Source organism: Calypte anna, chromosome 10 (genome assembly GCF_003957555.1).
Source record: "Calypte anna isolate BGI_N300 chromosome 10, bCalAnn1_v1.p, whole genome shotgun sequence".
Classification (NCBI taxonomy): Eukaryota; Metazoa; Chordata; class Aves; order Apodiformes; family Trochilidae; genus Calypte; species Calypte anna.
Genome location: NC_044256.1, coordinates 13,327,651 through 13,383,169, shown reverse-complemented (window position 1 = coordinate 13,383,169; position 55,519 = coordinate 13,327,651). Strand labels below are relative to the sequence as shown.

The 55,519-nt window shown below is 42.8% G+C and overlaps 2 protein-coding genes across 2 annotated transcripts; one reads left to right on the top strand and one right to left on the bottom strand.

Moving 5' to 3' along the window:
* Positions 1–2,726: 2,726 nt before the first annotated feature.
* On the top strand, positions 2,727–18,902 carry FAH (fumarylacetoacetate hydrolase). Its single transcript, XM_008491979.2, has 14 exons — positions 2,727–2,874; positions 5,075–5,185; positions 5,790–5,911; positions 6,785–6,834; positions 8,235–8,325; positions 8,823–8,920; positions 9,161–9,213; positions 10,552–10,651; positions 11,406–11,536; positions 12,213–12,288; positions 12,845–12,891; positions 13,834–13,935; positions 14,925–15,042; positions 18,679–18,902. Exons 1-14 carry the CDS (start codon positions 2,794–2,796, stop codon positions 18,759–18,761), a joined length of 1,263 nt encoding a protein of 420 aa, XP_008490201.1. The 5' UTR covers positions 2,727–2,793; the 3' UTR covers positions 18,762–18,902.
* A 10,144-nt stretch (positions 18,903–29,046) lies between these two features.
* CTXND1 (cortexin domain containing 1) lies at positions 29,047–34,098 on the bottom strand. Its single transcript, XM_030457437.1, has 2 exons — positions 34,030–34,098; positions 29,047–29,280 (listed from the first exon to the last, which is right to left on the bottom strand). The coding sequence occupies exon 2, from the start codon at positions 29,224–29,226 to the stop codon at positions 29,047–29,049; it is 180 nt and encodes a 59-aa protein (XP_030313297.1). The 5' UTR covers positions 29,227–29,280; positions 34,030–34,098.
* Between the last annotated feature and the right edge of the window lie 21,421 nt (positions 34,099–55,519).

Sequence of the window (55,519 nt, the reverse complement as noted above, 5' to 3'; positions counted from 1 at the left end):
CTCAGAAATACAGCTGGGGGTTTGTGATCTGGCAGACAGCACAGCACAGACTTCGTTGCTCCTTGAGACAGTCTCTCCAGTGAGAAGTCCTTCTGATATTTGAAATCCATAAACTTCAGTATTAAACACAGCTGCTGCTGCCATCCACATGCTTCTTAGTGGATCTATCAAGGGTCCCCATTTGGGGGTAGGAGGAATTGTGCCTAAATTGTTGTGAGGTGCTGGGTAGATTTCTTTAGATTAAGACTGCCTGGCTTTGTTAGATCAGAGTCTCTGCCTCAATGATTCAACCACCCTCAGCATCCATGTAACTTCGGGGCTGAGTGGTTTCTCTAGTACCATGGTAACTTCAGCCAGTGCTGTTTATCACCAGACTTAACTGTACACTAAAGTAGAACTAATTCCTCTCCAGATGGTACTGATCTGCAGTTGAAGTTTCACTTGGTGGCTTGCTGCTTTCAAGCATTTGTGAAATAAATGAGATTGTATGACTTTATTTTAAATGTTAAATTTTTAATCAGAGTTGGATACGTCCTTTAAAATTTTGAATGCTCTTTAAAAGCTGTGGCTGGCAATTAGTAGATAAAGCACTACATTTAGCATGTGAATGCTACACGGCAGAAGGAGCTTTCTCTATCAGAAAGCTACAGAAAGTAATCTGCAAGACCCAATAACAAATGAGGTATCTTGTGCTTGCAAAAATGGCTTAACCACAGTTTATGAAGCAGATGTTTTTTATAGTAAAAGAGGGAATAAATAATTCCTTCCAGCAAGTTTTGGTAATGGTCTGCCTCTATATGGGTAAAAGATCTTGTATTTCCTCAGAGCATTTGCTAAACTTCCTCTTATACAGCACAGGGTGTGGAAGAGCAGCAGCATCTTCTCTGAGTGTTTCTCAGTTTGCTTTTCTCTAATCCTTCTCAGTTTGACTCTTCCCTCTTCCTTATTTCTGGTATTTCTCCTCTTCCTTAAAGTGCTGTCTTCTCTCACCTACATGTCCTTCACTCCAATCTGCCTTTCATCTGACTGACACTTCTGGGCTAAGCAGAGACTGCAGATTGTGGATTTCACATTGGGGGGAACCCAATCCTGTTTTTTGTATCTTCTGGTCTCTGAGAGACTGGAAGAAGAAAAGGTACAAGAAAAGCGACTGCCTTACAGCCTGTTCTCAGGCAACAACTCTTCTGCGGCAAGAGGAAACCTGCCTGTGCTGTGGTGGCACTGGCAGCCTGGCACATCCGTGCTGGGCAGTTTTGTTTCCACGCACGCTGCTCTCGGAGTGATCTAAATCTTCCTTTATCCCAGTTTGGGCATATTTCTCAGCATTCAGAATACTGAAAAACTACATGGTCCTCAGCTATAGACTTGCATTTTGAGTGGAAGTGTACCTTTCCCTGACACTGAAGAATTGGGTGTCATCTTTGTTTGCCTTGGCTCTTTTATCACAGTGGTTGAGCTGCTGCTCAGTCTGGATGACAAGCGAAGCTTTGTACTTTGTGTCATCAGTTTCAGATGAGCAGATGAACATTTTAATACCAGCATGTTCACAGCACTGCAAAGCACTTGAGTATATCTGTCTCCTCAAGAGGCACAGTATGTATTTGAAACAAGTTTGAAGGATGTTTTGATTTTGGTTGGTTGGGTTTTGCGTTTTTGGGATTTTTTGGGGCGGGGGGATTGTTTTTGTTGTTTTTTTTTTAACAAGCAGGTTAGTCACTCTCACAGCCCAAACCAGGACATCCAAACAGGTCCTATAGCCTTGACGTGAAATCGCTGCATTAAAAACTTTTCCAACAATGTGTAATGGGGTCTAGCCCTAGGTACAAGAATTTTATGGGTAATTTTATGGAGGTTTGTGCTAGGCATTGCATTATTTAAATAAGACCCCCTTTCAAGCAGCACCATGTGAGCTTGTGTCTCTGCTGGAGAAGAGCTGTCAGATGGGCTGTCGTCAGTGGTGTTGTGTCATTTTACACTGAATATCTGGCTCTACAGCTTGCTGCATTTCTTGTAATGAATCTTCTCTGCCAAAATAAGAAAGTTGAGCAGGAAATCAGTGCTTTGGCAGTCACATCTAACCTTTTTTTATTGGGAAGGGGTAGTCTTTGCTATTTAGTTTTAATTTCAAGGGTATCCCTTCATTGGTTTCTACTTACCCTACAAATGGGTGAATGCTCTTCTGCAGGAGAGGGAAAGCTGGGGCTGGAAACTGAAAGACCAGCAGCCTCCACACCCTCTGCTTTTTGTGCCTGGCTGTACATAGATCTCTCTTTTTAATTTTCTGGAACTATGGAGGGAATGGAGGGATTCAGTTATGTGCCAGTACACAACTAACAAGCACATGAAGTGCAGGCTCAGGTGTGTGTTGTGCAACTTCCCAAGGGCTGCTGAGCTCCTGCTGGAAGAACTGCTCAGGGTGGGCATAATCGTGGCACTGCTGCTCTGGCAGGTTAAGTGGCCCCACAAAAGGAAAATGAGCTGAGTTACATCGGGTCTTAGAGCTGCCAAAAGAAGGCCCCAGTGTCACATGAGGGTTTATTGAGCAGGAACAGTTTCTCCCCAGTCCCTACCTCCCTGGGAGCAGGGAACAGTTGCTGACTCCTGCAACCCTCAGGCACTGATTAACTGCTGGCAGAGGGGTGGGTCTGAGAGGGAGCAGAGATTGGTTTGGAGCTGAGGGCAGGGGGTGGGATTTGGTGCTTCTGTGCTCAGGGTTGCAACATCTGGAGAGGATCTTAGCAGCCCAGGAGGTAAAGGCTCCGCTCTGTAAACTGGAACTGCTTGGTGTTCATTATGTCTTTCATCCAGGTAGACAAGGACTCAGATTTTCCTCTTCAAAATCTCCCTTATGGGGTTTTCTCCACTAAGGAGGAGGTGAGTAACAGCAGGCTTTGTCCTTGGGGTGTTGTTTAGCTCAGAGGCTATGAATAACATCAGAGATTTCCAGCAACCTGGCATAAAGGAAAACTTCCCAGCCTGAGACACTTCCCCATGCTTCCTGGTTTGACAGCAGAACTGTAGCTGCCTCAATGTCTTTTTTTTTTTTTTTCTTACTGTGGTTATTCTGGTGGCAGCTTCCTTAAAATTGCACAAAAGGAATGAGAAGTGTTCAAACTTGAAGATACTTTGGCTAGTAAGTCCCAATAGTTTTTGCGTGGTTTTGACTGTGAAATCTTCAGATCTGCTTTAGATTCTTTTCCTCTCTCAAGAGAGGCATGGCACAGTTGGCACTTTTTTTAAACTCAGTCCCTCATTTTCTTTGTGCCTGAGTGCAATCACACTGTCACCCTTAAGCCACATGAAATAATTTACCATTAATATTGTAGCATCCAGTCCCTCTTGCACAGCATGAACTGATGTGAGGGAAAAGGGAAGGCTGTGCTCAAAACACTGTATTTTCAAGTGGGTGTCATCTGCTGCTCTGCTGGGAGTCTGCTCTTGGTGAGCTTACAGGGCTGGCTGCAAAAACATTAGGACACAAAATGTGTGCTTTGTTTCTTTCTGTGACTGACCTGTGGTGTTTTATTGGGCATATGTTTATGCAACAATGCATTAAATGTGTAAAAAATGTTTCATTTAAAGCTGTGCCCAAATGCTACAGATAGACCCAGTTCCAGGCCTTATGATCATGGAAGAAAACACAATTCAACCTTTTTTCCAAGGAGGTAGCTAGCTCCCGATTCCCATTTTCATGAGGCTCAACCTCACACCTCAGAGTGCTTGTTGGGATGGAATCCCAGACATATGCCCTCCTGGAAAAAGGGAAAGGAACCAAAAGCTGCATATTGGAAGGAAAAAGTGGAGGATTTATTTGTTGCTGTCACAGAAACTTCCTGATTATCCATGCAAGTTTTTTTAAAAAGAAAATTTAAGCCAGAAGATGGTGTTTTCTGACCTGGTGTTCTCCAATGATGAAACTGAGATGGTTCATTTAATTTCTTCCTGGATATGTGCATTGTTATCTAGCAAGTTTGGATTATTTTTCCACTTTCTCCAGTAACTACTCCAGATGAAAAAAACATCTTCAGTCAAAACTTATGAGAAGACAGGCAAGGACTCATGGAAACTATTTAGTAAAATAACTTTCTAAAAGTAGCCCAGTGTTTTAATGATTTCAAGCTAAAGCAGTTGATGTCATTCCTGACTATCTCAGTTATAAATTAACCTGACATGGCCTTTAGGTTTTTCTGCAGGAATGTTTGCTGAATCAATACTTATTATCACATTTGGTATTGTATTTGAAAATTAAAGGTTAAGAAAATAGCTTTAAATCTGTGGATTTTCATGGATGGTTATTCCTTTTCAGTAAGCTAGTTTTCTTAACTCCTGTAACTGACTTGTCTTTATTTACCTAAAGACACAAATGATTGTAATTTCTCTTTGAAGGCTACAGCATTTTTACAACCTCCTATAGAGCTGTAGCAGAGCTGCAGTGAGATGGTCTGGGCTGCTCCCCTGACCTTTCCTGTGGGAGATGAACAGGGTCTTTGTGTCTTAGGATCCATCTGTCCATCGAAAGCAACCACAGGCTTCTGGGACGGTCTCTGGAGTGCAGAGCACCCTTCATCTTCTGGGGAGAAACTGGTGCAGAAATGCCTATTTCTCCTTCCAGTGATATGTTTAGAGTAGTGAGGTGAACCAGGTCTGTGCTTCAGTTCTCCACCTGTAGGAGTAGGAATAGCATTCCCCTGCTTCACAGTGTATTTCAAGTATATGAGCTTGTTCTTGTCATCAGTGAGAAGTGGGCAACTAGGGGGGGAAAAAGAACACGGGAAAGAAACCTCTATTCATTTGTCCTATACTTCCTCCAAATGACAGGGATGGGGGAAAGGCTCTCACCCACCCCTCAGAGCCTATGGGAAATCCACAGTGATGCTCTGCCTCTAGGTCAACATTTATCAGTAGCCAGCCCCATAGAAGCATTTAATGGCAAATTGCTCATGTATCAGTCCCTTATTCATGATGGATTAAACTCACTTTTGTTTACTATTCATCCCTATGCCTGCTTTGGAGGACTTCTGGATGGAAGTATAAACTCTTGCTCTCTTTATCTCCTTCTCTTGCTGCTTTGCAGCCTCGGCACAGGCTCGGGGTAGCAATTGGAGACCAGATTTTGGATCTTGGGGTCATTAAACATCTGTTCAATGGACCAGCTCTTGCCAAACATCAGCATGTCTTTGACCAGGTACTTATCATAAAGTCTGTTGTTCTAATTTCCATCCACATTTTAGAACTATGTGTCAGAGATTTTAGAAATTTGTGGTGAGATAACAGAGATAAACTGGAAATGTGTCATGAAGCAGTCTCTGCTTCCAGACTCACACCTGCCGTAGCCAGGAGAACAGAGGCACTGGGGGTCCAAAGGACATTTCTGTGGGAAGTTTTATCAGATTTAGGCAATTCAGGGGTCTGACACAAAGCTTAAATGTTACTTCAGTCCTGCTGGTGCCTTCTGTACCTCATGGCAAGGAATCAGATGGGATTTTAATGATGGTGGACTTCATTAAAGGTAAAGGTAAACACAAATGACTTCTGCTTACAGGTAGTTGAGATACCAAAGCCATTGCACCTATAATAGTGCATTAGAGTGGGCATCATGCAGAGGCAGCAGGTCCTGCCTCAGAGGAGTTGTGGTGGGAGGATGGGAGAGCATGGGCAAGCTGGGCAGCCACCATGGCATAACCCTGGCTCATGGGCTTCCAACCTGGGGATGAAAGTGCAGGACATCTTCTACAGATACAAAAGGTAAGCAGAACATGTTTTATCTGCCTCTCTGTGTCATGTGTCAGCCTACTCTGAATGCCTTCATGGGGCTGGGCCGGGCGGCATGGATGGAGGCGAGGGCTTTTCTCCAGAAGCTGCTGTCAGCTGGAGAGCCAACCCTGAGGGACAACGTGGAGCTGCGGAGGAGGTGAGCAGAGAGGTCTGAATGTGGCCACCTGCCTCCCACACAGGAAGTTGGGCATATTGAGAGAGCCAGGGTGTCACTCTCTGTCTGGAAAGACTGAGCTCTGCTCGGGTCTCCTCTGCATCTCCCCCAGCACTGCACAGCCTGGAGCATTTTCTGGTGCAGAGAGACCACTCCCATTGCTCCCCATCCGTCATCCAAACCATCTGACTTGGCTAAAACCAACCCTGTTGTGGTAATTTGGCTTCAGACATGGGGCAGTGCAGTGGTGTGGGAGTGGCAGGGGAGGACTCTGCTCCTCTCTGTTGTGTGCTGATGGAAAATGTGTGTGTCCATTAATCACACACCTTGTTTGTTCAGAGTGATGCTTTAAACACTCCAACCTCCTGCCCTGGCAGCAGGCAGACACCATTCCTCCCTGTCTTGCCAGGCTGATTTAGGCTCATGCATGCAGGAGAGGGCTTGAACCACTGCTTGACATAGGGACCTTCCCTGAGCAGATATGGCAGCTCTATCAGGCACCCCAAGAACCACATTCCATAAAATCAACCTTTCCATGCAGCAGGAATCGGGCATCTCTCTCTGTCCCTTGGGAAAGCACCTGGCTGCTCACTGCTCTTCCTCCCTGCCCACTCCACCCTCACCCATGCTCCTGTTGGGCTCAGGAGCAGCAGCCTGCACAGGTCCCTTTGTTTTTCTGCAAGGTTTTTTTTTGGGTTTTTTTGCTGCAAGCCTTTGCAAAACAACTTAAGGAAAGAGCCAGGAGACAATCAGCCCCTTACCTCCCTATCAACCACTTAAGGGTGAGAGCTGCAAGTTTTCTGAGGGATGAGGTAATTTTTTTTTCTTTTTTTTTTTTTTTCTTTTCCATTTCAGAGCGTTTGTAGCTCAGGCTTCTGCGAGGATGCACCTGCCAGCCCACATCGGTGAGTCCCTGCCCGGCACTGCCCTCTGCTCCTCCCCAGAGAAACTGCTTTGCTGCCAGCTTGCTCAGACAGACAGATCATAGCTGCAGCAGGGAATGGGTTTGGCAGGAGCCAGAAGTAGATTATTGTACGTAATGAAGGGTAAGTGCTGTCTGTGGCACATGAATAAAAGCCCGGGGAAGCTCAACAGCAGCCAGAAAATTCCTGGATGCCATTTTCACTCAATCAGGTTTGTCTGGTGGCACGAAACTCCTGTCATCAGATTGGCATCACCATAGGCCTTTGTGGCTACAGCCAGGGAAGTAACATTTTTTCCACTTTTCCATTTGCTGTAAGAAAATAATAAAGATATTCCAAAATTCTACAAGGCAGATAGTCCAGCATAGCTTCATAAATAAGCACAAGTGTCCACTGCCAGGCTATTACACTGCATCCCAAACCTTACCTCCACTCCCATGAGACTATGAACTGCTTTGGAATTAGTGTGTCCATGAAGATATATAAACATTTTCCTCTTTTTAACAGAAAAAACAACAACAACTTGATCAATATCACTCCAGGGGGTTGACCTTCACTGGAGCAGTGATGTGAACTTGCCCAATTCCCAGCTAAGCCAGGCTCCCACTGGGCTTTGGCTTCCTGTGGGGCACAGTCCTGGTCTGGGACAAAGTTTAACCTTGAGGAACTATGATGAACTTCCATAAATGTGATAACTCCCTGCAAATACTTTCAGGTTGAATGTGTCAAAATCCTGCTGTCTCCTGGCACTTGTGAGTGATGTGAATACAGCCACTGCCCTGGTCCAGCTCTGTCCTAAGCACGATTTGTGGTTGTCTGGAGGACAAGTATCCTCTGCTGGGGCTGCAAGAGAACTTACTGAGCTTGCAAAACAGCTTAATGTCGTGTCAATGCCCCCTCACAAGTGAAGGTTTTTTCCCCCAAACCCTCTGATCTGCCGTGCAGCTGGGAGGTGGGAGCTGTTTGCAGGGATGGCAGCAGAGGGCAGCAGATGTCCTGAGCATCAGCCGCTTCCCTCCGCGTGGGTACCAGGGGCAGGGCGGAACGAGCAGTGGGAACTGGTTTGCCCATGGGAGGTTGGCTGCTTCTTTATGTCCTTGGGATTTTTCTCCTCTCTTCTCTACCAGAGGCTTCAAAAAACAAACAAAAAAATAACAGTTTTGTATACATACTTTATGGGTGAACTGTTATCACCGCCTCTATGCTATTAATTACATCCCTGTGCTAATAAACTTAAATGTTACTACATGCCTCTGCTTAGTGCTCTCAGAGTCTCACTTTCTGCTGTTTCCATCACCATCAGTGGACTGTGCACTCTGGCATCTGCAAGTGAGGGAATCTCCTATTGTTGATCCCTATTTTGTGTTTTTCTTTCCACACAGGAGATTACACTGACTTTTATTCTTCACGCCAGCATGCCACAAATATTGGGATCATGTTCAGGGGGAAGGAGAATGCTTTGATGCCTAACTGGTGGGTACTTCAGGTTTTTCTCTCGCACAATGTTATTATGATTCTATGATTCTATGATTCTATGATTTTGCCTGCCTACACTCAGTTCATAGTGGATGAGAACCTCTTGTGTCAGGAGTTCAACAGAACAGAAAACCACAATTTCCCGGTTTTAGCTGAGTCTGCACAGCCTTTCCTTGCAGCAGTCACACCAATCACAATGCAGCCATCTGGTTCAAAGACAGATTTACCTAAGAAATCAGGTTTTTACTGAGTGAAAAGAAGGCAGGGTTTAAGCTCCAAGGAATGAAGTGGAGCAGTGGCACAGAAGTGCATTAAGACAGCTACGTGGCTTTGGGTTATTGTTCGCTCACATCTTTAAGGTGAAAATGTCCATGCCAATACGTGCAGAGGTCTCTCCTTTTACTTCACACCCTTGTGGTGCTTCCATCGCTCAAATCTGCTCTGGATGGTGATGGTTACACAGCTAACCATGTTCTGTGATGCTCTTCCACAAGGCTGCACTTACCTGTTGGATATCACGGCCGGGCATCCTCTGTTGTGGTGTCTGGAACGCCCATCCGGAGACCTGTGGGGCAAATGCAACCTGATAATGGTGAGTCCATAAGAGGCTTATAATGTGGCTTCTTATTTTTTAAGTTTTTATTTTTCCTACAAGAGGAAGGACGTGGGAAGACTCGGCCAGAGCTCATTCCAGGGTCAGAGCAAGAGAAAGCCCTGACTTAAGCATGTCTTGTGTTTGCAGCCCAGGCAGCATCAGCTGTTCTGTTTCTTCTGCTCTTATTATTTCCCTATCTGCCTCCCTGTCATAAAATACTCTTTCTTCTACCCACAGATAAACCCCCTGTGTTTGGTGCTTGTAAGCGTCTGGATGTTGAGTTAGAAATGGTAAGATGGGGCTTTTTCCCTCTACCACTTAAAAATATTAAAATAGAAACAGCAAAGACTTCTAAAACTAATGTCTCATTAGATCCATTTCTGTGCCTCCCTCTGAGCAGTCTCTGCAACAGGCAATGAATTTTCCATGGGGAAAACCTTCCCTTCTGACAAGTTGCAGGGTACATCAACTCACTGAGTGGTTTGCTGGTACAACTATCAGGTTGGAAACAGCTTGTCTGGCCAGATCTGATCATCCATGCAGCAGCCTGGAAACACACAGGCACATTCTTTTTATTAGACATTACAGCTTTTTATCTGGGTAGCAGCTGCCTCTGCACTGCAGACAGGATCTTTTAATCAATGCTGGGGATTTTGGAAGTACTGTCTGCTCCTGAAGTCTAGAGCTGAAGAAGCTGTGAGTTCTTGGGAGTGCAATTCTAACTCCTCCTTCTTCTGGCTGGAAAGGTGAAACCTGTGCAATGGGTTTTGTACAGAAACATTCTTGGAAGGTGCATTTTCTAGTGGCTTAGTGCCATCCAGAAGGGGGAGTTTTATAGGACTGTTCGTTTTGATTTATGTTATTACAGTTTTTTATAAGATTTATTTCCTCTCTCCCCATTAAAAAAAAAAGACTGAAGTAATTTAATGTTGTATGCTTTGCAGATCAGTGTTATAAAGCAGGAGGCAGTGCCATAAAATGAGGTACATGAAGTACTTCCATACTTCTGCTTTGAAGCCTGAGTTTTATTGCTAGCTGCTTGTGAGAATGGATTTAGTCTGATGAAGGCTTTGGAAGAAAAAAACTTCATAATTGTTCGTGGTCAACTGAGGTTCCATGTAGACTTCTCTCTGCATGCTCAGACTGTACATTTCTAAGGGAGCAAGTGCAGGCACCCAGTTCATGACCTGTTTCACTCAGTGGGCACTTTTCTCCACCTCCCTCCTCTCCCCCTCTCCCATGACAGGCTACACACACATTCAGCATCCCTGTGCACAACTTGAAACTTTTTTTTTTTCAGCAAACAGAGTTACTTTAGTGAGCAAACCTGTTCTGCATCTGGATTGTGATGAGGAGGGACCATTTTTGTTCCTGTGTTTTGACATTGTCATGCACTTATTTAATGACTGTCTCTTAGCAACACTTTGCTCTTAAGTATTTCGAGCCTGCCAGCTTCAGGGAGGGGAAGAAAGAGAGAGTGAGCCATGGGTTTTGTCTAATTGTGTTTGAGAAAGGAATGTAAAATCCCATCCTGCCCAGCCTCTGTTGCTCACGCTTGTAACCCTTTATGCAGTACAGAATTTAGCTTCAGAAGATTCTTTATTCAGCATTTTGCTTTTCAATTTCAGGCATTCTTTGTAGGTCCTGGAAATAAGTATGGGGAGCCGATTCCTATCAGCAGAGCCCAGGAGCACATCTTTGGGATGGTCCTCATGAACGACTGGAGTGGTAACTGGTGCTGCAGGAATCTGCCTGGAGAGGGAGACCTCAGAAAAGGAGAAATGATGGATTTCAGTAGCAGAGCAGTGGTCATTGAAACCACTGGATATGGTTGAAAATGAAATGCTGTCTGGGTTTTTCAGGCTGTATCTCCATCCATCTTTGATCAATCAGTAGAGACAGAAATTACTGCTTAATGAAGATTTATTTACTTATGAGAGAGCTAATATCAATCTAGAGTCTTCCAGGCAGGGATGGAGCAACCCTAAGGATGGGGATTCCACCCGAGGATTGATTTCAGCGTCAGGAGTAGGAAAAGCATTTGGCAATCACAAATCTCTCAGTCTCTGCATAGATTTAAGCAGCCAAAAGCATAGTTAACTGGTTGAAATTGGCCCTATGGCTGGCAGAAACCATTAGCTGGCTGTAAAAGCATTAACTACCTTGGGGATAAAAATACTGGTTATAGGGGGATGGCCTATATATCAATATCAATATCAATATCAATATATATCAATATCAAATATGGCCTATATATCAATAATTTATTTTAATTATTGATAACTTTTCCTCCTAATCTACCTGGTCTAAGAAAATTGGTTTGAGGGTCTGAAAGGGATGGATTTAAACCATGATTTGGGCACGATGGCTAAAAACAGGGTAGTGATAACATTTTCAGTCCCTGCTATTCTTTCATAGGGGTGATGGCTGCACAGCTCTCAGGATACATTTAACAGCATTGTTTTGAATTTTCTCTTCCCAGCCCGTGACATCCAGAAATGGGAATATATTCCTTTGGGTCCATTCCTGAGCAAGAGCTTTGGCACAACCATTTCTCCTTGGGTTGTTACCATGGATGCTCTCATGCCATTTGTGCTGCCAAACCCTGTCCAGGTCAGCAAGAGAAGGGGTTGGAAAAAAAAGCAGTGCCTTTTTTTGTTGGTAGGGCCCAACACTGAAATCACTGAGCCAAGCACTTTCTTCATAGAGTTTACAAGTGTGATCCTGCTTCCAAATATATGAAGACAACCTGGTCCCTCTGAGTTCAAATCCTCATTGATGTTACCTGTGCTGGCACAGGGTGCTCTGAGCAGGACAGAACAATCATGTCCTTCAAAATGACTGAAAAGCAAAGTCATCAGAGAGCTTGGTAGCACTTAGCAACAAGAAAGCAGTAGAGAGAGTGTAGACTCAAGCCAAAACAATCATTTTCATGTTCAATCATTCCAGTTGTCTGTGTTATGTGGAGGTTTAGTTTAGATGGAAAAAGATATCAAAGAGTCTTGCAGAGAATTCACTATTCATAGAGCAAAGGTGTTACCTGCACTGTTTTTTGTTTGGATTAACATCTATAATGATGAGGAGGGATATCTATAATGATAGATACCACATCTACTCAAAAAGATTTTTAAAAGTATGTACATGAGAGCAAGAAAAGCAATAATCTGAACAGTAGCAATGGTGTAGTAAAGAGGGTGTGCAGCACAGCCTGGTTAAACAAGACCTCACTGGGATGGCTAGTGGAATTTTCCTCTTTGTTTATCCTTTGGTGCCTTTTATATGCTTCTAGGATCCCAAGCCACTGTCCTACCTTCAGGATAAAGAACCCTACACTTTCGACATCAAGCTCTTTGTTGCTCTTAAAGGTACAGCAATGCTGCGTGGGCTGTAGAGCCACCTAAGGGATGCAGAACCACAATGTATTCAGACAACTTGCTCTTGGCTCTGTGGGTCTCCTTTTCCATCTTTGCCCATATTATCTCTGTCAGAGAAAGAGGCAAAGCTCCTCAGGCTCCTCTTGGCCATGCAGCAGTGTGTCAAGGAGGGAATGTCCCCCAGATGATCCATTTATGATGAGGAGGGTCCCTGTGGGGTCTGCCTGCATGGGCAAGAATAAGCAGAGCACGGGAAGAGCAGATATTCCTGAGATTCTGGTGTTAACCCAGCTCATTGCCCCACTGACTGGTAGGTCCTGATATTTTTCCTTTTGGAAATGGACACCTAGATACTACCCTGGTGATATCCACACCCTTGTTTTCTTGCTGGCCTTCATTTTGGAATAGAGAATGGTAGTACTTTTCTCCTGATAGGGATTACAATGATAAAGGAAGTCTCCATCCACCCATAAAATCAAAAGACTCCAACATCATTCATCCAACACAAACTGCTTCCCTGTTTTTTATTTTGTTTTCTTTCCTCCAGGAGAAGGAATGAGCATGCCAGCTACTATATGCAGATCCAATTTCAAGGTAAGACTCTATAATCTTTCATGTGTTTGAAACCTTGCTGATGCCATCAGCTCCAGCCTTAGGCAGTTTCAAACACTGGGTTCTGCATTAGCTGAAGATCAAATCTGGTATGTTTGTGTGTGTAGGGGACAGAGGGAGAAGGATGGAGACTGGGTGATAGCTCGGCCTTACTGAAATGGAAACACCTGAAGTCCTGAGCACTGAAGAAGGGGGCAGCTGTTTCTGCTGCTCAGAGTATTGGAAACTGTGCTCATTTGGCAGGGAGAGCTGAGGACTTGCAGGCAGAGGGAGCTGCCTCTCCCTGGGCAGAGGCACAACACAGAATCAGGGTTGCAGATGGTAATTTAGTTGCAGACTTGATGCTGTGACATCGCTCAGAGTCCAGGCTTTTCCCAGCTTCTGTGGGCAGAACGGTGGCTCTGTCCCCACAGGCTGATTGAAGCCAGGCAGTATATGTACCAGCTGCAGGATTTTGCAATCAATTTTATGTTCACATTTGATTCTTTGCATAGTAATTGCCTTAATCAGCAAATCAGTAACAGGGAGATTTTTCTTTAAATTCATTAAAATACTGGACTTAATCATAGATTCTTAGTCAGCAGTGCTGGCCTTAGAGGGGAAGATGAAGATGAGAAATTACATCCAGCTGAAAGAAGAGAAATTTTAAAGGATTAAATTGCATGTTAAAGTGTTCTATAGCAGCTCCTGATCATCATTTAGAAAGCAATCAGCCAGTCCACAGAAACTTCTAGGAACGCAGCACTAAGTAACTGTGGAGTTGCTTTGAGCCTTCTGAAATTTCATGATTAAATAAGGAAACTTTTCTTTAGTGACAGTTTTACCAGCATCATCCTGAGAATGCAGTAGGTTCTGCAGAGGCTAATGGCATGCCAGAGAAGTTCATCCTTCATTTCTTTAACTTCTGCTTCCTCCTTTCTCCAGCACATGTACTGGACCATGAAACAGCAGCTGGCTCATCATTCCATCAACGGGTGCAACCTCAGACCTGGAGATCTCCTGGCCTCTGGCACAATCAGTGGACCTGTGAGTGTTTAAATAATGATGCTCCCTGAGAACTGGTTATCAGTCCAAAAATTAGCAAAAAGGGCTTTGGGCCCTGTCTTGAGCAGCCATGCAAATGTCTGCAATTCTTTCCTAGGCACTTAGGGCTAATGCTTTGGTGGTCAAAAAAAATTGCACTGAGAAGTGGAGGAGCTTTTTTGTTGTTACTGTTTTCTGGTTTTTAATGTCTCCTGTGTTCAGGTCCCTAAGAACTATTCTACTACAGATGCAAATTGTGTTCTGTGCACAAGCATCCATACAGACCATTTATGCTCTGTGAGATAGATACAGCTTTTTAAAATTTCTGAGTAGAAAGTAAGGGGTGCATGGGTATAACTTTTAGTTTTTCTAATTCTATATATTTGGAGCTAACTTCACAAGCTGTTACTCTGCATGTACTGCTACATGTGTAGTTGTTGCAGTAGGTGGGTAAGGTACTGGCACTTTCTAAAGCATCAAATGTACATCCTGCTCTGAAAGACAGCTGCAGGGTAAGTTGTTTCAATGCTGAGATACCCATCATTCCATTTTGAGCATTTCTGAAGCTCTTTTTTATTTCCTCTAAACTCTTGTACTGCAGATTGACATTAAAGACTTACAAACCTTTGCCAGCATTGCTCTTCTGAAGAACAAAATGTAAACAAAACTGTGAAACATGACTACACAAAAGCATTGGATTTGTAGAAATGCCCTCGATTTGTTTCTGTTCTTCCCATAGCACACCTAAACTGCTTTCACAGTGTTTAGCACTATGTTAAACACACCAGATAATGGCTGTAAGCCTGACTGCTTGTAGTGAGCAAGCAATTAAAATGCAAAGGAGGGAAAACATGCCAATGTATCAATGAATTAAATCAACAGCAAAACTCTATAAAGCTAATGTACTTGTGTGTCTGCTTCCATCAGCAAGTAGCTTAACAGCAGGTCAGGTAATAAAAAGTTGTTTATTTGTTAATGAACTCTCGCTTCAGGAGCCAGAGAGCTTTGGCTCCATGCTGGAGCTGTCCTGGAATGGAACAAAAGAAATCCCTCTTGGCAGTGGGCAGTCTCGTAAATTCCTACAGGATGGAGATGAAGTCATTTTGACAGGTAATGGCTGAACCCAGGGCACGTTCCTATAGATTGATCCCAGTGGTGTGTCTGATGGGGACATGGGTTATCCTCTACCTACCTGCCACACAAGCACAGCTGTCTCCTTCCTACCTGTCAGGAGACAGAAGTAGGTGGACAGAAATTCCCCTGCAATAAATGCTTTCTGGATTTGATTATTTGCTTTGCTAAGTAGTTAATGACCTTGCTATGCCTGTGCATGAGTGCTAAGGGGATGATGGGACTTCTGCCTTTAGGGGCAAAAATATCCTGGGACTAAAAGCAGTTGATGTGTTATTGCCACCAAGTCCAAGTTTGCGTGTGGAGCAGAGCTTGGAAAACACTGAAAAAAAATTATTTTGCAAATATTTAATTTGTAAGATACACATATTCAATGAAGTCTGATGCAAATCAAATATGTGGGAAGCAGCATGAAGCCTGCCAGAAAAGCTGAGCAGCTCCACTCTGAACAGGGCTGTGCTTAAGAGCTGTTCCATGCTGGGCCATGGTTTTACTTTTCATCTTGAGAAACTCAGGATTTTATGAATTAAAATCTGCCAGGGTGATTTGTGATCTAAATCCCACTCCTACTGCTTTTAAATCCAAAGACCAGTGAAAAATACTATTTTTTTTTCCTTTCCTCTCATCTTGTCAACCACTTCATGACACTGGGGTGGCAAATATTTGGCAAAACATCTATGCAGAACTTCTGATTCAAGCCTGAGGATGTCTTTGCTATGTCACCCACTGAATTTTTCGAGAATGCTTTGTGGGATGTTGTGCATCAGCAGATGAGACTCAGGCAGTGCCATACCTGGCTCTGAGCAACTCTGTCATGCTGATGTGATCAGAGAGAGTCTGCACAGAGAGCAAAACAGTGCAAGTGATGAGAAAACTTAGGGCAGAGAAAATGTAAGTGACTAATGCTTACATAGCAACCTAAAGGACACATATCTGTGCCCACTCAATCCAAGCAGAAGCTCTATGATTTTTGCCAAAACCATCTAAAATGTCTCATTTTTCTCAGGAAGTTTTTTTATCAAAACTCAATAACTTTCTTGTGATTAAAAAAAAAAAAAAAAAAAGTATTCCATCCTCTCAGTGATAGGTCTATAAGCAACTTTAGTAGTGCTGCAGCCAGAGCCCTGGTGCCTCCTGTCTGGCAGGCTACGTGTTAGCTTTGGAAATCATATTTCTGTGAGGTGCTGCCAGTTTTGCAGAGAAAGATGCTGACACAATTGGAGATTGAGATGCAATGGAGAGAGACATGGATGATGACACTGAGGATTCCCCAATACCTCTGATGCCCTTCAACCTTCCAACAGCCCAGTGACAATTTGTGCTGGGATGTGTGGGTGTCTGATGCTGCTCTCCATAAGCTCCCTGTGCATTCAGTGCAGAGGAACACTCCATCAGCAGCTCAGAGTGCCATGGTGACCTCCAGAGGTGCAGATGTCTTTCCAGTAATAATGTCAGAAGCCCTAAATTAGGGTACACTTAAGCATTATGAATGTTCCTTTGGAGTTAGATGCTGACAATGGCAATGAGCACCTTGAAGTTTGGGACCTGTGGGCATGAGGCATCCAACTGAGAGGCAAATGGTACTAGACCATGACCCATGCTGTTCTTCATGCTCAGAATAATCTGCCCTTAAATAAAAACTTTAAATTCTGAGTGTCTTTTATCTTTGCTGGCAAAGGAACTATTGCCCCAGTGGGAAGGTCTGATGTTAAACTGCCTGCTGCCATTTTGCACTGTCAAAAGTTTGTGGTTGCACTGCTCAGGGCATCGCCTTATTCATGACAGCCAGGTGCTGCCTGCTGGGACAGCTTGGGATCTGCTCCTATTTAGTGATGGATGGCAGATCCAGTGCCTTAAGGCACCCTGGAGGCAGGGCTAGTGCTATTGCATCCTCTCCCAAGGCAGTGCCATAAGCTCTTGCCAAGTGCCCAACACATAATTTCTACTCTGCAATTTCAACTTTTTGTTCTCATTCCCTTCACGGGAGCTATTTCAGAGCCCTAGCACATAAAATGAGAGAAATATATTTTTCCCAAGGAGTCTGTCTCGGGGATAGAAAATTGAGAGGGAGGGTTTGCTGGTGGTGTGCCACAGCTGGCTGCAAAAACCTCTCTGTAGCTCTTTGGCACTCTGCTCAGACCAATGCTGCTGGCAGCACAGAGCTTGCTTTGTTAAATGTGCTGCTCCTTGGTACTGCTCTAAATTGTAGTTGACAGTGGGGATAACTAAACTGGACTGAAATAATAAGCTGGGGCTCAAAGGAAAGCTGGCAAAGAAGCCTGATGGAAACTGAGCTGAGCCTTAAAGCAAGTGTCCTACTCAAGTATTGCTTACGAATAAGGATTACCTGGCAGAGAGTGGGATGGTGTCTGTGAGCAGGCTGCTACACAAGCACTTATAGACATTGCTGTCCTTGGAAAAAACTTGATTTCAGGCTGGCTGTGAGAGCTGCTCTGAGGGTTGGAGTTGGCAGGGTCTGTTCTCACCTTGCAATGACTTTGGCTGCCCTGAAGCCTGAGCCCACCCATCTTCCTCTTCCTCGAAGCAGTTTTCCACTGATCTGTGCTAAGGGTGGGGATGAGGGTTAAGGTCTGTTCTGTTCAGCTCCCTCCTGGCTTCTCAAGGGCAGCTGGCTTCTACCACATGCAGTGAGGATGATGCATTCCATTATTTTAGGAAAAAAACGTCTAACTATGAAAGCAGCCTGTAAAATACAGCACATGACAACTGTGTCCTTCCTTTGATCAGTTGTTGTTATCAGAGCTTCAGTAGGTCTCCTCAGCTGTTTCCACCCAGAATAATCTTCCCAGAAGAGCCAGAAGCCCTCCCTTCCTCTGCAGCTTTGCTAAGGGATGCTGTTTCTGGAGCAGCTGAGCTGGGCTGTGGCAGCAAGAGGTGCTGCAGCATCTCCTTCCTAATGGCATCTCATCTCCTTCCTAATGGCATCTCATCTCCTTCCTAATGGCAATAATCCCTCCCATCAGGCAGGAGCATGGAGAGATGGGATGGTCCTGTAGCTGGAGGTGCTGTCACGGGTGGGTGACCTCGGCAGCAGTCAGCAAACCTTCAATGTCTGTTTATATAACAGAGGAGAAATTAATATTTTCAGTCAGATGATGAGTTTCTCATGGAAATTAACTACTTGGGTTTAGTGAGTGAAACAGATCCTGCAAGGGCAGGTCCTGCTGTTTGAGGGGGGTTTAATGAGCATCTTCTTGGCTTTAAGTATCCCAAGCATAGTCCTAGTGCTGCTGAAAGAGAGGCCAGATTGACTTTGTTAATTGCAAGGCTGGATTAAGCAGTGAATCAGTTTGCTAGTTAGAGTGATTGTGCTGCAAGTTAGGTTTGCAAACAGAAATGCTCCACATCTTTTTTTCTCTTTGAGCCATTCACTGAACTTGCATATTGCTGTGTTTAACATTTGATGCTACTTTTGTTTTTATATATTCCTGAGCTACTTGGTCTCTTCAACATGGTTTTTTGGTTTTCTTTTAGACCATGTTGCATTTTTGAAATGTTTCCACTTCATTTTGGTCTCTTTATACCTTTATTCACTTTTATTTCTGGTAAAAGCCTGGTGCCTTTAAAGAACAAACTGTTGTTTTCTGTTCCTAGGTTACTGCCAGGGCAATGGCTTCCGTGTGGGATTTGGCCAGTGCTCAGGAAAAATCCTTCCAGCCCTGTCAGGTCCATGCTGACTGGAGGAAGATGCCATCAGAGGAGGTGGATCTCTCCCCAGGCCTCTATCAGCTGTGCTGCTTTATTACAATTTATTATTTTTATATGAGTGATTGGAATCTCATTTTTAATTATCAATAAATATCTTAATGATGAGTATCTTTGGTGTGACAAAAAAAGGATTTAAATACTAGCTTAAAAGTCTCAGAATAAGATGATTAAAATGCTAAGGAGAGATATTTTTACTCCGCTACTATATTAATAGGTTTTTTTATAACTAGAAAAAGGGACTTTGAAGTAAAAAAATATCCTGAGTATTAGGTTAATGGTAACAGGAATGAGTGAATGCTGACTTCTTTTTTTTTCAGTGTTCATATGCTGCAGGAAAATTTTTGATGGAGAGTGCATATAGATGCTAAAAACCTGTAAACATCCTGTATTAAAACAGGTACATGGCAATGCCCTAAACTAAGTTGTAAAGATGCAGTCTGAAAATGTTCTAATCAATACAATGGAAAGCAGCAGGAAAACAAATCACATAAAATAAACAAATAAACAAAGTAATAACCTTTTATAATAGAGAAAACAGAAACTGAACAGTACAAAAAAAGCCCAGCAAACAACTAACAACAGTGAGCAAGGCTCAGCACTAAGCTGTTGTATTGTAGAAAGAAAAATCTGGTCTGGCTTTGGAGTTCAACCCAGATGTTGCAGCTCTGGTGAGTGCCTGGGAATAAACCCCAGCAGCCTCCAACCTTGTTTGACCCCCAGATGTGAAGGGGGTTGTCCCTGCTTCCTGAGAAGGAACTCCTCATGTCCCAGCCATGAGCTGGGAGTCTGTGTCTGGTCCCCTCCTCAGAAACAAGCTTGGGGATGCCTTGTGCATCTTGCCCTGATTTTGGAGAAGGGATGAGCCTGTTTCTCTTGTCCTGTGTCCCAGCTTCCCTGTGGTCAGGGAGGGAAGGTGAAGTTTATGGTGGACACCAGCTGCTCACCACTGGCAGTGACACCTTGTTACTTAACAGGGGCTGTGGTGAGAATCCCTTTCCTGTGCTCCTAGAAGGCATCTCTTGCCATGGCATCCCCTTGCAGCAGGCACTGCACAAAGCCACATCCCACTTCTTCTCAAGTGCAAAGGGCATCTGCCATCTCCTGCTGGTCTACAAATCAATTTAACTCTATGGCCAAGTGCCAGATCACATCAATTAGAAGATATTACTGACTGAAAGAGCTCAGGAGACCAGATAATGAACTCTGGTACTGTGCAAGGGGAACTTGTTAAATATTTGCTTGGTCCTCAAAGTGAAGAGCCTGGCGAGGCTGTGGCTTCATGCAGAGGCAGCAGGATAAGCAGAGGCTGCTGCTTTTCCTTGCCTGCCTTCTTGATCCTCCCAGTTGTTTTGCTGGGCTGGGATCTGCAGGTTATTTGATGCCATCCTGGGGAGCATCTGCTGCTCATCAGGGATGTGAACCTTTTGGCCATATAGGAGAGAAAAATTAATTTGAAATGAAGATTAGTGAAAAAATGTGGCAGTGCAGATAAATCACTGCTAAGGGGGCATGGTCACTGAAATGGGCTCTCTTCCAGTGTGCAATAATAATAGTCCTTTTAAAGAATGATACTTGGAGGATCATCCCCAAATCAATTTAAAAGTTTAGCCTTAGACATTCCACTATCACCATGAGGGATGACCTGGCCAGGAAAACAGTGGTACATTGTTGTTTATCAAGGAAAAGCTATTTCCCCTCCAGGCTCTCGTGGAAACTTGAATTTGAATTAATAGGCTCTGACTTGGTTGACAATTTATAGGATGCTTTGTGCCCTCTTGTGACCTGAGAGGACAACCAAAAGTTGGTACCTTTCCTATTGGATTTAGAAATAACTTGTGCAGGTCCTCTAAGCACACCTTGGCTTTACTCCTGGCAGCAGCAAGAGGTCACTGAGAGCATTTTTCCAGTGAAGAAATTTCTCTGCAGAAGCAAAACCAGCATTGCACCTTGCTGTATCTGATGTATTGGAATGCAATGTCTAAGGAGAGGGGTGCAGCGCAGCTGATGTTGGGGCAATGTGTCATTAGCCCTGGGTTTTGACCTTGATTTGAGACATTTTGCAGCCAGGCAAGACAGCAGTGTAGGTGCTTTCTGGTTGCAAGAGTGCTTACTGAAGACTCTTAAATCCTTTTCCCTAGTTTTGTGCAAGGCAAGGAAACTCCTGTACAAGGGCAATGAATTCCTCACCCAGAGCCAACCAAGCTCCTTGCTTGGGCAATCTGGAAGGTGTGTGGTACCCAGAGCCCTGCTGCAAACCAACATCTGGCAAGATAAAGGTAGAAATCCCCCCAAGCTGTCTCCTGACCCAGAGCCAGGCTGCCCGAGGAGCAGCGTGGTTTTGCACCTTCTATGGCCACAAATCCTGGTGTCTGGACAACCACCCTTGCACCATCCTGGGGACAGGGAAAGGTTGTCAGGTCCTCCTTGTGACCCCAAAGAGGACAAGGCTGAGCTTCTTTAGCCCAGGGACTCCTGAAGAAGCCCCAGGTTCCCAGAAGGTGAAGATTTTCTGGAAAGGAGCTCAGATACAGCTCTGAGAGCAGGATTCTGAGGTGAGCTGGAGAAAGTCCAAAACTTCCCTCAGGACAGAGCTCAGAGACATCTGCTGCCTGCTGCATGGATGTGGGCCAAAAAGTCAGGAGATGCTAAAAAAAGAGAGAAACTTTTTTTTTTTTTTTATGCCCAAGGCCACTTTCTTTTCACCTCCAGGAGAAGGCTGTGGGCTTCATTTGGGTGGGCACAGGGGACAACAGAGTCCTACAGCTGGGCAAAGCAAACCTGGAACCACCAGCACTCCTGACCCTCACCCCTACCAGGGTACCTTGTGCTGAGGGGGAAACGAAGGGTAAATTGATCCTAAAATCAATTTACCCTGCAATCAATTTAGCACTGTCCTAAAATAGCATCCACTGCTTTTGCTCAGGCCTAGCAGCACCAGTACCAGTACCAGCACTCACTGCCTGGCAGGCAGCTTCCTCGCACACCAGTTTTGGGAATCACTCAGGTGCTTTGGGTAGCTCCACCTCTGCTGGGGCAGCTGTGACAAATTTGCACCCTTGGCCTTTAAATTGAAGCTCCTGGTGCTCTCTTCTGGCTTGGGGGAAGTTGTCTACAGGGTAGAGGTGAAGCTGAGCAGAGGTAGGAAGATGCAGTTCTTGGAGGAGCAGCTGGATTCAGCTTTGGTGTTCTTGGTTCAGCATGGGGACCTGGTGCTTAGAAAGTTTGCTGTAGAAGAGCTATTTCAATAGGTTTGACACCCTCTCTACAAAGAGCTTCCCTTCAATGTTTGGAGATTTTTGTTGCAGTTAATCTTGAACATGGCTCTCTCTGCTTCTGAAGGTTATTAATTTTATTTTTATCTAAATCTGTTCTCCTTGCTTTGCCTAAATCCTGGCTTCCAGCAAAAATGAAAAAAGACAATAAAACCCAAATAAATCTCTTCTTCCTCTGCCCTGCTGTAGCACCAGGTCTGTGACCTGGGTGTAGCAGAAGAAAAAAATTCCTCCTTGGATCTTCAGAGGCCTGGAGAAAAAACCAAACCACTTCTGCTGTGTCAGCCACCTGGGAGGTCTTGTTGAGAGTCATTCAACACTGCGTGGGATAAGAGACCCTGCTTTCCTGACCAGAGAAAAGGGAAATGTGCATCTAAAGGGAAACCATGGCTTTATGCTTGCCTGGAGCATCCTTCTTGCTGGCTGGTTTCTTCATGCTTGGTGGAGCTCAGCAGTTCTCAGAATCTTCTGCTGGAGAGCAGTGATCCAGGACGTGAGTACTACTGAGATGTTGGATGGAAAGGTCTTGGAGGGGTAGAGGAGGTGTTTCTGTGTGTGCTGCCTTATCATGGGGTGGTAATACATGCAATGAATCATACTGCCTGATAATGCTGCATCTGGTTGTGATATTTTGCTGGTAAGAAATATAAGGGCAGCCTCTGATACTATTTGAGTGCATTTTTTTATAGATCCGAGCTCTGTCTGGTTGGTGTGTAATGAAAAACTGGGTATAATTTATAGTAGTGCTGTTGGTATAATTAAGTGTCAAAAGGAAAGTACAAAATAAAACCCTAAAGTGTACTTCAGAGTTGAAAGGAAACAATGGATTTTCTGTGTGAAATGCTGGTGTTCACATTGTGGGTTTTTTTTGAAGATTCTGATTAGAAATGGATGTGGTATCATAGGAAAAAATCAGTTTTGATGAAAATGGTCAGATCAGCAATATTTATAGTTCCTTCATTAGCTATGCAGTATTAACCCAAACTAAAACACCCAGTAGCTATTCAGGGTCAGGTGGTGACTTTAAAAGGGGCAGAGCTGGTAGGTGATGTTCACATTGGTTTTGACCTTAAGCAGTAAGGCAGGAGGCCTCAGCCTTGGTTGCTGCTTCTCTTCAGGATGCTCGTATCCTTGCTGCTTAGTGAGAAAGAAAGAGCTCATTTCTGGAATTTTAAAATTGATTGAAGACTTCAGAAGTACGTGAGGGACATGCTAAACTACTGCTGAACTACTGCTACCATGCTGCCCCCTGCAAATTTGCAGTGAGCTGCTCCTCCTCCTCGTGTCCCCTCATTCCCAAGAATTCCCCTCAATGCTTTCTCTTCTGTGTGCATGTTTGGTTTTCCATGAAGGTTTAATTACAGACCTGTGCTTTCTAATTTTTACTCCATTTGCTCCATGTTATCTAATTAGCAGCTGTAACAGAGGTGGGGTAGACACTGTCACTGAAGAAGGGAAATGCTGCAGGAGCAGAAATCCCTGGTGGCAGCTGAGCCATCACCTGGGTCAGATTGTAGGATCCACACCTTTGTCAAGGAATAATGGGGGACTGGTTGGGAGCTGTGAGTACTGGGAGGGTTTCTTGTCTCCTTCTCTCTGTGTGCAGGGCAGATCTGCTTCAGGGCTCAGGCAGCTCAGTGTCCCTGCAGAGGGATGGATGCCCTGGAGATGCCACATTCCAGGGCTGGCTCTGGGCTGTGTCCCTGGGTTTGTCACCTCTGCTGCCTGCTTGCAGTGTGTGCTGCAAAGGCAACGTTGCTACTTGAGAAATCCAGCTAGTCTTAAATATCAAATGTTTCCAAAAACTGCTTTCCTGACAGCTTCAGCACACTTGATGCAATTTTAATACATTTTTGCTTGATTTCTAGTTTGCCTCCGGGAGCTGCCTGGCCAAGTCCCAGTGCAAAGCATGGAGTTTTGTAACTAAAAAGTGTATCATTCAACGCTTCCTAATGCCACTGTGGATTGAATTGAGCCCTGAGAATAAATGCAACCAGGGATCTTAAACTGTGGGTAGTTTTAAAAATGTATGTGTAAGTAGTGTTTTCCTTCTAGTTAGCAAGAAGGAATAGTAGCCAAAGGGTATCAATCAATTTTTAACACAGGGAGTTTTAAAAAAAATAAAGTGCAAAGGCAAAAGAATATTGGCTGAAATCAAGAATTTCCATTGCAGCATTAAATTGAAAGTTGGGGATTTAATATCCTTATTCTCCTGATATGTAAAACCACAAGACAGCAAAGATAGCTGGTCTGAAACTTGGCAAATCTGGGATGGCAAGGTTGGAGACTAAGGGTAAGGAGGGGAAGGAGATGAATTCAAGTTTTCCACAGCAGGGACAGCTGAAGCCATTGCAATGGTGCTGCTGTCCTCGTGCAGCCCCAGCACCACTGTGGACCAGGATGGAGCTGGGTGTGGGACGGGGGAGCTGGTGCATGGGTGTCACTCCTAGGATTGTCACTTCAGATGCAAGACTGCAGGGGTGGCTGCTCCTTTGGTTGGCTCCTTGCCCCAGCAGCTGTGCCCAGACCACATCCAGGTCATGGTGTCACTGCTGTCCTTGGGTCTCTCCTGGTGAAAGTTGAGGCTTTATAGGCTCAGTTATTGCTAAGGATGGAAGCTGTGGTAGCACAGGGGAACAGCATCAGTCTGGCTCCATGGAAGCTTACTTTGGGGGTCTATAGAAATGTCACTGCCTTCCTCTCTCATACACTGCCTCTGTTTTCTGGGGTGCCAGCTCCTGGATGGACCGGTTAGACACCTGAAGTCTGCTGCCCTCACAGCCCTCCCTGCATGTACCATGGAGATTGCTGGAGGGTGAGCACAGCATTCTTTCCATCAAAGTCCTGTGTTGACTTGACCCCTGAGCTCTAGGGATGGGGGTTGAAGAAACCCTCTGAGCCCTGCAATGACCCAGCAAGCTGGGAAGATATTTGGAAGGCACAGGCTGCAACAACAGTGCTTGTGCAGCTCCAAGGCTACCATCAATCCCTGCTTCTTTCAGACAAAAATCTTTATGCACACAGTTCTCCAGGGTGTCTGCCCAAATTCAGCCACTGCTGGCTTCAGTTCAGGTCTACTATTTTAGCCATAGCAACTATGCTGGGAACAGCAGAAAGACTCCAGCCTCTGCTTCTGCCCCATTTATCAATGGGCTTTTGTGTTTATGGCAAGCTGGGCTGCAGGCACAAAACTCCCTCTGCCAGAGGGCTCAGTGCAGGACAGGCAGATCTATCAAGTGCCATTCTTCCAGGCATCACAATTCTCTTTCAAAACGAAAGAATTAGCAATTTCACCCCTCATCTATTTCAAGTGAGGGAGTACCCTAAGCACTTTTTACTCAGCATATCCCATACTCTGTGGCTTCTTCAAAGGGACCCCACAGATGCTTCACATTCACTTGCTGGCAGGGGGAGTTCCAGTCTCTGGCCATGTTTCTTTTGGTATGTAATTTGTTACTGATAATGAATTGCTGAAATAGAGCATTCTGCAATCCTCCCCTGAAGTGCAGCTCTGTTCTGCTCTCAGCTCTTCCTGACTGAGGGAATAACCTGAAACAGCTCCTTTGGAAGGGTTGAGCTTCCAGAAGAACCACAGGAAGATTTGGAGCTCCATCAGCTCTGCCCTGATCTCTGTAGTGGTGTTGCTGCACAGGGAGCATCTCTCTCTTCTCGCCCTGCAAGGTGAGCTGTCAGAAATGTAAATTTCTCAAAAATCATGTGATTTTTTTTTTTAAAAGGTCCTAGCAACTAGCAGTGAACCACAACAGAGACAACAAGAAGGTTTTCCATGTTGAAGCTGTTTATTGTGTTAGATAAATACACTTGCAACAAGTTTCAATTATTTCCTCTGAGTGCAATCCCTGGTAGAATGGCATAATTTAAAAGAGAAAAAAAACCCCAAAACTAGCAGAGGCACTTGCTGCATGCAGCTGAAACTACTACCAAGCCCAGTGATGCAGTCCCTCTAAACCAGACCCTTCACCAGCCAGGAGCACAGATTTGCACACCAGGCTTGGGGGTCAGTGCTGAGAGGGAACCTGCTGGGGTGGGCAAGTCCCAACTCTGAATGCAAGGCAAGTCCCAAATCTTTCAGCTTTCAGTGTGATGTTTAGTATTGCTTTTGTGAGGCTGTGTGATTATAACTGGGGGGCACAAGGAAAGGCAGAAATTGGAATGCTCTTACTTTATCTGTGTAAAACCAATCCTATTGACCTTTTTTATGGTCCTGTGAAAAGACTGGACATGAACAGGTGGATGGTTATGCAGACCTTTTTGTCAATAGAAGGATGGACTTGACCAGTTGTATCAGACAGACACAAGTGCCCTATTAGAAAATAGGGCTATCCATAGGGGTCTTTCCATTAAGATTTTCAGGAAAATCAATAAAATGGTTTGTACAGCTGGCCAAAGGAAAAAAGAATTGGCAAACATTCTTGCAAAGCTAACTTTGTCATTTTTTCCCCCTGCATTCCTAACCCTTTGCTCTCACACAGGCTTTGCTCCTGCAAGGACTCCACTGCTGTCCCTGCCCTGCCAAGGACACAGCACATGACTGACCCTGGTCTCTGTAGTCAGCCAGCTGGCTCAGAGGCTTCAACTTAAGCACATGTGCAAGTCCTTAGCTGAACAGGAGCTTGTCAGTGCCACAGGACAGAGCCAAAGAGTTCAATGTGCAGATAAAACCTGAGTGGAGCACTGGCATTGGGAGGGGTGATGACAAGCTCTGTTCTTGCTGTGCATCAGCTGTGAAGCAGCCAGGTGACCTGCAAACTGAAAGCATCTCTAGCCTGGGGATAGACTTTGTTTGTTCTGTAAGTAGATCCATTAATATTCAAGTGGGACACAGGACTTAATGAAAAAAAATGGGTTCTAAACTTTCACCCATCCTATGGTATGGATAGATAGACTCACAAACAAGTGAGACCAATGTGTTTGTTCCAAGTGGGATGAACATTATTGTTCATGCCTGAAAAAATCCTCACTTACTTGTGATCAACTGGCTAGCAGAAACTGAGGTTAAATAACTTCCTGATGAGCAATCTGCAGTGGGTAATTGAAGCAGTGGAAGGTCTCTTGCTAGAGAATAGCAAGATTAAAGCCAATCCTCAAATCTGCCTCCTGAATGGGATCTCCTACAACAGATGTTAGCAAAAAAATGTGCAGTGCAAAAGATCCATGCAAAAATCTCACATACCTCATAGCCTATTTGGGCTGTCTTTAATCACAGTGCTGAGCACCTTACATCCAGACTGTCCTCAGAAATCAGTGGTAAATGTAACAAAGCCAGGTGCTATTTGTCATGACTCAAAGTCCTGCAATCTTAATGAGAGAATAAATGGAGAGCTCGACATATCCTCTGCCTGGAGAGAACTTTCCTCAGTCTGTACTGAGATTCAGACCCTCCCCATTAGTTTCCCAAAGAGGAGCTGTAAATCAGTGTCCCTTTGTAAGGCTCTCCAAGCACTTTTTGGTGTTATGAGACAGACAAAATAATGTCATTGGACCCATTTCACTGATGAGTAGATTGAGGCACATGAAGTGGGTTGTGTGATCATCAAACAAATCTGTCAGAACTGGGAATTGTAGCCTACAAGGTCTGCCCAGATTCCTTGCCACAACCTTTGTTTTCACTGTGCTTCACCTTATGGAGGTCAGGTAGGATGGAAAGGTGAAATAATGAGGTGCCCTTCTTGCAGATTTGTGCTTGCAATTCTTGTCTGTTCCTGATGCTTGTTGTGGTTGCAGTACCTCCTCCATAATGCTTCAGCAGCTCCTTACAATCACTGAAGTCAAACACGTAGTCACTAGAAAAGGCAGCAGTGAGCAAACCTTAGGGGGAATAGAGGACATGGGAGTCCCTCAATCTCCAGTCTTCAAAAGGTGAATTTCTTCAACTTTCCTGTTCACTTAAGCCTTCTTGCATAATGGCTGTCTTCATGAATTGAGAGGGGGAAATGTACAGCTATTCACCTTATGAATCTGTGGGGAAAATTCTTATTTTAAAGGTGCTGAATTTCTCCGAGGTAGAATGCATGTTATTGCATGTTACTGTATGTAACTGTTATGCTGAGGAGTTTGAGTGACAAAGCTGGAGCAATGTCTCCTTGCTTATTGTTTTTGTCATTCTATTCGTATCATATTCATATCATATTCCACTCAAGATGAAGTTGCACGTGGAATCACACTGAAAATCACAGCCAGTTCTATGTAGCTGAAAACAGCGACGTCCAAGCTCTGCTCCATGGACTTGTGGTGGCTTCCAAGCTCCTCATGAATTATCTCACATATATGGCTAATCCATTGACACATGGCAGATGATCTGACCAGTGTTTGCATGAGTAGAATAGAGCAAGGTGGTGCTACAGGGTCAGCTGCAGTTCCTGACCTCCTGGGAACATCAGTCTGAGTGCTGCAGTATCCCAGTCACCGGAACTATGACAGCAGTGCTGCCTGTGTAGGACCAAGTGAGTAGAGAATAAACTGCTCATATAAACTTACTTGACCAGGGGTGCTTTAGTGCTTCTACTTAGAGATGATCTTGGATACAAAACTATAAAATCTGGGCCTTTTTTAAACACAAATATAATGACTAAGGAGGATATTTGAAGCAATCTGTTCCCAGGAAACACAAAACCTGTTGCTTTTCTGAATTCTGATTACCTTGGATTAGTGGAAGACTCTGAAGGGGGGAGGACAAACTGTGCAGGACCAAGAGTTATCTTAGGAAAAGTGTGGTGAGTCTTGTGCTACTTGAGTTACAATAGTATTTTCAGTAAAATAAGGGTTGCTGCATAGTATTAAACTGTACTGCCAGAATGGCTTCTTGTTCTCCTGATCTCTTGAGCAAGAATCATTCACACTGTGTGCTCTGATATTGCTGTTGTCCTGCATATCTGGAAATGGCTGTTTGTGTGTTAGCCTTCCTGGGAGGAAAAAGCCTCCTGGATGGCAGCATTTTATGGCTCTGCCTAGAGAAGTCCTTTCAGTCATCTAGATGCTGCTCCTCCCATGTAGATGTTGGGATGGCACTGTAAGGGTCCATGATGACTTTTGCACATCGAATAATCATCACAATTAAGAAGAGGCAGAGGAAAACAAAACATGCTAATGTCAGTCCCTTGTCCACATCAACATACACGGGCTCTGGGGTTGGTCCCTCCATTGCTTCTGCCACTCTTCATCTGGGTTTATGTTTCCTCCTAACATCATCGACCACCTGCAAAACAAACATGGGATCAGACACCACAGGCTGCTGCCCCTGAGAGTGGGGAAACCCAGGGGTACAGCTGGAAAGAGAAAACTTCCCTGTTTAGTATATTCTTCTAGGGAAACAAACCTGCAGGAAACATCATAGCTTGGGTAATGGTGAGAGCAGGGAACAGGAAAGACTTCATCTCTATCTTAATTCAGTCCATGAACGCATCTGGCTAAGATATTAGACAATAGAAAATGATGCTAACAAAGAAAAGAGAAGCAGTGGAGAAGGAACACTATTCACCTGAAATATTATCTCTCAGAAGAGGCCCAGATAATGTTCTTGTCTTGGCATTTTCCAGTCATAGAAATACTTCCTCTTCTCTGCTGGTGTGAAAGAGCAGACAAATGGCAGAGAAAATGGCAGAGAAAACTGTTTCTATCCTGACTTTCTTCTCTGTCCAAACATCCCCCATCTCTCACTGGTACAAAGCAAAGTAAAAATTGTATGAATTTATTTTCTGTAACATTTAATCTTTGGTACTCAGAGTTTCTCCAGGGCAATAGAAGATTTTTAGGAGAGATAAAACTAAGTGGGTGTTTTATCACCTAGAGAGGTACAGAGGATTATGTGATTAGTATAAGGATTATTCTATTTGATGCAGATGCCTGTGTAGCTGAAGGTCTCTTCTGACCTCCTTGTCTGAATCCATAACCAAAATGACTTCAGCAGATATTGACTCCCTTCTGCCTGTGCAAATTTGCCTCCAGGCTGCTCACACAAATTGCTTTGTATGAGGATGCTGAAGGAGAGTAACTGCCCGACTTAGAGAATGAGTCATTGCCCAGGCACTGGGGAAATTTTTCCTTAATTCCACCTTTGGTCAAGGTAAGAGTTAGAAGTGTTGAGGGCTGCTGTTGTAAAAGAGCAGGAATGTGGAATGCTCCTTTAAAATAAAAATCACACATCAAAGCTGTTCACATCAATGCAATAACCAACCTGAGAAACAATCCCTGCTTCATTTGGAGAAGAAAAATGGAAAAGGGAAGGTACTGAACCATAGGGAGAATTGGGTGAAACTTTGGTATCAAGCAGTCCAGTTGCTCTCTCTAACCTCATTGATGCAGTGAGGAAATCCCAGGTACAGGTTTTATCTATGGAGTCAGGTTTGCCAGGTTACATTTCCAGTGAGCTGCTGCTGCTTGTGGCAGGGCTATTGCAGTAGCAGTTCACATCTGGCTGGATCATGGTGTTCATCATCCTGTGCCAGCTGTGAGTAGGTGACCCAGTGACTCCTCACCTCTTGTACCCTGGGAATTTTTGTTAGGGTGAACTGAGGCCCTTTTATTTCAAAAATGTGTAATTCCTCCTCTCTCTCCTAATTTACTCCTTTTCAAGCAGTTTTCCAGTTTCACCACCTCTTAGATCCTACAGGGCAAGTATAAATCAGCTGGGCCCTGCAGTCTATTTCAAGCACAAGGATGGCAGATTCTTTTGTTTCCTGAAAGCACAGAAATTACTGTGACAGCTGGTCCTGCAGCAGGGAGATGAAAGAGAAGCTGATGACACAGTGAATGAAACCAAGCAGACAGCACATGTGTTCATCAGTTAGATCCTTATGATGGACCAGTAAGCTTGGGCCAGTGAAGAAATGGGTGAGTAATGGGAGCAGAGCTGTAATGCTCACCTGGCCTGATCAGGTGTCAGGTCAGATCAGAGCTCTATTATTCCCAGAAGATCCTCATCACTCTGTTTCACCAGCCAAGAGATCTTACCTTACAGTTTGTAACTTCATTTGGTGAAAGAGACTTTGTCAGCAAGGCTGGGTTATAAGTATGGATACTTTTGTTTTTGTGCAGCAGCAGCAGAAAAAAAGATGTTAACAAAACTACTAAGATAGCCCAGTCCTTCCTGATATACCCTAATGAAGTTCTGACAAGGATGGATTTGATTTCACACTGTTACCTCCTGCAGAATATCAGAACTACCTGGTAATTTCCATCAGTACTGATCTCTGATGAAAAATTGCATTTTCAGTCAAATGTACTTTCTTCTAAAAGATGCATCATTTACTCAGAAAGTGATTCAAGCCTTCAAGTAGAGATTCATCTCTTGGAGATTTTTTTTTTCCTCTTCAAAATGGCATCACATGTTCCCATAGGAGTTTTGGTTCAAGTGTTGCATCCTTCTGCTTGCCTCTGCTCACAGGGCTGTGGCTGGGTGATATTTCCTATGAAACACCTGAGCTATCCTGCAGCCCCTCTCCTACTGGGAGGGAAAAGCATGTGCTGGAAAGGATCTGGCAGGCAGAAAGCTTTACCGAGAGGGGAAAGCAAAACCTATGGCATTGGGAGTTGCAGTTCACACAGAAAACTACAATGAGTTTAATGGTTTCAGGTTTAGGTTGATCTAATTTGTCAAAAAGTCTTTTTTTTTCAGTGGGAATATAAGTATTTTTTCCAAAAAGCTGTATTTTGAGGCTGTATAAATTGCATATTTTTCCTCCTGCTTTCCCCATAAACTTCAGTTTGTGGCTACAAGTCTGAATTAAATTATTAATGATGGAGAAGGTATTTTCTGGGGGTGGCCAGAAGGACCTGGTTTTCCAAGTTGCTTTCCTTGCTCAGGGCTTGACTGTTCATCTGAATCTGTCTGTGCACCAGCAGTGTGGGAGAGGGAAACCTCTGCAGGTCCAGCTTGTCAGAGCTGTGCCAACATACTGCTGGTGCTCATCCCATTTGCAGGGTGGATTAAGTGTCAGAAGGCATTTGGTGATGTTCTGCACTGTTAGTTATTGCACTAGCATTTCAGCAGCCTTGGCAATATAGAGACATTTACTAGCTCTGTACAGTTCTAGGTGCTGGAACAGGCTTTGTGTCTGAGGCAGCTGTCTCCAGATTATTTTGTTGTTGCTGGAACATCCCCCTGGTCTACACCAGGCAGACATTCTAGACCAGAAGCTGGTCCCCAGATGTGGAAGGGGATATTTGCACACATTCACCAGGACTGATTACCCTTTAGAAAGTCCAGCTCCCTGGTCTTATAGTCAGTAAGCTGTTTGATTTAACATTTCCCAAAAATCCTTTAGCACTGCTGCAGCTAAGGATCTCCCTGTGGATAAACCAGTGCACAGGTAGGGAATAAGCTGGTTCCCATGTGAGTATCCACTCTGTCTTGTGTCTCCAGCACAATGAGGGGCTCCTGCAGGGCCACGGGGTGAGGGTAGGGCAGCTCCTGGCTGCTCCCTGCTGTCTGCCAGGTATTTGTGGTCTTCCATTTCTGTAACAGCTGAACAATTTATTCTGTTTATTTTCCAATTCCTCAGCCAGTGTCTCAATCTCCCCCTTTCATTTCCTTGGTGCACAGCAGCACACCCAGGCTTGGAGGGGGTGTGTGGAAGGCTCTTACAGGTTGAAACACAACTGGTGTGGAATGATCTTACAGGTTTAAACACAACTGGGCCATGCTGAAGGAGACCCTGCTTGCATACCCTACCATCCTCCTCAGCCACAGGGGGATGTGCTGTGTATGTTTGCAGATCCTTGTCTGGCTTGTGAAATCCATCAGTGCTATTGAAACTGCCTCTTGCTTTGGCTATGAACTGGCTGGATGGATGCTTTGCTCTTATTTACCAGCACTGCTGATGTTGACAGCATATGTGTGTGGAGTGTGGAGTGGGGAAGATTAGCAGAAACAATTATAAAGGGTCACACTTGAATGGTCACATTTTCGCTGAATTGTAGAAAATTACTTTTTCCAACTTGCCAGGACCTCACTGTAGATTTTCGTTTCAATTTCTTCACATTTGTTGAAAACATAATTTAGTTTGAACAAAACCAACAGATGGGGGGCAATCCCTGGTTCAGATTAAGTTTAGCTGTCTTGAGTTTACTCTCGTCTGCCCATCCTCAGGGGTTTCAATACAATCGCTCCCCCTCTGAACTTCTCTGAAAATAGATGGGTGCTGCAGGCAGCCTCAGCAACCCAAGGAAGGAGCTGTGCTGGGCAGTGAAATTCCATACCAAAAGTGACTTTGTGCACTTGGCTCTCTGTGGCTTGCAGAGAGCCAAGACCAAGCAGCAGCTGTGTCTCTTTGGAGAGGTTGGCATCATGTCGTTTGGATGCCTTGGTCCCTGCAGCTTGCTCTTGTCCAATCATTCCTGCAGTCAGGAAGCCCTGCAGCCTGGCAGTCATGTGCCACAGTCAGGGACCATGGCCTGGGCATAAAGAACGTGGGTACCTCACTGAAGAGTCTCTCCTGAGCATCTGGTCTTTGCTCTGCTGTTTGTTTTGTGTTTCCAAGTACTCTTTTCATCAGGAAGGGGAGGATATATTTCACAGAAGAGAAGATATATTAATCTTTTATCAGCTTGTGTAGAGAAGCAGACAGAGATATGTTTGCATCCTGCAGTACACCAGCTCTGTTACAGGTTCAGTTTAACACTTGTCCTCGTTGGTGTGGCTGAGTTTCACGATCACTGTTACCTACACAATGTACTTTAAAACACATGGGATTTTTTCCCAAACCTGGCAATCCTGGCACTGTCACCTTAAATATAATCTAACGATGTACCCTATATATTGCAGAGCTGTCTAAACCACACCAGTTCCTAGGCTGGTTAATCATGTTTCTGCTCATCACAAGCCATAGGATAGATTTCAAAACATTATATATTTTTCTTCTGTACTCCTTTCCCAAAACAGTAGATAGATACAGGGAGGGGAGGGATGAAAAACTATACAACTGCATATATGCAAGCACATCCCTACCTTCCAGCCCTGGGTAGGCAGCGTGTCACATCCCAGCACAGCAGCATTGTGGAGTTGAAATCCTGACTGTAGTCATATTTTAAGTTTTGTCAGTCGGTGTGGCTTCCACGGCCTTCAGGCTCCACTCAGGTTCACGTCCACCCAGACCTGGAAGCAGTTCTCCTCACCGGTATGTTCTGGAAGAGAGAAAAAAAAAAAAAAGAAACAATTACAATTCAGAGTTGCTCATCTGGCAGGATGTGGGCGTTACGGAGTCGTTGAGCAGTTGGGAATCGCTCCAGTGACAGCCCGAGGCAATCGGATACAGTCATGTGCAAAAGGGATTTGTTTGCCAGGCATTCCCTAGAAGAACGTTGAGGATACAAAGTCATCATATCTTCATCTCTCCTTAAACGGGGGGGGGAGGGGGAAAAAAAAAAACAAAAACATCCAAAACAGAAACAAAAAAATTTTCATTCATAGTGAAAAATCAACCAGGTCTGAATAGATCCTGCACTGGAGCCTGAATCTCTAGTTAGTATTTTTATTTTTTAATCCTTTTTTTTTAACAGAAGTGTTCAGAATTGAAGTCAAATGTTTCATTTGATTTAAGTGAAACTATTTGATTAACCTGAGCTGATACAGCAGGGCTTAAGAACTCTATTGATTTATTTATTTTAAAAAATAATTAAAAAGTAAAAAAAAAAAAAAGAAGTAATAAAAAGGTAATTTATTGGTTTTACACAAAGTAATTTCAACCAGACAAATTTGCTGGATGATGGCCCCATTTCTCCACTCAATATTGTTAGCTCTCTAAAGTTTTATATGGCCCAGAGTCCAGAGCACATTTATGCGGAGTTCCTCAAACCCTGCTGCATTGCCACAGTCAGACAAAGGGTAAGAAAATTTGATTCTCTCCTTGGGGAACTCAATATCTGGTGAATTTCCATTCCTAAAGCCCTAATTAGGCCAGAGAATGAGAAGCTGGACCTGGTGCTCAGACACATGGTATCACTAATCATAGCCTTGTCTCCTGCTCACCAACTCAGATTGCTTAAAACCTTCATTTTGTTCATTGCTACATGTGTATCAGGACTTTGCCATGGACCACATCTACCATGTTAAGGTCTCTGAACACAGACCAAATGTTCCAGGGAACTTACAGTCTGTGTGAAATAAAAACAATACTTGGCTTGGAGAGCACATGGTGAGACAGGGAATGGCTAGGGACCCAATGCCAATGACCCAACACCTTGAGTATAAGAGGGACAATGAAGTTCACTTTGCAGACAGCCTCTGCAAAACTCTTTTCCCATCTTTGAAGGGGATTTGGATGGTGACCACAAGGGACAGATGCTGGAACAAGGGCCAACAGGAAGCATGGGCTGGCCCTTTGGTGACCAAGACAGATGGTGAGAACAGCTGGGGAGAGGTTGTCGTGGCCCTTGAAAGGGCAAATGGCTCACACATGGCTGGGAGAACCTCTGAAGGAAGGAGCAGGGTATGATGTCTGCAGTACTGTTCGGAGCCGTGGTAGAGTGAGACATTTGTCCAAGTGGGAGGAGAGGAGATTCGGGTAATTAAAAGCCTACCTGGATGTTTTCAGGATGGTTACTCTGAGATATTGGTATGGAAAGAAGATTTAAGATGAAGGATTTGAAGAGAAGAATAAGCCAGCTATGACCCCAAATCCCAGGTGAGGGGTCTTGGCAGGACAGGGAATTGCTGGATTGAAGGAATAGAGGTGAACAGCCAGGGAAGGAAGGTGAGGTGCTGCTCAGGAATGTATTTTGTGTGTGTCAAATGAGCTCGCCTTGAATCAGATGTTCAGATCTATAAAAGTGCAGTCTGGACACTTAATCACACTCTAATATTCTTGGCAATCTAGTTTTCATTAAAAAACTCAATGTCTTTGAGCAGAATCAAATGCTGTGGATAGATACAGACAGATGAGCTGCTTTCTATATCCAGGGAGCAATAATATGACCAATACCTTAATTTAAAAATTAATTGTCCTTTTATAAGTACAGGACTTCCAACAGAAAATCAATATTTTATTTCAGTAACTCTGGCTTCCTATGAGCATGATTTCTCCTATGTAATTGTAGCACACAGGCAGGTGTAATCTTTGGTTTTAACCCACTATTTGGTGGTGGTGTTTGTTTTTTGTGTGTGTGTTGTTTGCCTTTGGTTTTGTTGGGGTTTTTGTTTTTTTTGTTGTTGTTGTTTTGGGTTTTTTGCTTGCTTGCTTTACATATTGACTTCAGAGCTTTATGCTCATCTTAGTTTATGCAAACTCATGTGTTCAGTCTAGTGCACTCACTTATGGTCAAGAGACAATCTTCCCTTAACACACTTGCTTTTAATCATTCATAAGCTACTGGATGTTAATATTCCCTCTGAAAACTAAAGGTGTCATTTATGGGTTCTTAAAAAGATGAAAACAAACACAAATATGGGTAAAGTGTTAAAAATTTCTTTTCCAGAAACGTTTCCTCCTTACACAACCACATGGCAAGAATAAGGTTTGTTTTCATTGAGAAAAAGATGCAACATGCACTTAAAATGACTATGGGTCACTTATGATTTGAGGGCATCCTAAATCAAACAATACTTTCTCACTCACAGACCTTGTGGTATTAATTGTTAACAAAAGATAAAAACATAGATGGTTGTGCTCGGGAGCATGTTGCTGTTTAGAGCTATTGAGCAAACTGATGGACAGTTGGGTTCTGGACAGAAAAGTTCCTCTAGTCTCCCAAAGTTCATCTTGCATTGGATAATCCTTGATTAAGCTTTACTGAAGTGGGAGCCTGAGGACTTTCAGGAGCTTTTTGTAGAGAAAGAGACCTGAAATGGTAGTTCAGGGGTAACAGGGTGGGGTGGAATCAGTGATGGACCTTATGAATTCCTGGCTACTGAACACTATGATGGGGAGCACTGGGAGTTGACCAACATCTACTTGATGAACATGGGCAGTAAAGCCAGGACTGAACCTGGAATGTCATCTTTGTCAGCTGCTTTATAGGGGAGCAAAAGGAGAAAGGACTGGTAGTGCTCTCCCAGCCCCCAGTTCAGGATGTTTTGGTCCATCTTACTCATATTGTCATCAGCTGCTCAGGCTCTGAGCAAGGTGTGAGCCAACAGCCCAGCCCTGGGAGAGCTGTGACTCCTGTGCATGCTGCAGGTCCATTTCTTTGGTTCCCTATTTGTATTTCTACTGTGGATGTGAGAGCTGCAGTGATTTTATTCATTTTAACATTATTCCACCCATCCTCCTGCAGTGCTCTCTTCCACCCGGGGGAATGTTGGGAACATTGATTCATCAGGTACTGGAACCCTTTAATAGATCAAGCCAGGAAAATGCAAAGCAATACCTGTGATATGTAGGGTTTAGATGGGCTTGAAAAGGAAAGTCTGGACCATCTTTCCCTCACTGTGCATTTTGATAAGGAGTCTGAAGCTGCTTTTCTTATCACTCAGTGCAATGAGGTGCAGTGTGTGCATCCCCTCAGCAGAGTGAGTGGCCAACATAAAGGAGTCTTGGAGAAACAAATTGATTTGGCATTTAAGGAAAGGCTTGTAAGGTCTGAATAGATATGAAATAACTTTAATGGGGTATCTACTGTTTAAACTCTGCTGTTTAAATCCTATGGACAGACACAAATGTGCCTGTTGGTCCTGTTAGTTACTGAAATTAAAATGTGGCTGCTAGCCAGGAGAACTACAAGCAAAGCTATGAGGAAATTCTTCACTGCAGCAAAGCTGACAGGGAGGGAAAAAGAAAAAAAATTTTCAACTCTTGCTCTGAAGATTTAATTATATTTTTAAACTTATTTTTTCTTTGTGGTAGAAGAGCAGCTCCTTATTAGATGAATATCAACCTTCTGGTGGTGGAGTCCAGTATTCTCTAACTTGCAGGATATTTTCCAGACACAGATCTTCTGCCCTTTTGTCTTGAAAAGCTACATATGCTTGAATCAACTTGAGGCTGTACCAATGTTTTGACATTTGGGAAAAAGTATTGTGGATGAAAGCTTACCAAAATAGCTGGGTCACACCCCTGGAACTACCTCAAACATTGTCATGAATAAATCACATAGCCTTGTTTCATTTCAGAAATGCTTATTTTAAAATAAGAAGTTAAATTCTCACTAATTAAGTAAAGTCCTTGTCAAGAAGATATTAATTTAAAAAGTCAGAGGCAATACAGCAAAAGAAAAAGTTGCAGGTAGCTTTGCTGTAGTAAAAGATTTATGTTTTGTGCATGTGAGTACTCATCAATTACTCCTGGTAACTAATTCATCAGTATTTTTAATACAGGTTTTTCTCAGACATGTCAGAAATTTACAGGGAGAGGAATTTATCAAATAATTGCAAGCAAAAGTAAAGCTCAAAGTGCAGAGAGTGATTTGGTTCAAACCAAAATGACACAAGATTAGCACTGGGCTCCCAGCAAAGCCCCTGCCAGAATTGTTGCAGCATGTTAGCTAATTTTGGTGATAATTTGCCAACAGGAGAAGTAGAAATATTATTTAGTTTTTCTCTATTTTCTCAAGAGAACAGATTTTCTCTTACTCCTATAAGAACTAGGAGAATGAAAATTGGCCCATTTTCAGAGACACTGAATGCCTGGAGCATCATCTGGAATTGGTGTGACCAGCCAAACAATCCAACATCACAGAAAATCTTCACATTTTCAGACCCTCCCTCTTTTTTGTACAGTCCTGTATGTGAATACTGCACAAAGCTGCTTTCAGATGAGAATCCAGTTGGCATCCAGATAAACCATATTTTCAGCTGTGTCCCATGGATGGATTGCATCTGCCTCCAGAGAGAGGCCAGATAATTCTTATTACAAATGAACCAAAACCTTGAGACATGCTTTATATTTCCATGACAGCACTGGCAGGAGTGAAGGATCCTGGTAAGAATTTAAGGATAATTGAACTCTTGTATCCAGTTCTGCAGGAAGATAACAAATAGAGCAGCCTCCAAATTCTCTGTATCACTGAGCAAGGCTGGGAGAAAGTAAATGTTTCTCTGCTCACAAGAGTAGGAATCAGTCAGGATCAGCAATCTGTCCTTGCTCTTTGTGGTCTCTTGTCCTGCTCAGGACCTGTGCTCTGTGTCTGTACAAGCTCAAGACTTTCTTGGCATTGAGGCTGGTTAGCAAAGTGCAGCCCATGCAAATACTGTTCAGCTTTCCTGACCCCTGTGATGGGTTACTATGCTGTTATGTGGCTACATAGAGGGATGGCAAAACCTTCTAAACTTTCAGCATCTTTTGGTTGCAGAATATATTTGAGAAGTGCCAGGTGGGTGGGTGTAAAATAACATTTTTATTAAATCAAAGAGGGGAATCAAAAATTATCTTTGAGAATGTTCAAGCAGTTGGCTGCTTTCTGAATGGGCTTTGGTGGCATGAGGGGGGCAGAGTACTAAATTAGTGACCAACCTGACATTGCTGTCTGTCCAAGTGGTGAAAAACAACAAATGGCTCCTGCCTGGGTCATCATCACTATTTCTGGGATGTGGTCCCTGGATCACCTCAGTCTGTAGCTCTTGGCCACCTGAATGCTGGGTGGCTCCCATAAAGTAGCTCTGACCTGTGCTAGTGATGGCTTTGACCATTAGCTTTGTGCTCGGGGTTTTTAGGGATGATGAATGTCTTTTCATTCCCTCCTCCCCTCTCACCCCCCTTTGTAGTGATAGTATTACCAAGTGCAGCCCATGGCCTGAGCTCTACCTGTGTTTCCACATGCTTCTTTTCTGATTATACTCTAAGTACATGTGCAGCCACTTCATCACATCAAGAAAGGCCCTTTCCTCAGATGGAAGCTCATTGACTATTCCATAAAGCTTGTACTCAGAGCCACACTTTAATTAAGACTGTATTGAAAGGAGCTTTGATTCCAGCCATGTATTACAGCCTGATGTTGGTTTTTTGTTGTCACTGCTGCAGGTTATTGGAAGTGTAGTCCTTGATTAAAAAGATTGTGTGCAATTACATTCCATCTCTACATCTTCAGCTAGATCAGTAGCTTGTCAGTGGGTCGTTGGGAATCAGACTGCCAGAACCTTTGTACATGTTCAATTTATAAAAGACCATGTTTCTGGCACAGCACCTGACAGCCAATACCTTATTAATGTGCCATTAGCCACAAGGAACATTTTTAAGCAAACAGAATATAGAGGGAGTGCTGAGGGCTTGTCTGAACTGACTCAGCAGTTTGGAAGGTCCTCTCTCCTTTGCAGGGATCACACCAATTTTTTAATATGCTCAAATGTCCTGAGCTCAAGTGCTGTTGTGTTTTGTTTTGTTTTTTCCTCCCAGCCACCTTTATTGTTCTGGTTTCCAGTGGACTGAGATTGCTGTAATTCGAAAGCAAGTCAGTGGGCTTGAGGAATAGATAGATACCTTCTCTTAGGGAGTTCTCTTTAGGATGGCTTAAAATGATCACAGGGGTGATTAACAGCTTGACAAGTCCCTGAAGAAGGTGGGACTCTTCCGTTTGGGGAAAAAGGTGGTCAAGTTATATGTTTGAGCTTGTCATGCTTTAAGAAAATGGCAGATGACTTATACAAAATCACAGATCGGGTGCGTGGCAAAATGGTTTCCTCCTAATTAAAAAAAAATAAAATAATCTACAGTTTCCAAACAGGGAAACTTTACAGCATTCAATGGCAATAGGAAATCAGCTTGAAGAAGGAAAAGGTACTTTATTCAGCAGGTAGTGATTCCCTGGAGCTTGCTGACATGGGGGACTGGAGACAGTAGCAGGAAAGCTCAATGAGAGTTGCATGAGTTATGGACAGATCCATAGATAAATCCTGAGAGCACTAATCAGGGGTCTTCCCTATAACCAAACAGTTTTCTGCGTTGGAGGACAGACAGCCAAAGGTGGCCAGGCTTGCCAGAGCCCCCTAATGAGCACCAACTCCTGACACTACTAGAGATGGAGTACTGGGCTGGATGGACCACTGGTCTGACCCAGCAACAAGCTTCTTATGTTCTTTTTTTATTTGATAGTTGATGATTTCAGGCTGGCTCCTGGAAACTTTAAAAAACAAAAACAAAAACTTAAAATAAGGGGCTGATCCAATGTCAACTTCAATCTCAGTGTATACCTTTAAGTAATATAGCCCTGATACTTTTAAAACCAGGCACAGATTTTTGCTCCTAGGTTAATTCTATCTCTTTACATTTACATATTAGTTCAATAATGAGATTCCTCAAAAGCTTTTCATGCATGAAAGGAAACTATGAATAATAAGGTGAAATGTGTCCCAGTGGTTCTCTCTGCCTGCCCCCTGACTGCTATTTGTTTATTTATTGTCAGAGGCTCATTCTATGTCTGTGCTCTTGGAGACTTAGTTAATTGCAAGTGCAGGCCATGGAGAATGGTTGTCTTGACTTTGGGCCAGAAAGAGGTACACATCTAACAGATAGATAGAAATTACATCCCCAGATTCTTGTGTCCTGGAAAAGATTGAATTACCTTTGAACACCTTCTCTCGGACACTTAATCAGTATGGAGCATCCAGCCAATGAGCTTTAACACTATGCAGGGAGCAAGGTAAGATGCCATTAGGATTAACTAGATTTTCCTTCCTTGTTTGGTGTACTTCTGTGTTAAGAGATTTAGGTTAGAGAGTACCTGGGCTGCAGTCATACCTCATTACACAACTATCCATCTTCTAAGGTGAAGTTTATATATGGACAATTGCAGAGCTGAAACTGGTTTTTAGGACTAAATGTTCCTTCTCCTTGGATTGTTTTGATTTCTTGATGGTCCTATAGCTCTGGGTTATGGTAAGGAAGGACTTCACATCTCCCACAGGTCTGATGTGTCAGAGCCCAGTCTGGGAACATCTGGAAGGACAGAGCATTCATTTCCAAACCCACACTTACTTTTCTGTTGCTCAGCTGCAGTTCTGGCTGGGTTTATTCCATCAGTGCTGGGTTCAGAGCCTGCTCCTGTGCCAGAAACACTCAGGTTTCTTAAAGCAGGGTTTTGACTGGGGAGGGGGGAGAGTGAAGTGGAAGAAAGAGCTTTTATAACTCCATCATAGTTCAGCAGATATCTTCTCTTAGAAGATGAACAAAGGCAACTGGTTTTCATCAGCTTTGCAGTGCTTCTGATGTTAGCTGATGAAGAGAACTAACAAAGCCTGTGATCTTCTCCTCTGTCGTTGCAAATTAACACAAAGAATTATCTGGCTGTGGTGGCTAAGGGGAAATGGGTTTCTTACTCAAAAGAAAAACCTATTTTTGTTTGGTTTGTGTTTTTTGTTCGGTTTGTGTTTTTTGTTTGATTTGTATGTTTGGTTTTTTTATGGGGGGGGTGGGGGAAGGAACTTTGGGGTTTTCTTTTTTCCATATTGACATGAAAATTAGACCTCTTTGTGTGTACAGGCTGGGATGCAAAGGTGTGTGAGGTGCTCAGGTTTTGTGTGGTGAGCACTGTGGCAGGGCACAGGGATTCTCTAGATTTTCTGTGGCAGGACAGAGCCTTGTTTTACTTCCAGCTGGCTTCTTAAGGCAGGATTGTTTGAGTCAGCTGTAAAAGGAAGGCACAGACCTTGGTTTTAGCAGAGTTTAAGAGGTAAAACTTCTAAAGGAAGGCAAATAAAATCATAAAACTTCTATTTGTGATGAGTAAACTGAAAATAACTAGAACTAAGATAATATATTATATAATATAAGAACTAAGGATAATATACTAAGCAAAGATCCAAACAATCCCATTTAATAACAAGTCCGATCAGTGCCTGACAGTGCTGGGCTTTCTATTTAAGCCTACATTGCAAATTGAGTTTTACTTGAGCATCTCCACCCATTTAAATGGGGTGGGTGGGCAGCAGTGGAAAACAGCCTGAGACTGACATAAAATTCAGTTCTTACAAATACACCAAGCCTCAAAGTCTGAAAGATGTGTATTAGCTGCTTGCTACAGAAGACAGAACGTGGGAAGGAGGCTGGTGAGGCTGCTCCCAAGGAGCTTGATGCATGTAATGTCACCAAGGTCATCAAACCTGGGGTGACCCCCTGAGTAAATAATGGGGCTCAGATTGCAGAGCTGTCCAGGGCATCTTTCCTTGGTTGAATGACCATGGCAACTGCAAACCATTCAAAAACAAAGAGATATACAGTACTGAGCTAGAAAACAGCATTTTATGGGCATGGTGAAATATGGTCTGCACATGGCTGGGTACCTTTCTTATTTGAATGACTTTTCCCTAGCAGAGAATAATGTTTGGCTTGCATTTACTTGACTGTGAGCACCCTTGAACTAAATTAGTTTTGTAAATGCTGGGCTGGCAGTGGGTGGTTGATTTCTAGAGAAATTATTTTCCTAATAAAATGCCTCATAAAAATGGCATTGACTTCAGCCAGGCAGACTGAGGGCAAGTAGAAACTTGATTGTTTCATTGTTTTTTAACCCGTTCTTTTGGGGCTAACCAAAATACAAATGCTTGACAAATGCCCCTCATAAGCAAGAAAATAAAGAGCAGTATGATGCCCATGGACACCTGGTATGGTAAGGTCTGAGGAGAAGGAGACCCAGTGTGATATTTGGACTGAATAAAGTTTGTGCTTTCAAGACACATGTGAAATCCAAGGGTCGTGTAGGCTGACAGCCCACACTTGGCATTTCCCATTCTATGCAGTGATATGATGAGCACACACTTCAGCCCTCCTCCTTCTCTGCTGTTTTATTTCCTTTGCAAGTGTCACACACTGCCACACTGCTGCCTGTGAGAAAGTGAGGGTTGTTGGGTGAGCCCTTGGGTCTGAAGGCACCACCTCAGCATCCTCTGCTGTCCCCATAAAACCAGGTCTGAGAGCTAAGCAGCCTCAGGAATTCCTGCTGAACTTTCTCTCTGAGGGAAGCCTTTCTGCCAGAGAAGATGCTCTAACTGGAACACTGCATTCCCAAGTCAATTTCCCCTTGGTATCACCTCCCCTTCTCTGCCAACTAATAAAACCCTCATTTTCTCAAAGGAAAGTCCAAGCAGAATTTTGACTTTGAAAAGTAAGTGCCAGCAACTATCTAATATTCAACAGGGCCAGATATGCAATTTTTAGTAGGAAGTGTTAACATATTATAGTAGCAGCACAAAAAACTAAGCTTGACCATGTAGCATTCAAATTATTCCTTTGGCACCTACTGAAGGTATAGTGAAAAGTAACAAGTCTTCAGAGATGCCGTAAGCTTTGCTAGACTTTTTTGGTCCCAAATTAAAACTTCTCTAGGTTTACGAAAAAAATCCAGAATCCTATAGTGGGGTTCTTTGTTGGGTGGTTTTTTTATTTGTTAATTATTACTTTCCCCTTGTTGACCTGCTGCAGTGGATATCAATTAAAGCATTTGCATGTTTTTTTTAAAAATGTAACCTTGAAACTGGACTGGCAATCTGCTGGTGCAATGTAGCTGGCCTATGCAGATCTGTCCATTAAATGACAGTGTGCTTAGGAATTAATGCAGATCAGCTTTTTAGAAATTGGGGACATCCTTGCACATCACTCTGGTACATGTATCTGCTAGTTTATGCTGCAGGGACTCCCCTCCATCCCTTTCTATTTAAGGTCTTCTGACAAAACTCATTATGGTAGCAAGCAACTGGCACCAATGTCATTTAGGGAATATGAGCATTTGTGTTCTCATGAGTTGCCCTGAATTTCAGATGTGGTTTGTCAGCTGGTGAAACTATGTATGAAGACATTTCAATCACTGAAGTCTGAGTTTCAAAGTGTGGTAACTTTTCCTCCTGCAAATTTTGCTTGTTCCAGTGAAAGTGTGATGGTTTGCTACTGATGTATGTTTTAGAAAATTCCCACTCCATACATTTCCTCTTTCCACTCTGTCCCCAGTCTCTTGGATAGCTTATAGTCTCAGAGAGCTTCTGTGTTATGGACAGTGACTCTAAAAGCTGTCTTCCTTTCCTTTATTATTTTTTATTTTTATGATTTTTAACCTTGAGAAGCAAGATTGCTTTTCTAACCCTGAAAACAGCCTGGAAGCTGGATCTAGGTGATTCACCTCATGAATCACCATCCTAGGAACCATTCTGCACTGGAACTTGGAAGAGCCTGATAATTGGGAAGCTAGGAGACATCTCAGCTCCCCCCCACACCCTGGCCTTACATATGGCATTGCTGTATTGATATTGCAAATAAAAAGCCTACAGAATCTGTTTCAGCCAGGAAGCAGCTGGGACTTTGAATGCAGATGAGAAGTAGACTTAATTCACTTGGGTAAAAAGAGGTCAACAAAATGAACATTTTTTTTTTCCCTGTCCATAATTGCATTTTAAGTACATAATAAGTAGATGATGGCAACCATGTGCTAAAGGTTCCAACTGTTCTTAATTGATTAAAATAGCTTCTGAAGGCAGTTTCTATTAAGGACTTAACACAGTGCAGTGTCACACCATTGCATCAGGGTGGGTTGCAGTTAGCTATGGCTCTCTTCTCTAGGTCAGGCAGCTTTGAATTCATGTGGCTTTCCACAAGTCAGATAAAATCACTTGGTACTGACAGTCACCTGCTTCTGCCCCACTAATATCAATAATGGGGCTCTAGAGAGATATCTGGGGCCTTTAGCACCAAAAACCTCTCTGACTCCCATGTGAGATGGAGTCTTTTGCCGTGGTTATATAAAGGTCGGTGGTTAGAAAGAGGGAGGGGAGAGTGGTCAGTTGAGAGTACTGTGCCCAGCTGCTCTTTCCTTTTCCTCTACCCCAGTGCCAAATCTGCTATAATCCTACCTGGGGTTTCACCTCTGTCTAAAGTGTTTAAAAATAATTTCCCCCTTAATAGCCCAGATCAGATCTGAGAGTTATTCCAGGGGTGGTTATGTTGGCAAACCACAGGGTTCTAGGGGGGAGGAGAGAATGATGGATAGCTAAATGGAGAGGTGGAAATAACCTTTTATCCCATGTCAGTGGCAGATCTGTCTCTATCCAAGTAAATGGTGCATTGAGTTATAGAAGCATGGAGACAAGGATTGAGTTTCTCCTCTGTGGGATCTTCAGACCTGGAACTCCATCTGTTCTAATGCAAGGTCAGCTTATATTTGTTTCTCAGATTGAAAAAAAAAAAAAAAGCTTATCTCTCCTGTAAATTGACACAGTAAAATCAAGGCTCTTTTCTCTGCCTGTGAGTGGAAGATTCTAGAGAAAAGAGTTTTCTGTAGGGTCCTAGAATTAACATATTATTTATCCTATCCTTTTATAGAATGAAGGCTTTTGTTCTCCAGCCAGAGAATGAGAGAGAGCACTTCTGAAGTGTCTGGAAGTTGGCTGCAGTATTAATTAAAAAAAAATAATAACAGCATAATCATCATGGCAATACCAGCCCAGTGTTTTACCCCCTTTCTTTAAACAGACTAAATAAATTATTGACTTAATCAATAGTTTCCCATGCAGTAGAATGGCAACTGCCCCAGTTTACTGGCATGCATGCAGACACCAGAATCCTGGCAGAAATTTAACATACACATTTGAAGGCAGCTACTCTGTGCTTTGTCTTTTAATTGCAGAGTACTAAATCACACAATCCATCTAGCTCTTGGCTCCCCATCTTAGCTGTGTCTTATATTAACCTGTAGTCAAAATAAATTTGATTTGGAAGTATACAAGTTAGGCTGATATTTTAAATTTAGATAGCTTATCTGAATGCAATTTTCACAGAAGGGTTTAAGTACATGCCTGGCTTTAAATATGAACTTAGGACTGTTCATAGAGGAGTAATGCACCTGATTGCATCTAGGTTACTAAATTCTCTAAGACTTTAATGAGAACAAGGATTCCTCAGCAGCATTTGGGAACCAATCTCTGACTATGCCTTTGATTTTATTTTTTTCTTAACCTAAATCCACCTAATACTGTCAGATTTAAATGCCTGCTTTTGTGTGCTGGGTGGCACCTAAGATACTCCTGTACATATCAGTCTTTGTGCCAGTTATGGTACTGCTCTTTCCAATCTTTACTACTGAGTGTTGAGATAGAAAACTGAAGCTAGTTACAAGTAGGAAGAAGCTTTCCAACTTTAAAAATTGATGTGGCTATCTCAAATCCTCCCTGGAATTCAGATAATTTCCTCATATCTCTAGAAACAGTCACTATCTCCTTCCTGTAGGTCAATGTGCATGAATTAATTTAGATCCATCTGACAAATGATATCAGATTGAGCTGAAAAAAACAAATCATAAATCTATGCTGACCAGGCATTTTTTTAATAAAAAAGGGACTCAAAATAATTTGCTTAGTAAATTAATACAAAGCCTTTGACATCATAAGTGCTTCAGACCAACATCCACACAGCTGTTAAAATGGGAAGTTTTTCATACTGAGTGTTAAATGGAAGGAAAGTCAGAGAAATTAATTAAGCAAATATATAGCAAGCCTGGCCTGGTGGTCATTAAAGGCTCAAATCTATGGGTATTTGTCTTGCAGGACAAAAGCATTACAGCTTACAAAAATGTTGAAAGAACTGTGGAATTGAACCAAGTAGATGCTTATTTTGGAAGGCTTTTCTTCCTAACAGAGGACCTTTTCAAGGGCATTTAATTTACAAATATTGGACTTTTCCATTTTGTAACCAAATAGTAAATAATGTTCTGCATTTTCTGAGATCACAGCCTCATATAACCACTTCAGTGGCATTTGCCCCAAACAAGTTTGGTTTTTAATGCCTGACCTTAGTACTATGAAAACGAGAGTTAATGTACCAAAAAGATAACTCCTTGCACTAAGCCTTTGGCCAGAGGTATAACCAGCAGAGCTGAGTTCCTTTTTAAGTTTTGAATGTCAGTGCTGTTAAGTGAGAAAACCAACCTTAGCTCCTAGGATGTGCTGAGAATGGCAATTCTGTCACAGCTCAGAAGACAGCACAGGGAGAGCTCTGGGAGACACCATCTATGTACCTGGAATTCCATCTTTTTATTTGAGAGATGTGCAGTAAATAACATCAATACCAATGGACTTGAGTGTTCACTTTCACCCTTCTTTTGCATCTTGATGAGATGTCACTGCCAGCTTCAGTCAGGTGGGATCTATAGAGTCTATAGTGTCTCTTTTCAAGAATGGCAGTGGTCATCTCCATGCTGCCTAAAAAGCAGAGAATCCCACTTCTATTACTCATTGTATTACAGCCTGATTTTAGATCCATGAACAGTTTTTATATTTAACAGGACACAACTCTTGGCAGATGTTTCAAGTGCTGCTCTTGTAAGAAGAAAAACTATGTAGCTTTGAGATTCACTTCTTTATTCCCTGAACTTTGCAGGACTCTGTGGATAGAGTTATCAAATACCACACTGGGTGACAATAGTACAACCCAGGAGTGTTTGACTGAAGCACTGAACATTAACTAGGAGCAAAACCTGGTTCTTCTCCATGGCTGATAGGGTTCAGCTGTAGATAAATTTGTTTCCCATAGCACTCCATGCTTTGATACATTCCCTGAGCAGCTCACCTCAGTAGTCTGCTTCCCATTATTTTGATTTTATGCTGGCATAAACCTATAGTAAGACAGTGCTGTGCAAACTTTATAACCTCAAGGAATTATCTGAGAGACAGTGAACTGGGCATAATTCTGTCCTCATTTATCCTCATAAGCAGTGGAATCCATAAATCATCTTCCATCTACTCTGGCATGCAGTGGCACTCAGGAAAGTGCTTTGCAGAGCTCTCCATCATGCAAATGGAGGCTGGGACCTTGTGGCCAGTTAAAGCAGCAGTGTGAAGACTTCCTTCCAGACAGCAAGAAGAGAAAACCACAACAGTAAATCATCTTGATTCCTCCTTCCTGTCTTTTATTTTTTCTGTGTGTATATATAAAAAAGACAAACCTTCACACAAACCAATGTGTACACATATTGGAGCATCTATGGATCTGTCTTTAGAAATGTCTTTTTGCTCATTTCCCACCCTCTAAGCTTGTTGGATTTTATTAAACCTGTTTTAAAACATGGGAGAACTGAGAGAACTGAGATGTGTATAAGGCCAAACCCTGTCTCTCTCTCTCTCTCATTTTATTTTTTTTTTTAATATTTCTTAGAGAAAAGCTTTTTAAAGGTTTTTCTCTGTATATTTAAGTGATTCCCTTTTTCTTTATTCTGTCTGGAAATGTTTGGTTCTATGCTTTTCTGTTAATGCCAGCTCCCCTGTTGTACCTTATCTATAACACACAGTGAAGAAAATTACCCCCCACTGCCAGCACTCAAAGTTTAAACTACAAACTATAGTATTCAGCTGTTAATATGGCAAAATGGGGGGGGAAGGGTGTTGTGTTGCTGCAATTTGAATGATGTTTGGAAATGAGTAGGCATATTCAAGTACTTCAATGTCATTTAATGAATAATTAATGTATCTATCATTGCTATGTCACTCAAGCGGGGAGAACAACATCAGCTTGCATGGAAATATGTCAGCAACTGCTCTTTGGCAAACAGAAGTTGATTATATACAATTTTTTCCACACAAAGAAGTATTTTCTTCAGTGCCTTCTGGTTATTGTTCCTTCCTCTTTCCACAGGGGAACTGCAGTTTTTTTCCCCTCTGTGTGCACTTGCACTTCCTCACCTTTTTTAGTCCAAGCACCTGGAAACTATTTTTTCATCCTCCTTTTTTTTGCAGTGTGGTGAGAAAGTGTTCTTTATTCCTTCCCAGCTTCCTTTTCTAAACACTAACCAGCAAGGACTCCATGGAGCTGTGATTTTTGCAGTACCCTTTAAAGCCCCTGTGGCTTTCCCACTACTCGAGCTGATGCTGCAAAGTTGGGAGGGATTGCAAGCAAATGACCCCGGGTTTTATGTTCTGTGTTCATACTAGTGGCACGTTTTTAAACTGTGGCTTCTCAAAGTTACTGAGATCTAAACATCTAAAAAAAGATTTCTAGAATTATGTTTGCTATTTTGGAGACATTCTTTCAAACGCATCTCCCCTGCTGGATTTGTTTTTACAACAACTTTACTAGTTATTTAATAACCTGCATCCTAACTTGTTTGTGGGCTCATCGGCTGACTTGTTAATCAAATACAAACTTATATTAGCCAGAGCTGTGGGGAAAAAAAGAAAGTGCTGATGCAACTAGAAGAAACAGTAAGAATAGAAATGAGAAATATTTGCCCAGAAAATCTCTAAATAGAATTCCTGTTATTCAGTTCTTGAAATCATGAGGAAAAAAAAACCTCATTATCTAATCTCATAATGAGATCAAGTGGAAGTAGTTAACCTGAATGTCATATGAGAAAATCAAAAACATTGTTGAGACTTGACTGTTCCCCTCTTTTCCTTTGGACACAGGGTTGTAGTTAGAGCATTTAATGATTTTATTATTTACTTTATGATAACACAAATATGGGAAAGAACACCAAGATCCTGGTTAAGAACCTAATACTCATTACACTTATTCTAGTTAGTACTGGATCTGATGTGGCTTTTCTCACCCCTACATGCTTGGTCTTCTAATTGTATTTCTTGTTTTAAGATTCTCTTTGATTTGGCTTTCAAGGTGATGAATATGCTTAATAGGGGCACTGAGATGGTGCTGTGCCCAGGAGAATGGGCAAAGCCATCCAAAGCCTTGTTTTCATCTGCTCCTGCTTTCTGATCTCCATTATAGATGCATTTTGCAAAAGTCCATTATTTTAGAGAGAAATGCATCAATAATGAATAAAAACACCCAAAAGTTTAGAATAGAAAGATGTCGTTTGCTACTATGAAGGAAGGCAGGATATTAAAATAATAGATCATGTACGGGAAAGGTTGAAAATTGGTCTAATCACTCAAAAATATTTTGCTGGAACAGCTATTTTTATTTTCCCCTTGAGGTGACTACTCTGTTTTATGGCTTAAATGCTCTAAAAAAAATGCTGACTTTCTTCATGCAGAGAACTTCCAGATATTTCAGAAAAGTGCTATTGGGAGATTGATAAATGAAATTAATGTCTGCATGCAACTGAATACCCTGATGGTGTTCAGAGCCCCTCCTCTCTCAGGAAACCCAGTGAATTCAATAGAGCCAGTGGCAAAACTTTTGCTTTCCTGATCAAACTTCACAATTTTTCCAGACATTCAGTGGGTGAGACACTTTGTTGGATCAGATGTTGAACAGGTGAAAAAGATGGTCAGGAAATGGTGAGAGCAGAGGAGGTGCAGCTTTAGTCTGAAGAGCAGCTGTCCATGCAGCCCCTTCTCCTCTGAAGAAAAGGGAACCTTGGTGGCACTGCTCAAGCTCCAGTGTGAGGCAATCCTGGTTTTGCTCTGCTGCAATGAGATTTTCCATATGGATGGGACAAAAGGTTCAACAATGTTGAAGCATACAATTGGAATTGCTCATTTTTCAGTTCACAAAAGCCCTACACAGAAAGACTTAAATGAAAAACTCTTGTGATGGGCATATACCAAAAAAAAAAACCCAAACCAACAAAACAACAACAACAAAAAACCCCCCACCTAAACTAAACGTTTAAAACTTTTTTTGAATAACAGACTTTTCCTTTTTGTCCCTGTGATAATGTTTAGAGGCAAAGTTGGGTTCTTACAGAAAGTGTATTTGTAGTGCTATACTTAATGTTTTAGCTATTATCCATTATCTTTGAGAGGTTCCCAGAACTTCTTTGCCTCTAGGATCACAGCTCTGAAACAGAATTTGGGGTAGAATTCCTTGAGGTTGTATTTTGGCACAGTGGTAATGCAATAGGAGAATGATTTGTACTGAACATCACTTGTAGGATGTTCAGAGAAGATAATTCCACATCACTTTGGGATGATCAGGCACTTGTGTCTTTGGGAAATTATTTCCTAGCTGGCTTACCTGCAGTGAAAATATACAATTCAATATGCCAGACTTGACTGACTTTGCCCTGGTTCTCATGAAAAATCATGGAGTGAAATTCTGTTTCCCCTGAGGTTACTCCTCCCTCCAACACCTGCCCATGCCCAGAGCTGAACTTGGGGCAGGAGCTGCTCCTCTCTGAGTGTCTGAGAGTGCCCAGAACCCCCTGGTCAGTGCTTCAGACAAGGCACTGCTGTCACTACAGTAATTTCTCTCTAACCAGCAGCCTGCTAGTGTTGTGATCCATCTCCTTGTTTCTGATGAGTTACCTAAATTTACCTGTTTTGTGATTTTATTTTATTTTCCACTAAAGGTTTTGTAATGCCATCCACCTTGAACTTGAAAAGATGCTTTCAGCTGATGCTGAGCCATTTTGAGGACTCCCACATGCCCCAAAATGAGGGCACTCACCCCATCTCCAGTCCCTGTCTTGCTACATCACCTCCCAGGGTGTGCTGAGCTTCTCCATGCCCTCCAGTCAGGCAGTTCATGAACCCAACACTGTGAAATATCAAAAAATCTCCTTAGAACAGACCTAACTGTCGTGTCAGCTATTGTGCATTTCATGAACCCACTGTAAGCAGGTCTAACTTGCAAGTAGAGGAAGGAAGGCACTGCAGAGATCATGTTTTGGGGTGTGTGTTTGTTTTTGGTTTTTTTTCTTCTTTGGAAGGACCAAAAAGTAGCAGCTGAAGTAGCACAGAGTAGTACAGAGTCCCCTTTTTTCATTTTTCTGTCTTTGAGGAGTGATTTGCTCTACTGCCTCCTGTTATGTTTATTAATGTCTAGCTTAAATTGTCAGCTAAGAGACCTCTCAATTCAGCTAAAGGTTTTAATGTAGGAGAATAAGGAGATTACAGGAATAAACTGTCAGGAGAAAAGAAAGCTAAAGAAAACTCTTCTGATCCCTTTGCAAATAAGGGAAGAAGACTTTGTTTACACAGAGCATCCCATTCTTACCAAATCCAACAGATAAAATTCTACTAGAAGTACCAGTGTTATGTCCTTTTCTCCTATTATTTTTTTAAATGCTGTAGGCAATAATGTTTTGCAGATACTTGTTTCAGCTACCAATGTGGATGTCCACATGTAAATAAGTAAATGCAATATTTTTCTTCCCATGAAATGGCAAATCAGTTGGAAAATTTCTCCTACATTCTCCTCAACATATCAGCAAAGAATCCATGATCTTTTGTGTCCCAAGGCAATGCTCTGATCATGATGCCAACCATCATTGATTTCCATTTCTGAATGATTCCTTTCAAAAAGTGAACAGCATAGTTACTCCTTTTCTCAGAACTCCCATGCTGATTCTCTGACAACTGCCCACACAAAAGCTTTAGCTCTGGTGGGTGGGTAGTAGGGACTACAGAAAAAGAGGTTGGTGTTTTTAATTATGGTGTTGGGTTTTTTGCATGCGTGTTTTCTGACAGTCTCTATCACTCACCCACCCACACAGACTGCTCTAAGCCATGAAGCATCACTTGAGTCACCCACCTGAGAAGGCTGGGCTGCAAGATGACTGTACATTCATCTGGCTTGGGTTTGGATTTGGGGTTACCCCTTTGTGACATAAAGTGTCAATAATATATGCACCAATCTTGCCAAATCTCTATCCTCTGCTTGAAAAGCTTTGACTCCACAAAACCCTCCTTTTAGATGCTAAATTATTTTTTTCAGTTCCTGGGCCAGAGTCAGCTTCCAAACAGACCCCCAAGCACTTTCCTGTAGTGTTTGCTTCCAGCTGGCCAAGGCTTTGAAGTGCACTAGAAAGGCTCACAGTTCCTGGAGATTGAGTTTTTCTTTACTTTATGCACCTGAAAAAGTGGCTTTCCAAGCTGCTTTAGGGCTATTTCTAGTGAAGTTGATGTCTTTCAGTTATTACTACCACATAACCCATAACATTGAAATACCTGCAGATAGGGCAGGAAACTTTTTAATAGAATATTATTTCCAAGAAGATGGGGTTGTACTTTCCAGGCAGCAAGCAACCAAGGTAATGTATCTTCAGAAGTTACTTCTTGTCACTTAAGGCAGAGGAATAGACTGCCTATGAGCTCTTGATCCATCCCAGAAAACCAAAGAAGTTTAAACCACAACAGGACAGACTTCATAAAAAGCCCATCCAAAGCTGGTTGCCCTGGTGGTTCCCTCACACAGCCAGTCTGTCAAATTTCTTTTTAAACTGTATCTGAATTGTGAATATGTGAATTTTAACACAGAAAAATTTTATAAGGGCCTCTGTTACCAAACTGCCCAGTGAAGTTACTGGAGCACATAGAAGTGGTTTTGAAGGCAGAGTGTTTTACATAAACACTTTAATTTTGAATCTCTGGGACTGGATTGCTGCAATAACAACGGTAACTGTGTTGTATGTGAACAGAGGGACTGATCCTGCATATCTGGAAGGAGGGTGACAGGTCTTGGCTACTACATATACAGTGAGTTCAGGCATTTGAAACCCAAGGAAATAGCACAGAAGAGATTCTCATATGCTCAGTACATTCATACCTTAGCACTACCCAGAATAAAAAGGAAAAAACCCCAACCTAGTAGGTCAGTTCAGGTGTTCTCTTATGGAGAAGTGACTGGTTAAATATCACCTGAAAGCATAATAACAGTTTTAGAGCAAGATCCTAGCTTCAGGGAACCCAAAGAAAGCTGTTTTGTTGACTCATTTGCAAGTTTTAGCTCAGTTTCTGTTTTTTTTAATCTGTGTTTCACTCACCCAGAGGCAGACATAGGGAACAAGTGCTTCCAAAATACCATTTTTTTCAGGTCTAGAAGCTCAGGAAAAGCTCAGAGGGGGCACATGAGTAGATGACTATTTAAAAAAAAAAAAAAAAGAAGGTAAATATAAAAGCTGTGAGCATTCTTAGTTCCATAAGAAACTCAGTATATTCCTTTTATACTGTGGATAAATGCTGTGAAATTTTATTTGTTGGGGTCCCATGGCTCTCTAGTACATCTCAGAAGCTCTTGTAATGGGCAACTGCTGGAAACCCTGAAGATGAACCCTAATGTTTGCATCTGTCTGTGTAGATGTACACAGTGATGTATAAAATCCCCTTTCTGTACTCTACTGTTATTCAGCCTCTTGCTCTCAGGGACAGAGGTTTCTCTATGGACTGTGCTTCCTAACAGCAGCATTTAAATCCATTCTGTCACAGGATAATTTTGGAAAAAAATACCAATATCAGCCATTCCTCTGACTGCTTGTTGTATAAGTTTTGTTTAGTAAGTTTGAAATGAGGGGGCAATAAACATTCTCCTTCCCTTAGCTGCTTGCTGAAGCTGTCAGCTGCTTTGGCCAAGACAGACAAGTGTGTCCAACTGGGACCCATTTAGGTGACACATTGCATTTTTTCTAAGATTAAAGACAATAAATACTTCAATACTAAATACTGTTGAAGGACATCTTCCTGTGGCATATATATGCTGCTTTAATTTCCTTTCCAAATCTTGATTTATTGGGCATTTTGGTTTTGTTTATTTCAGAAATACTGCTTTGTTTTTATGTACTTACTAGTTCTTACCAAAATCTTGGTTTTATGAGGATTATATGAAGTAAATCCCAGGAAAAAAGAAAAAAAAAGAAAAAAAAAAGACATTCTCTTGATGGTTTTCTTCTCTGAAATACATTTTGAGATCTAAAGTGCA

Bases quoted from the DNA above. Each gene is read 5' to 3' on its own strand.
- FAH (XM_008491979.2), top strand. From the start codon at position 2,794: ATGTCTTTCATCCAGGTAGACAAGGACTCAGATTTTCCTCTTCAAAAT. The intron at 12,892-13,833 runs GTAAGACTCTAT...TCCTTTCTCCAG, and splicing joins TATGCAGATCCAATTTCAAG to CACATGTACTGGACCATGAA. The intron at 15,043-18,678 runs GTAATGGCTGAA...TTCTGTTCCTAG, and splicing joins AGATGAAGTCATTTTGACAG to GTTACTGCCAGGGCAATGGC.
- CTXND1 (XM_030457437.1), bottom strand. From the start codon at position 29,226: ATGGAGGGACCAACCCCAGAGCCCGTGTATGTTGATGTGGACAAGGGA.